Here is a 72089-nt window from a genome sequence, read left to right as displayed (position 1 = left end):
TTAATTAAATTAAATAATAACCCAACTTTTCAACTCATTTCAAACGACCCAAAATAATTGATATTTGACCTTTAAAATATTGAGTACTCAAAATAATACGATTTGACTTTAGGAAAATAATATTTAAAAATCCTAAAGTTCCGCATTAGTCTCCGATTACCACTTTGTAGTATTGATTACTACAAAGAAGGAATGAAACTAAGCTCTAGTATACCACTTTGTAGTATTACTTACTACAAAGTAGCCTTAAGCTCCTGAATACCACTTTGTAACACCCTAATAATTCCTTGCTTTTATAAAACTATTTTCCAACTTAAAATAAAGGAATTACTAAAGCATTACCGCCACCGTGATAACGGTTAAGGCTATTACCAGAATTACGCAGCGGAAATTAATGTCCACTAACTTTTAAAAACATAATTAATGAAATATCGAGGCCTCCTACAATTTGGAACCATAATGGCCCAAAACCAAAACATAAATAGTTTAAACATTTCAAACATAATTAAAGTATTATTAAATAGTTCAAAATACGAAAACATGCAACTCTCTCGATCATCCCAAGCCACATGATTCCGATCTACCAACCTGCTATATTATTCTACTCCCCATAAATGCAAGTGCAAATGATAGATCATCATAGGGTCATTAAGGCAAAGGCCATGACCAAAACACATAAAGCACGTACTCAGCAAAAGCTGAGTACTTACAAGAATAGAGTGAACTGAAACTAAAACATGCATCACTCACTAAGTACTAATCAACATGCAAAAGCCATATAATAATTAACAAACAAACCATGAATACAAGACTCGACTCTTGACTCGACTCTTGACTCACAATTTAATTAGAATAAGCTTCGAACGGGCCAAAAGAATATTCCATAAAGGAAAAAGGTGATGGGAGCCAACCATACACCAAATAATAAATAATAAATTCGGGCCATACCGAGTGTCGGGCTATACCGACGGAATTCATGCGCATATTATAAATGAAACAACGTCTTGTATCATTAGTAGGAGTACGAGCTTTCCGGCAAGACTCCCCCCATTGTTCATACTCAAGGTATATACGTTCCAAGAGTTTTGAAGCTTGTTCTGGTTGCACTTTACGTTTATTAATATTTTATTAAAGGCGAACTCAAGACTCACCAACATGCACACATACAATTAATAAACAACAACCAAAACAATCTTATTTTAAATGCTTTAGGACTTGTGATCAACAAGGCAAGACACTTGTGAAATTACTACCATGTTCCTCCTCACCAAAGTGAGACTCCACATCATGCACATTAACATGAGGGTTGTGCCCTTGCACGACAAATCCTAATTCATTTCATACATAATATTCCCAACTGAACCCTACATGTGCGGTGGCTTACGTGAGCTAACCCTTCACATGTGGTAAAATAAATAGTACAACGAGGTACGAATAATTGGCTCAAAGTATGCTAGACATCCCGTACAATAGCATACAAATAAATAATCCATCCCTTGCATGTGAAACAAACCATACATGCATAAATATTGAACAACATGATTGACAATGAAATCCAAACTCATAATAATTCCAACATGCTTGTTCAACAATTAATCCAATATATCCAACATCACAAATCACATGCTCGTTCACCAAAATAAATATGATTCCACATAATATAATTCACATCATCAACAATCATGTAATGTCATTGACAAAAGGTGTGGTCGCCCTAGACTTGTACGTACCTTGAATACCTAAGCGTAGGGGCCACTTTGCAATAACGAGCACTAAACTAGAAATCACCTCCTATCATCAAAATAATGAAATTTAAATTATTTCCATGTTCATTAAATTTCCAGCAACTTTATAAAATTTAAAACCTCCTTTAAATTTTGGAATTCAATCGTTTTTCAATAATATAATCGTCTCAATTTGCAAAATCAATCCCTAGTAAAAAAACATACTTTTTCCCCCTTTAAAATCAATAAAAATCAACACTTTAAGCCTTTATTCAAATCTGAAAATATAATTGATTATCATAATTAAAATCATCACCTAATTATGCTAATCAATTGACGCATTAGGTCTAGGTTAAAACCCTAACTTAAAAATCCCAATAAAACTAGTTTATTATCATAAAAATCAATGCTTTATTCAATAAACAAATCTGAAAATTCATCCTTTAATAATTAAAACAAACCTAATGAATCACAACACGCAAATCCTCAAATCACGGTATTCATAACCGGTTCCCAACATTTTAATTACTCAAAATAATATTAATATTATAATTTAAAATACGGAATTTAAATAGAATAGGCAAGGAAGAAGAGAATTATACCAATCCGGCCTATAGCACGAAACAATCACGAATTAGAGTGATTAGGCGAAAAAGAATTGAATAACGAACACAAACAACACACACACACACACACACACACGTCCGTGTGTGCGCGCGCGGGAGAGAGGGGCGACGAGCAAGGCTGGCGCGCAGGACAAGGCAACAGGGCACGCTAGGTGCGCGCGGGACAAGGCAGCAGGGCAGGGCGCTTGTGCGCGAAGGAGGGGCGAGCAATGGGTTGGCGTGCCACAAGGCACACAGCAACAATAGCAGCAGCACACGCGCACAGCAGCACGCAAGGGAGGCGAGCTGTGCGGTGCGCGAGAGGGAGTGGGCGAGAGGCAATGGGCGAGCGACGGGCGAGCACGAAGGCACGCAACACTCGAGGCCGAGTGTGGTGCTGGGCGTGCGGGACTGTCGAGCAAAGAGAGAGGAGATGGAGTTGGAGTGAGGGGCAAGAAAAGAAATAGATGGTTTATGAATTTTAGGGGCTCATTTAATGATGGGGGAGTCCTATTTATAGGCTCCTAATCCCTTGATGGGCTAGGCTTAGGAGATTTGAGTTGGGCTTAGGAAATAAATGATTGGGCTAGCTTAGGATTTAAATTAGACTCTTTTGATTGGGCTCGTTTAATAAAACGAATTGGACTTTTTATTTAAAACCCGAAGCCTTTAAAAATCATTTGCAACTCATTTAATTTCCCGACTCAAGGATTAAATTCGTTTCGTAATTAATTATAATAATAAATATTCTAATTAATTAAAATACATTTAAATAAAATACATTTAAATATTATTTAAATGCTAATAAATCGTAAAATGCTTTATAAATATAATAAAATATACTTATAAATATTATAAAAATACGAGGTATTACACGATATCCTTAGGAACTCCATGTAGTCTCACAACATACTTAATGCAAGCCTTAGCAAGTTGCTCCATTTTTCTATGTCTCCTTCATTGGTACAACACTGATGGCTTGGTCAGTCTATCTACCACAACCTAATTGGTGTCATTTCCTAGCTTTGACTTGGGCAAACAAGTGACAAGGTCCATTGAAATACAGTCTCATTTCCAACTTGAAAATTATACTGGTTGAACCTTTCCTTGAGGTCTCTATGTTCTATTTTGATCTTCTGATAAGTCAAATATGTAGCTACAACTTAGCTACTTCATTCTTCATTCTTGGCCATTAATAGACACTTTTCAGTTACTTATACAACTTGTCACCACCTGGGTTATAGCAACTTGAACTGACTAGCTGGTCTAGCAAACTGAACAGAATATGGTGTATTATGACCTTCTCTCATAAGATTTTCTTTAACTCTTCGCACATTTGAGACACCCACCACCTTCATTTGTGCCTAAAACTTCCTTCAAGATGGATCTTATAAATCTATTTCCTTTCCTTGCTAAATCTTTTCCTTGATTCGCTCCAACTTTACATCTCCAGTTTGATTCTCCTTAATCTCATCCATGCAAACAACATGCCTGCTAGCTCTATGTCATTGGTAGGGTACTTAGGTTTATACGGTTTTAATTTCCTTGATGCATACACAATAACCTTCCCGTTCTGCATCAATACATACCCTAATCCATTCTTTGATGCATCACTATAGGTATCATTTTCTTCTGGTAGAGTTAACACTGACGCGGTTGTCAAACGCATCTTTAGAGCTTGGAATGCTTCCTCTCAATTCTCATTCCACTCAAACTTAGCTTCTTTCTTCATCAAGGTAGTCATTGGTTTGGGTATCCTAGACAAGTCTTGCACAAAGAGTCTATAATATCCAGAATTCACACATCGAAAATTTGGCATATAAATGGTTATCTCTTAGTGTACTTAACATAGACCCAAAATTTCCAACATGCTCTTTATTGCTCTTCAAATACACCAAGATATCATCTATGAAAAACACTACAAGCTTATCCATAAATACATGGAACACACGATTCTTCAAGTCCATGAATATTGAAGGTGAATTGGCCAACCCAAATGACATAACAGTGATCTTATAATAACCTTATCTTATCCTAAACGCATCCTTTGGTATATCGTTATCTGCAATTCTCAATTGATGATAACCTGATCACAATTCAATCTTCAAGAAAAATTCATGTTTCTTTAAATTGGTCAAAATAGGTGTCTATTCTAGGCATGGATACTTTGCTCTTAATTATGACCTTATTGGTTTCCTTGTACTCTATGCAATGTCTCATACTCTTATCCTTCTCTTTCTTAAACACAATTGGTGCTCCCAGTTGTGATGCACTTGGTCTAATATAACTTTTCTCCAACAAATCTTTCAATTTACCCTTCAACTCATTCACTTATTTTGGAGTTATTCTATATGGAGCTTTCGAAATAGGTGCATTTTCAGGTTCTAAGTTTATAGTAAAGTCAATATATAGGTCGATTGGGAGGCATTTCCGGGGTCTCTTTCGGAAACACATCTGTGAGGGGGTCGAAAAAGCACGAGGCTAATGCATAACCTCGTCCCTCGTGGGCGTGGCGTTATCAGATCAAGTGTAGTTAGATTTCCTGTGAGTTTACACCCAATCGACTAGTAATATAGGAGTCGCCATTCAGTTTTTAGCGACAATGAGAAAAACTGACAAAACCCGGTTATCGTGACATAAAGGGAGTGCAATTATGTTCGACCACGACGGCCATAGGTTCCCTTGTGATCCCTGGTGTGGGGATCGCTCAACGCACACCCGCAGGGCAGAGATTGAGAGTTCGGGGGACTGTAACTACCGAGAGGAGTGCTCATCGATAACTCCAGAGGCAGGTTATCCTTACTAGCTCAACATAAATAATTGAAGGGACATGCGTTTAAACTATTAAACTATTCTGAATTGATTTTAGCAATATGCAACACATAATACTAAATCGATCGTGATTATCTTATTTAGATTGATTTAGGGTACCTAACATGATAATTCAATTGTCCAAGGTATTATCTTTATTAGGCGTGATAGATCAATCAAATTAATAGTTTAACAATTTTATAAAAGGGCGATGAAAGCGATTAAATCATGCGAAGGGACACATTACGACGCACCCTTGAGAGGTGTGTCACGGTTCTCAGAAAACTAACCACTTCGCTTTGCTATTTCTCCTTTTATTTAACGAATCTCGGGTTTCTGAGCAGTGTTCCAGTATTTAGGCTTAATTCATCAGCTACAAGGGACAGGATACGTTCTGTTCGACTTTTGGGTCGATTGCGACAGAATGCGGGATCAATTTCGCAGCGTGAGGCTTAGGCTTAGGCTTGGAGTCAATACTCAGATTATGAATTGTGTGTTCTGTTATGTTGTTTTCACGTCGGCTTTAGGGGTCTATTTATAGGAAAAAGTGGCGTAGAAAGATAGATTTTCAGGAATATGAATACGAAACGGATTAGGAAAAGAATCCGTCCCAGGTATTTTCGGCGCCTAGCACTGGGCGTCAAAGATTTCGGCGCCCAGGATTGGGCGTTGAAAATAGGATCTGGGCAGAATTCTTTGTCAGGTTGGACTCTAGAGTACGGAGTCCATTAAGAGACTTAATCCGAGTTATTTGGTGCGTATCAATTTACGACGGAATGCGTCTAGGCCCGTTACGAACTCTAGGTTCGTTAGGAATTTAATCAATACGTAACTCTTATTTTCGAATTATAACAGGAATAGAATTCCTTTTGCCAATTCTATCTCTTTTAGGATTTATGTTGGAGTGCAACACCTAATTCTGACAGGTTTCTATCTTTTATGTCTTGCCACTTTTAACAACTACCCGTTATGGCAGTTACTATTTTTAGCAGGTTTGGCTGAAATGAAAAGGGTGATCGAGATTCGTTATTTTACAGGAGATGCGTTGCCAAGTGGAGATTTATGTTCTCATCATCGAACCTTCCCTTTCGTGAATGGGGACAAAAGTAGGTGTCTACAGTTAGCCCCCACTTTGACTGAGTCTTGGAGTAAGACGATGGTCAAAGTATCAGACGGAGTGCGTCATACAAGCCATAGTGTATGTGACCTGTTTTGCGAGGGTCTCACGAGCCCCCGAGTGATAACATTTGACTTAAGGGTCATCACTTGAAGTGTTAACATATTCCTCACGTGTCATTGGAATTTGTTAAGTATAGAAACTCCCTCACTTTGTCATTGGAAGTACCTACAGATGTATAGAAACTCCCTCACTTTGTCATTGGACGTATCTACAGACGTTTTCGAAATCAAAGCTATAAAGTGTAACCAGGCCTGACCAAGCCCGATCACGAGGTAAAAATGTTTTTAAAGATTCTCATTTTCAGGGTTAGCTAAACGAGAAAACCCCCTTTGTTTTTATAGTACGTAAAAAGAAGGAAAATCCAACACATCGCTCTTTTTTGGAAAAGCGGAAAACCAATCCTTTGATTTTTTGGAAAAGGGAAACCATCTTTTGATTTTTGGTAAAAGATAAACCATCTTTTGATATTTGGAAAAAGATAAACCATCTTTTGATTTTTGGAAAAAGATAAACCAAGGAAAATTTATTGCTGTAACGACTAAGGACCTGCGCGGTTTGTGGCACAGACCCCGCCAGCTGAAGGTGGGCGAGCCTGTCCTGCTGAGGGTGGACGCCCCGTCCGGTAGAAGTGGACGAATCTGTTTTGATGTTTTGAAAATAAGGACCTACGCGGTTTGTGACGTAGACCCCGGCGGCTGAAGATGGCAAGCCTGTTTTTTTTTTCTTGAAGAATTTTCTTTTCATTTTCGAAAACTGAGGACCTGCGCGGTTAGTGACGCAGACCCCGCCGGCTGAAGATGGCGAGCCTGTTTTTGTTTTTTGAAGTATTTTATTTTTCTTTCGAGGGATGCTCGGATTTAGTTGCAACCTGAATGTGGGTTGACAACGTGCTTAGACGGACCATTGTCTCGTGGTCATTATTTTCATGGTTTTGAGCTAGTCTTTACGGCTCAATTTTGCCACTACTCGGGTCCTTGATTAGGGTGTTAGGTTATGATTCATATGACAGTTCATAAATCATGCGGAAAAACCATAAAGCCAGGAAACATATTATTTACACATAATCATTTAGCATAGTTTAGATGCATACTCTTTGTTGCGTGCCTTCCCTAGCTGCGCCCGAACCGAACAAGTACAAGTCTTTAGGACTCCAAGTGTCGTCCCTCCGTAGATAGTCCACAGCACGTCCGGATCCGCCTTAAGATTGACCAACTAGAATCGCCCTTAAGGTTCTAATATTTTCGGTTAGGTAGGCAAGAATATTGGCTGATTTTTCTGCTTAAAAATCTTAGTTTTGAATACTTAAAACTTGTTGTATAAATAATGACCCCTAGGCCTTTATTTATAGAGTTATGGAAAAGGAATCGTAATCCTAGTAGGATACGAATTAATTGAAATTAGAATCCTACATGAATTCTATTTAATTAATTTATCCAATTAGGAATAGAAATTTAATCATACACTGACTCTTGTAGATTTAGGAATCACGCATGAGCACAAACTCACACACACACGGCAGCCACAAGGGCTGCCCATGCGCGTGCGAGCAGCAGCCCACGCAGCGCGGCCCACGCATCCGTGGCCTTGGCGCGCGCTGGGCCTGCCTTGCGGTAGGCCTGGGCGCTGCTTTGGCTGCGCGCGTGCTTGCTGGGCGATGGCCCGGCTTCGTGCTGGGCCTTCGTCCGGCAGGCCTCGTCCGATGCTAATTCGTACGATACGCTTCCGATTAAATTTCCAGTTCCGGAATTTATTTCCGATACGAACAATATTTAATATTTCCGATTCCGGAATTATTTTCCGATTCCGGTAATATTTCCGATTCTGACAATATTTCCGTTTCCGGCAATATTTCCGATTCTGGTAATATTTCCATTTCCAATAATATTTTCCGATACGTACCATGTTTCCGTTTCCGGCAACATCTACGACTTGGATAATATTCATATTTCCGATACGATCCATATTTCCGTTTCCGGCAATATCATCGTTTCCGGAGTATTCATTTCTTGCCTGTGACGATCTTAGCTCCCACTGAAACCAAGATCCGTCGGTTCCGAATATTCATAGATGGAGTATTTAATGTCATTAAATACTTGATCCGTTTACGTACTATTTGTGTGACCCTACGGGTTCAGTCAAGAGTAAGCTGTGGATTAATATCATTAATTCCACTTGAACTGAAGCGGCCTCTAGCTAGGCATTCAGCTCACTTGATCTCACTGAATTATTAACTTGTTAATTAATACTGAACCGCATTTATTAGACTTAACACAGAATGCATACTTGGACCAAGGGCATTATTTCCTTCAGTCTCCCACTTGTCCTTAGGGACAAGTGTGCATTTCCTAATTCCTTTGTCGCTCGATGCTTGCTCTTGAACATAAGGTAAGAGTTGTCATCCTTATTATGTCCAGAGGTGTTCCTCGGTTTCAGAGTTCAACTGATCAAATAAACAGATAATCATAGCCTATGATTCATCCGAGCACGGCCATGCATTTCACAGTTTCTAGCTCTCCGAGTGGCCTTGTACAACTTTTAAGCATCTCTTCCCGATTTATGGGAGGACAATCCCAATCTTGCGATCTTGAGATTAGACTTCGTTTGATAGGTGATTACCTGAGCGTTGCCTTTATAGCCTCCTTTTACGGTGCGACGGTTGGTCAACGTCAAAGCAACCAGTTCTCAAACAAGTAATCTCAAATCACTCAGGTATTGAGGATTTAGTGTCTAATAATTTAATGAAATTTACTTATGACAGACTTTCATCTCTTACAGTAAAGTTTCATAGGTCTTGTCCGATACTAGTCTTCCCAAAGTAAGTATCTATGCAAATGATTATGACATTGCCATGTCCACATAGTTCAAGAAACAGAACTACTAGTCATCTTGCATTCTAATCGTCTAACGTTTTCTATGCGTCCAATTTTATAGAAAACTCCGATTAGGGACCATTTTCAACCTTTGACATTCAAGTTCACTTGATAGACATTTCTTAGTCACAGGACTGGTCCTGACAGTCTATCTTGAATATATCGTCAAGTTGAAGGGACTCATCATTTAATAAACCACAAATTAAATGGAAAAATGAATTCCTTTCATTTATTGTGAATGATTAACCAATAATGTTTTACAAAGATTTAAACTCTAAAACTTTAAAACATTAAACAGAGACATCAAAGCCATTCTCCAATATGCTTGATTCCCATAGCTGCAGTGTGCGAGTTGTGCTTCGCTTGCGGCAGAGGTTTAGTTAATGGATCTGATATGTTGTCATCAGTTCCAATTTTGCTTATCTCGACTTCTTTTCTTTCAACGAACTCTCGTAGAAGGTGAAATCTACGAAGTACATGCTTGACTCTCTGGTGGTGTCTAGGCTCTTTTGCCTGTGCAATAGCTCCGTTATTATCACAATACAGGGCTATTGGTCCTTTAATGGAGGGGACTACACCAAGTTCTCCTATGAACTTCCTTAGCCATATAGCTTCCTTTGCTGCTTCATGTGCAGCAATGAACTCCGCTTCAGTTGTAGAATCCGCAATGGTGCTTTGCTTAGCACTTTTCCAGCTTACTGCTCCTCCGTTGAGGCAGAAGACAAACCCAGACTGTGATCTGAAATCATCTTTGTCGGTTTGGAAACTTGCGTCCGTATAGCCTTTAACAATTAATTCATCATCTCCACCATAGACCAGGAAGTCATCTTTGTGCCTTTTCAGGTACTTCAGAATATTCTTAGCAGCAGTCCAATGCGCCTCTCCTGGGTCTGACTGGTATCTGCTCGTAGCACTGAGTGCGTACGCAACATCCGGGCGTGTACATATCATAGCATACATTATTGAACCAATCAATGATGCATATGGAATCCCATTCATTCGTCTACGCTCATCAAGTGTTTTTGGGCACTGAGTCTTGCTTAGAGTCATTCCATGAGACATGGGTAGGTAGCCTCGCTTGGAGTCCGCCATCTTGAACCTATCAAGTACCTTATTGATATAAGTGCTTTGACTAAGTCCAATCATCCTTTTAGATCTATCTCTGTAAATCTTGATGCCCAATATGTACTGTGCTTCTCCTAGATCCTTCATCGAAAAACATTTCCCAAGCCAAATCTTGACAGAGTTCAACATAGGAATGTCATTTCCGATAAGCAATATGTCGTCGACATATAATACTAGGAAAGCAATTTTGCTCCCACTGACCTTCTTGTATACACAAGATTCGTCCGCGTTCTTGATGAAACCAAAGTCACTGACTGCTTCATCAAAACGTATATTCCAGCTCCTGGATGCCTGCTTCAATCCGTAGATTGACTTTTTTAGCTTGCATACCTTTTTAGCATTCTTTGGATCCTCAAAACCTTCAGGCTGTGTCATAAACACAGTTTCTGTTAAAACGCCGTTTAAGAAAGCAGTTTTGACATCCATCTGCCATATTTCGTAATCGTAATATGCAGCGATTGCTAACATTATTCGAATAGACTTTAGCATTGCAACTGGTGAAAAGGTTTCATCGTAATCCACACCGTGGACTTGCCTGTAACCTTTTGCAACCAATCTAGCTTTGAAAACTTCAAGTTTCCCATCCTTGTCCTTTTTCAGTTTGAAAACCCATTTGCTTCCAATGGCTTGGTAGCCATCTGGCAAATCGGCCAAATCCCATACTTGGTTTTCAGACATGGAGTCTAATTCAGATTGCACGGCTTCTTGCCATTGCTTGGAGCTAGGGCTCGTCATAGCTTGCTTGTAAGTCGCAGGTTCATCACTTTCAAGTAATAGAACGTCATAGCTCTCGTTCGTCAAAATACCTAAGTACCTTTCCGATTGAGATCTATATCTTTGCGATCTACGCGGGGTAACATTTCTAGATTGACCATGATTCTCACCAGATTCTTCTAAAGATCTCTGAGTTTCATCCTGAATGTCATCTTGAGCATTCTCTAGAGTTTGTTGTTCGACTCGAATTTCTTCGAGGTCTACTTTTCTCCCACTTGTCATTTTGGAAATGTGATCCTTCTCCAAAAAGACACCATCTCGAGCAACAAACACCTTGTTCTCAGATGTATTGTAGAAGTAATACCCCTTTGTTTCCTTTGGATAGCCCACAAGGATACATTTGTCAGATTTTGGATGAAGTTTGTCTGAAATTAATCGTTTGACGTATACTTCACATCCCCAAATCTTAAGAAAAGACACATTTGGAGGCTTTCCAAACCATAATTCGTATGGAGTCTTTTCGACAGCTTTAGACGGAGCTCTATTTATAGTGAGTGCAGCTGTATTTAGTGCATGTCCCCAAAATTCTAATGGAAGTTCGGCCTGACCCATCATTGACCTGACCATGTCTAGCAAGGTTCTGTTCCTCCGTTCTGACACACCGTTCCATTGTGGTGTTCCAGGAGGAGTCAATTCTGATAGAATTCCACATTCTTTCAGATGGTCATCAAATTCATAGCTCAGATATTCACCGCCTCTATCAGACCGCAGTGCCTTGATCTTCTTGCCTAATTGATTCTCTACTTCACTCTGAAATTCCTTGAATTTGTCAAAGGATTCAGACTTATGCTTCATTAGGTAGACATAACCATACCTACTGAAGTCATCAGTGAAAGTGATAAAGTAGCTGAAACCACCTCTAGCATTTGTACTCATTGGTCCACATACATCTGTATGGATCAAACCCAATAGTTCATTTGCTCTTTCTCCAACTTTAGAGAAAGGTTGCTTTGTCATTTTGCCAAGTAAACATGATTCGCATTTACCATAATCCTCTAAGTCAAATGGTTCTAGAATTCCTTCCCTTTGAAGTCTTTCTAAGCGTTTCAAGTTTATATGGCCTAATCGACAATGCCACAGATAGGTGAGATCTGAATCATCCTTTTTGGCCTTTTTGGTATTTATGTTATATACTTGTTTGTCGTGATCTAATAAATAAAGTCCATTGACTAATCTAGCAGATCCATAAAACATCTCTTTAAAATAAAACGAACAACTATTGTCTTTTATTATAAAGGAAAATCCCTTAGCATCTAAGCAAGAAACTGAAATGATGTTTTTAGTAAGACTTGGAACATGGAAACATTCTTCCAGTTCCAAAACTAGCCCGGAGGGCAACGACAAATAGTAAGTTCCTACAGCTAATGCAGCAATCCGTGCTCCATTTCCCACTCGTAGGTCGACTTCACCCTTGCCTAACTTTCTACTTCTTCTTAGTCCCTGTGGATTGGAACATAAGTGTGAGCCACAACCTGTATCTAATACCGAAGAAGTTGAATTAGCAAGTATACAGTCTATAACGAAAATACCTGAAGATGGAACGACTGTTCCGTTCTTCTGATCTTCCTTTAGCTTTGGACATTCTCTTTTGTAATGGCCTATTCCATCACAATAAAGACAGCTTGATGTGGACTTGTCCTGCTTTGATTCAGCATTGCCCTTGGACTTTCCACCTTTCTTGAATGGTCTCTTTCTAGCCTTGAGTAAATCTTTGGCTTCACAGTCCAGTACTATTTCAGCCTTTCTGACAAGGTGAATAAATTCTGCAACTGTTTCTTCTCTTGGTTCACTTAGGTATTGTTGCTTGAAGCGACCAAACCCACTGTGTAGTGAATTGAGCAAGACAGAGACTGCCATCCTTTCGCTTATTGGTGTTCCTAGTAGACTTAGGCGATCAAAATATGAACACATAAGTTCCACATGGAACCTCAGTGGGACGCCTACCCTCTGTTTAGTGCGAAGGAGCTGAACATGTGTTTCTTGGACCTCCATCCTATAACACTTGTTGGGAGAACTAACCTTTAGACCAGACATTGATTCAATCAACTCATGGACGTTCAGGTCCCTGTCCTCCGTACTTCCACGACAGATATCCCTCAGATTCTTGATGAGCGTAAAAGGTTCATAGGCTACAAACCTTCTAGCCCAATCATCAGGGATATTGTTCAGCATGAGACTCATAACCTTTTTGAGATCCGCATCCCAGGCGTAAAATCTCTCAGGGGTCATGTCTCTGGCATAGTAGCTTGGCATGGGATGTGATAGTACATACTCAAGTCCATTGAGTTTGACTATTTCAACTAGCTTAGCTTCCCATTCAAGAAAATTTGTCAGGTTCAGCTTGACCATAAGCTCAGAACCCATGATGATGTTTTGATTGTTGTTTGCCATATTAAAACTACAATTGAAAAGAATAAACAAATAAATAACCATTCACAGTTTCTCTTAATAAACTTAAATTCTAGCATACATGCATAATTCAATGTTTATTAAGCATTTTATTCAAATTATGTGTTCCGGCAGGTGTGAATAAAATGATTCCAAGATCCTAAAATCATTGAAGAACTAAGCACAGTTTGTCGACTTAATCCTAGAACATCTTAGGTAAGCAAAAGCCTTTTGCTAATAGTCTAGAAACTATTCTTGGTTGATAGGTACGTCTAAGAACTTATTAGGTAAACCTATCGAATTTGCCACGACATAAAAGGACTCCTTACTTATATCGTTGAGTTTCACCAAAACTAACATGTACTCACAATTATTTGTGTACCTTGCCCCTTTAGGACCAATAAGTAACACCTCGCTGAGCGAAAACTATTACTAGATTGATGTAAAGGATATCCAAGCAAGTGTATATTTTGGCATGGCACCTTTTAACTCAATTTTTAAGTTTGGAACTTAAGGCTCTTACTATGTTGGTTAGATTTTAAGTGAACTAAAATCCTTAATCATGCAACATAATCAAGCTTTTGATCTCATGCATTTTAAGACATATTTAAAACAATAAATAACTTAAAACATGCATAAGATATTTGTGATCTAGTATGGCCCGACTTCATCTTGAAGCTTTGACTTCAAAGTCCGTCTTGAAAATCTCCGTGGGAGGCACCATTTTCTTCAAATAGGATAAGCTATAACTAATTACAACTATTTGATGGTTCGCAGACCATATTTGAATTGAAAAATAACTTTGGTACTTTAGACCAATTACATTCAAATTAATGGTACGCAGACCATATTTTCTATCCTATTTGGGCCATACTAGTCACTTCATAACCTGCAAAACAGTACATATACAATATATACCATTCACCCATTCATTATCATGAATGGCCCACATAGCTGGTTAGTAAAACACATTATGCATCACGTAAACATTTGCAGCAATTAATCAAGGGCACCAATAATCTACCAATTATTCAGTCCTTATTAATTCTAATCAAGTTGTTTTAACCTTAAGGATTTGTAGACCTAATCAAGAGTTTATGACTAAAAAGCGCTCCCACTTAAACCAATAAATTCATATACTTTACCAATTTTAAACATAAAAATGTATTTCTAGTCTAACCGGAAACATACAAATTTAATTAAAATTTAAAGCTCATATCAATTTATAATTGAATCCAAAAATTTAATTCAATTTCAGTCGTATTTAAATTAATTCATGATTTTAATTTTAGTAAAATAATTAGAATAAATAACATTTATTATAATTATAATATTCAAAATTAAAATCCAAGAAAATAATTCAAATTATTAATTTTAAAATTAATTAAAATTACGTGAACTGAAATTTTCAAATTAAACATTCAAAACGATCTAATCGTAACGCAAACATCCTACGCGTTGCACGCCCATGGGCCGTACGCACACAGCCATTGCTGGCCATGTGCGCGCAGCCCATGCGCTCGTCGCATAGCTGCTGCTTCCCTATCGCAAGCCTCCGCACGCACTGATGCTCGCTGCGCGCGCCAGCGCTCATCGCATGCGAGCTATCGCTCGCAGTGCGTGCGCGCGACATCGCTCGCTGGGCGCGCGAGCCATCGCTCGCTGCGCGCGCGACATCGCTCGCTGGGCGCGCGACATCGCTCGCTGCGCGCGCGAGCCATCGCTCGCTGGGGCGCGACATCGCTCGCTGGGCGGGCGACATCGCGCGCTGTGCGCGCAAGTAATGCTGGGCGCAGCGCTCGTGGCACGCGAGCTTGCGCTCGCTGCGCGCGAGGCTGCGCGCCCTTGTGCGAGGCAGCGCGCGTTGTGGCGCAGCTCGCTTGCTGCCCACACGCGACTGCCTTGGCTCGCCCTTCGCCCATGCCCATTCGTTCATTGCTTGTGGCACACGACACAAGGCAGGGCTGCTGCCTTGTGCTCGTGCACTACGCCCTTGCTCATTGCATTCGTGCCGCACGGGCGACGAGCTCCCTTGCTCGTCGTCGCATGCCCGCATTATACAACACCCCTTAAGGGTAACACGAAGCGTCCATTGCTTCGTGCGTGCAAGTTTTATGAACGAATCGCATAAAAAATTTAAAATTTATATTTAAAATTAATGACAAATTAATAAATAATATTAATTTCATAATTTTAGGGCGAAAAAATCGAAAATTTATTATCCAATTGATTTCCGATTGTTATGGATTCAAGTCTAGGTCATAAAAATTTAAAATTTATCGTAAACTTACAATTTTTATGGTGGTTTTTAATCATAGGTTTCTAATTAAATTACAATTAATTATGAAAATCAAATTAATTCTAAATTATTCTAATTTTCAACAAATTAATCATAATTACAAATTAGATTGCATAATTAACAAGACTAGGCATTCAAACTTGTTAAACATATGCAGTAGGTCAATCAAAAATTCAAGATTTATCAACAAGAATCGCAAATATTTAATTTAACATCTTAAATTTACGAAATTTTGCATTCGAAAAACTAAAACCTTCGAAAAGTCATAGTTAGGCTTCGAATTTGAGAATTCTGGGTTCGGCAGAAAAATACTATTTTTGTCAAAATTTTAGAATGCCTTTTAAATGCGGAATTGACACAAAAATCACTCAATTCGGATGAGTAACGAAGAAACTGCCGAAAAACTGCGTACGTATAATTAAATAAACGCAATTTGCAATTAATTAACAATTACGAAAATTAATCACCCCTTTTAATTCTTGCAAATTTGTAATATTTAACCATGTTCATGCAATTTAGATTATGAAAATAATAAGGGGCTCGTGATACCACTGTTAGGTTATGATTCATATGACAGTTCATAAATCATGCGGAAAAACCATAAAGCCAGGAAACATATTATTTACACATAATCATTTAGCATAGTTTAGATGCATACTCTTTGTTGCGTGCCTTCCCTAGCTGCGCCCGAACCGAACAAGTACAAGTCTTTAGGACTCCAAGTGTCGTCCCTCCGTAGATAGTCCACAGCACGTCCGGATCCGCCTTAAGATTTACCAACTAGAATCGCCCTTAAGGTTCTAATATTTTCGGTTAGGTAGGCAAGAATATTGGCTGATTTTTCTGCTTAAAAATCTTAGTTTTGAATACTTAAAACTTGTTGTATAAATAATGACCCCTAGGCCTTTATTTATAGAGTTATGGAAAAGGAATCGTAATCCTAGTAGGATACGAATTAATTGAAATTAGAATCCTACATGAATTCTATTTAATTAATTTATCCAATTAGGAATAGAAATTTAATCATACACTGACTCTTGTAGATTTAGGAATCACGCATGAGCACAAACTCACACACACACGGCAGCCACAAGGGCTGCCCATGCGCGTGCGAGCAGCAGCCCACGCAGCGCGGCCCACGCATCCGTGGCCTTGGCGCGCGCTGGGCCTGCCTTGCGGTAGGCCTGGGCGCTGCTTTGGCTGCGCGCGTGCTTGCTGGGCGATTGCCCGGCTTCGTGCTGGGCCTTCGTCCGGCAGGCCTCGTCCGATGCTAATTCGTACGATACGCTTCCGATTAAATTTCCAGTTCCGGAATTTATTTCCGATACGAACAATATTTAATATTTCCGATTCCGGAATTATTTTCCGATTCCGGTAATATTTCCGATTCTGACAATATTTCCGTTTCCGGCAATATTTCCGATTCTGGTAATATTTCCATTTCCAATAATATTTTCCGATACGTACCATGTTTCCGTTTCCGGCAACATCTACGACTTGGATAATATTCATATTTCCGATACGATCCATATTTCCGTTTCCGGCAATATCATCGTTTCCGGAGTATTCATTTCTTGCCTGTGACGATCTTAGCTCCCACTGAAACCAAGATCCGTCGGTTCCGAATATTCATAGATGGAGTATTTAATGTCATTAAATACTTGATCCGTTTACGTACTATTTGTGTGACCCTACGGGTTCAGTCAAGAGTAAGCTGTGGATTAATATCATTAATTCCACTTGAACTGAAGCGGCCTCTAGCTAGGCATTCAGCTCACTTGATCTCACTGAATTATTAACTTGTTAATTAATACTGAACCGCATTTATTAGACTTAACACAGAATGCATACTTGGACCAAGGGCATTATTTCCTTCATAGGGGACTATGTATAAGTATCAACGGCGACCTTTGTCTTGAGGTCATAATCTGGTTTTATTTTTTGAGATTATCCAAACACGGGACTTCGTACAGCGTAGTCTGGAAATATCTATTTTCTTTCGAGCCCCCAAGCATTTGTGCTTGACGGTCATTTCTTGTCAAAGAGGTTCTTTGGAGATACGCATTTTGTAATGTCCTTGATTGTGTTTGGGATCGTGCTCGTAAGTGCGAGCGATCTTTGAAGTGGTGTGCTACTCTTAACAAAGCCGTGAGGTGCGACTTTCAGTAAAGAAATAGGCAATTTTCGGGTCGAATGGATACGGCAGGACCCTATAGAAATCCGGGCTTCTTTTGGGCCTGGGCTCATTTTCGGCGCCCAGGCCTGGGCGTTAGAAATATTTCACGCCCAAGTGGGGCGTTGAAAATATTGCTTGGACTGGTCTTTTGATGACACAGTTGGCCTCTTGTTCGTTCATTTATTTTACTTGGAAATTCTACGTATTCTCTTCTCTTTTGTTTTTCTTTGTTTTTGGAACGTAGAATTTTATTAGAGATCACAATGAGTTGAGCTAATTTTCAGCGCCCAGAACGGTGTTTGTCGCTTTGGGGCGATTATTTAAAGGAATTGTTGCTCTTAAGGCGTAAAGTTATTGCAATAGTCGGGCGAGTCCATATGGCCCGAGGAACATACTTTGAGGCGTAAGACTTTGATCGCTCGTATATTTTTTCTCTTGAACGTGTTCGTGAATGTTCGATACTTAGAAAGTATATGCGAACGAGCGCTCATAGAATGGCCGTTGCGTGCGGTCCATTAATCAGTTCGCTTGAATCATTATATATATATTTTTATTTTTTTATTTTTGAGCAATGACTGATGTTGAATAATTTGCTTAGAAGCTTGATAGGGTTCAGGCCTATTCATGAAGTGGGCTCAAGCATCGTGCCCTTTTGATCGTTCAAACATTTGCTTTGAGATCCCTTTTTTTTATTATGGTCGTTTCGTAGCTTGGAGCCCCCAAGCATGCATGTTGGGATGCTTTCTTTTGGCGTACGATTTTTGTAGGTTTTTTTCGAGAAAGATGCCTTAGGGTTCCGCTCGTGTAGGTGCGAGCTATCCCTTCCGTGGTAGGTAATGTTTTGCTACCTTTAATCCTTAATGTAGAAGTCGTGTGGCTTGCATTTTGAATTTGGGCGATAAGTAGTCTTTGCCTCTTTTACACATGCTCTTGGTCGTGCCCGCATTAGTGCAATATGCCTTACTCTTTTTTTTTTTTTTTTAGACTTGTACTGTGGGATGGTTGAACTTATGGTGCGACGTAGGCTTGTGTGGCCTAACAGCGTGTCTTAGAACATTCCTCTAGGTGTTTATTTTTTTTTGCATTGGAGTACGTCATCACGCCTCGTTCAGGTGCTCGAACAAGTGTAGCACCTTCTGCGTGGGTGTGCACGGCTTATTACTTCGTTCGATGCGAGGATTCATAGATGTTTCTTTCTTTTTATTTTCTTATCCTTGATTTTTCTTTCGCTTTTGCTTTGGAACGACGTAGACTGTGTAACGGGCGCTTGTAGGGCGAGCGTTATGTGCAGTAGTTTAATCGGAGTTTTGGTGACTCGCGATTTTCAGTTACCCTTGTTAGTGGGGTGACTTTATATATTCTAAGTAGCACTTAGAATTTGAGAGGGGTTGTAGCCATTCTAAGGTTCGTTTTACACGATCAAATCTTAGGATTGTGCCCTTATGACGTGTGTATAGCATTAGCGTCGAGAATTTGCGATAAAATCGTCATTTCGAGCATTTTTAGAGTGTTTTTCTCATGCCCCCAATTGTAGCTACGGGATTGGCTTGGTGCTATAATGCTTGGCATACGTTTTTATGCATTCACGGTGACATGAATCATGAATAGTTTGAACCAGACTCGTTTTAGTGTGTGGTACGTTCGAGTAGTGATTTGCTACTTCTCTTGTAAATGTCGTATTGTGCGACATTTCCATTGTCAAGGTAGTCACATATTGAAGTGTGCCTTGACCAAAAGCTAGGTGCCTTTCCTTACCCATAATCATATTTAGAAATCTTTTTGACTCACTTGCAACATCGAGATAAACGTATACTTAGCTTAAACCAACGACACTTTATTATGTTCGAAGAAGTCTTTGAAAATTATTTGAAATCCGAGTCCTACTGTGTACAATTCGAGGTGTCCTAAGTAAGTTGACTTATATAAGGGTTCGTACAGGATTACATGAGTGAATCAAAATACTGTTACGATTTTTGGAATGCTGTCTAAGGATTTGCTGGAAGCCAGGGTGCAGGCGTCAAGATACTACTTGTGCCCGTGTGGCACATGCTTTAGGTTTTTAGGGCCATCATTTCCAGAATTGCGGGAATATAAACCGCTTTCAAATTGACTTAGATTTACTTGGTGTATGTCTGTACAAAAGGTCAAGGTATACTTAGTTCTTTCCCTAGCTCTTTCATTTCAATTTTTAGCCCCCAATTGCTATTATGTCTTCTCAATAATGATGCTTTCAGATTTCGATTTTAGATGCCCGTGTCATATGTCTGAGTAGGGTGAGCCTTGGTTAAGTGCCAAGTCCTATTGACAATGTCTGATTTTTTTGAAGGGGATTCGCAAGCATTTGAATTACCATGAACGGGTGCCCTGAGTTCGAAGGAACGATGGGGCGATGCCGTAGAACAATCCTCTTTATTGCAAGCTTACTGCCTTTACTACTAGTTGGCGATTATGACTGTGTCTAGTGGTGAAAGAAGGTCTTAAGTGAGTTACTTTGCTTTAGGGAGGGTCAAGTCGAGTATTTTAGAGGTCATGGACGCTCGCGCTAGCCCCCATTCCATTGAGGCAAAGCGATCTTTTGAGTATTGGCTAAGTGCCTAGGAGTGTGAGTGCGCCTTCTGGCAAGGGTACGTGCCCTTATTATTTTTCGATGTGTGCTCATTTTGGCATCTTGATGACTTGGATTCTTCCTTTAACTTAATTTTTTTTCTTTCGATTTGGGTTGCAAGTAATTAAATTTCAATAAGGGACTCTATTTTTTTATTCTTGTTATTCTATAGGCTTTAACATTTTTGCAAATTGGTTGGACCGAATCATGGATTGCCTACGTATCCGCCTTAAATACATTTAATTTGGAATCAGGTCTTGCGTAGTTCTTAGCCAGAAAATGGTTCCTTAGAATGCCGATTTTAGACAAGTACGTTCGAGTGGAATCGTAATGTTTGAAAGAGGGTGAAATAAGTGAAGTTTATTATTATTTTAATCCGCTGCTTTGCCGTAAGCCAAAAATTTGTTTTATTTTTTAAGTACATGTATTTGCACAAAAATCCCTTCATGTGTTTTTTGGTACGTATATCTGAATACGTGTTGTACCCCTTCAAGTGTTCGTTATTGTTCCGTGTATGTGCGGATAAAATGACGAGCATTTCTGGACAAAATTTGGCAAACAGAGAGAATCAGCGCCCAGGCTGGGGCGTTAAAGATTCCGGCGCCCGGCTCTGGGCGTTGAAAGTGATTCCTGGGGAGGCTTCTATTCGGTTTGTGCCAAATATTTGTGAATCTTTTTTGTGCGCTAAATGTTCTTTTTCTTTTTAGACGAACTTTTAAAGGTGCTTTGCAAAGTTTCTTTTGTTATTATTATTTTTTATGTTAAGCGTAGAATGTACTTTTTCATTTGTCTTTCTTTTATTCGTGACTCAAGACGGCTTGAAAGATGGGTTGAATGAGATAGGATAATTTGTATAGGTATTAGTCAAACATGAGGATTGGAAAGGGTAGAAGGTCGTAGAACTTTATGTAGTTTTTGTGGTATGATTTGGATAGGTTGACTCAATTCTTTTCCTTCGTTTACTTGGGCAAATTTCGCACTTTGGGAGGTACGGGCTAAGTATTTCATGGCTCGCTCTTTTCGCTCTCCCTTTTCTCTTTCTCTTTAAGTATTTCATGGCTCGCTCTTTTCGCTCTCCCTTTTCTCTTTCTCTTTTTTCTTTTTTGCTTGGGATTTCTCCCCCTTTTTACTTGGGCTAAAAGGTAGATGGTTGTGGTCTTTGAGTCACGAGGCGAGACTGAGTGAGCCTCGTTTGGTAGGCCTATAGTGGACCTTTAATTTTAGTAGGCCTAGGGTGGACCTTTAAATTGTCTTACTTTGCAAGCGTATTTAGTCGTTTCTTTAAAATTTGCAAATAGCGTAGATTCAAAATGTTGTTTTTACTTTATTGAAATTTAACGAAAGAATTACATCGAAAATAATTTTTTTTTGCTTCTCTTCAGATTCCAGTTTCCGGGATTTAATTGGAAGTTGTTATTTAGATTCGAACTTTCATTAATTTTTCTGATTATAACCCGTGTATGAATACAAGGAGGTGGCCTAGACTCAAAATAATGACGTGGCGTAAGCCTATAATACTTGACCAAGCGACTCTCAAACTTAGGCTAATTGGACCATAACTTTCGTTGATTGACACTTTAGATTTTCACCCTTGGGTGTTCATTTGTCATGCGCCATTTTGCTTAATGTTGGCAAGGTAGTTAGTTGGGGAGATCGAATTTTCATTTTCACAAGAATAGAATCATTAGTGCGGCTTCCCTCTTAGTGTGTATTGCTTTACCCCGATGGTAGCCTTGTGGCATGCCGATTTGGGTATTTTCATGGTTCGTCATGTTGCGTTCATGGAAAATCTTTTAGTCCGTGCTTAGGAGTATTTCAAAGAGCGAGTGGCTCGAGAGGACTATGATAGTCGTGACCCAATGTGATCATAAGCCTTGAGGCCATTAATTTTTTGCCAATGGTATTGACACCTTAGGTTCACTTTGGGGGTTGTGCGACTATGGAGGAATGATTTTCAGAGTGTGACTGTTTCCATTTTGCAAATACTATAATATATTCTTTTTATTGGTGGGAGAGAGTATTGAGGCCGTAGATTCTTAGCAAGGGATGACAATTATATATGGGTGCTTATTGATTTAAATGTTAGGAAGGGAGACTCAATATGGTTTAACCTTTTAACTTGCAGAACAACACCAAGCATTAGGACCGATTCTATGTATAAGACAACTAAGACTTAGGATTTAGATTGTACTTTGGCATAGCCTAGTCTAGACTCGGATTTATTTATTTTTTGTTCGAACATTATTTTTTCTTGAGAACTTTTATTTGAACATCATTTTTTAATACTTTGCCCATGTGACATTCAAGGTCACTTTAATTAGCATGCTCGGTTTTGGTGCCGAACATTGTCTTCATAGGGGGCCTAATGATGACACAAGGAGTTGTTTATTTTATAAGTCGTTCTTAGAATTGAGTGCCTTTCTCATACGTCCTCGTAGCAAATTTGTTACGAATTTTTTTTATTGCTACGTATATTTTATGCGCGGGCACGGTGGCTACTGTGCCTGACCAAAAGGCCAGGCAGCAACTTCAGCGCCCAGCTCTGGGCGTTGAAATAATTGGCGCCCAGCCAGGGGAGCTGAAAATGCGTCCCTGACTGGTACTCGTATTCTGTTCGTCTATTTTTTCGTAAATACGACTTAATTTTGCGTGCTTGCCCAATAACGTCCTTTGCGCTTTATGCAGCGTCGTGGGATCCGTTACAGGCCGTCCTGGGCGTCGCTTATTTTCGTGGCGATCGCCCGGGATTGCGGGACACGTATTTAGGTCTAACTCTTTGGCCAATTGGTGTTTATGAATGTTTGGGCAATTTCTTTAGGGTCATTGGTTTTCTAGCATTATTTGTCACACACAATCATAACACAATCACGTAATTCCCTACACATAACTAACATTACAACATGAAGCAAAAATAATATGCCACGTAGTTTTGTAGACACCTACTTTTGTCCCCATTCCCGAAAGGGAAGGTTCGATGATGAAAACGTAAATCTCCACTTGACAACGCATCTCCTATAAAATAACGAATCTCATTACCCCTTTTCATTTCACCCGAAACCTGCTATTTATAGAAACCTGCTATTTATGGAAACCTGCTAAAAATAGAAACTGCCGTAATGGGTAGTTGTTAAAAGTGGCAAGTCATAAAAGATAGAAACCTGTCAGCATTAGGTGTTGCACTCCAACATAAATCCTAAATGAGATAGAAATTGCGAGAGAATCCTATTCCTAATATGATTCGAAAGTAAGAGTCACGTATTAATTAAAATCCTAACGGGCCTAGAGTTCGTAACGGGCCCAAACGCATCCCGTCACAAGGTTAATACGCACTAAAGGACTCAATTAAATCTCAAATACTCCGGATTATAGGAATCCGAATCTGACTAAGAAAAACAGCCTAGACCCTATTTTCAACGCCTGGCTCTGGGCGCCGAAATCTTTGGCGCCCAGGCATGGGCGCTGAAAATACCTGGTACATGTTTTGTCCTAATTCCTCGTGGATTAGAGTTCTGCAATTCTATCTTTCCACGAACTCTTTTCTATAAATAGGGCCTTAAGTTCGACGTGAAAAGGACACAACACACATTTATATTCTGAGTATTGACTCTAAACCCCTAAGCCTAAGCCTCACGCTGCAAAACTGATCACGCGTTCTGTCGCAATCGATCCATAAATCGAACAGAACGTATCCCGTCCCATAATTTGAGATTCGTTAAATAAAAGGAGAAATAGCAAAGTCAAAGTGGTTAGTTTTCTAAGAACCGTGACGCACCTCTCAAGGGTGCGTCGTAATGTGTCCCTTTTACATGGCTTAATTGCTTTCCTCGCCCTTTTATGAACTGTTAAACTAACTAAAATCTGATTGTTCGATCACGCTTAATAAATATGATATTTTTGGGAAATTGGATTATCATGCTAGGTCCCTTAAAACAATCTAAATCAGATAATCGCGTTCGATCTAGTACTATATGTTGCATATTGATAAAATCAACTCAGATTAGTTTAATAGTTAACGCATGTCCCTTCAATTATTTATGCTGAGCTAGTAAGGATATCCTGCCGCTGGAGTTATCGAAGAGCGAGTACTCCTCTTGGTAGTTACAGTCCCCCAAACCCTCAATCTCTACCCTGCGGGTGTACGTTGAGCGATCCCCACTACCAGGGATCACAAGGGAACCTACGGCCGTCGTGGTCAAACATAATTGCACTCCCTTTATGTCACGATAACCGGGTTTTGTCAGTTTTTCTCATTGTCGTTAAAAACTGAATGGCGACTCCTATATTACTAGTCAATTGGGTGTAAACTCACAGGAAATCCAAATACACTTGATTTGACAAAAAGAAGCGTCACACCCACGAGGGACGAGGTCACGCAATAGCCTCGTGCTTTTTCGACCCCCTCACAGTGGCGACTCCACTGGGGATAGTGAAGGAAATACTTGTGCTTGTAGGTAATCAAAATAGCCGAAGGGTGAAACGATCCTACCCCGCGTTTATTTCCCAATCAAGTTGGGACGACCTGAAAATCAGCATATTAATGTGAACGGACAGAACCGCATAACGAATCTTGGCTCCCTTGGTGTTTCATCTTGGGAGTTGGGACTAAGGATACCTATCGCCAACCGGGGGGTGCATACGCTTCGAATGTTGTCCACTCGGCACTTTCGCTAGTAGTACACCCGTCCCAAACCCAATCGCTCGCTCATTAGGTCCCTCTCGCCTGCATGCCCCCTTGGCTTGTACTTGCGGGTTGGCCTCTTGAGAGAAATTCGTCTGTTGAAGACACTACCTCGACCGGGGCATGTGTTGGATCTACGATAAAAGTGGTACCAAGCCAGGCGCAAATAACTACCCATAGAAGCCTATCATAAACTACATGACATATTATTATTGCCTCATGATGGAATGTTAGTTATGTGTAGCGAAATATATGATTGTGTGTGACAAACTATCCTAGAAAAACCAACGACCTTAAAAATTGCCCAAACATTCATAAACCAATTTGCCAAAGAGTTATACCGAAATACGTGTTCCGTAAACCCGAACGATCGCCACAAAAATAAGCGACGCTCGGGACGGCCTGTAACGAATCCCACAAACGCTGCACAACGTGTAAAGGACGTTATTAGGCAAGCACACAAAATCGAAGTCGCATAAACAAAAGTAGGCGCAAATAGAACACGAGAACCAGCCAGGGACGCATTTTCAACGCCCCTGGCTGGGCGCCAGAATTTCTCACGCCCTTCGCTGGGCGCTGATGTTGCGGCTTGGCCTTCTGGTCAGGCGCAGCAGCCTCGGTGCCCGCGCAAAAGGAAAATACGTAGCACGAAAAAAATCGTTCGTAAAAAAAAATGCTACGAGGGCGTAAGAAAAAGCACTCGATTCTAGAAGCGACTTTAAAAAAAAAAAAAAAAAAAATTAACTCTGTGTCGTTGATAGGCCTCCTACGACGACAATGTTCGACACCAAAACCGAACATGCTAGTAACTATGAATGTCACACGGGCAAAGATTTTTGAAAATATAAAGAGTTCAAAGTGCACACATAGCAGTCCAAATATACTAGTCCGACTTAAGGGTAGTCATAGAATGTCTAAAAAACCGACTCACGAAACAAACTAATGTGTCTCCTACTCCACAAAGATAATGCAGGGCCCCTGAATACCTACCCGTGATAGCCATCAAGGAACGCGATAGAAGAAGCATATCCCGAACATCTATACCTAGAGGTCGCACAAACCCAAGAGATGCATGCTCTGGAACACGACCCTTTACGTTCTCAAAGGCCACTCGCCTCAAAGAATCGTGCTATGCCAAAAACGTCCCCAACTCACATTCTTTCGGGCTATTGTTTGGGTTAGAAAAGAAAAGAGCGAAGAATGAAACAGAAATTATGGCATTAGCTCTTCAAGATGAATTGTTCGATCCTACTAAATTGATCGCTCCATCACCCTCAAAAGATGACCAAATCCAACGAGGGTGGCGCAAGACTTTCAAAAGGACTAATGCTCGTGGGATGAAGTTCAAGATATCTGCAGGAGAGGGTCCGATGTACGAAGAATTAGAGTCTGAATCCGAGTCTGACTCCGAGTCCGAACCTAGCAAAATTGTAACCCTTCCCAAAAATAGTTTAGACCCGGAAATATCTACTCCGGGAGATCTTTTTGATGTAATGCTTCATGACTTTAATAAGATAAACAAAACTTTTGAGTATATGCCGCTTAAAAATCCGAGTAATAATGCAGAATGTCTCGCCACTAATGAGCGCGAAAAAGAGCCAGGAGAGGAATATACCGAACTAATAAAAGCTGTAAATGAACAAGAACTCAAAACTCCTATAACTGAGGACACAGAATCGGTAAATATTGGAACAGAAGAAAATCCTAAAATCATTAAAACTGGCCTCACCTTAACTCCCACTGAAAAGGCCGATCTAATCTCCACTTTGCGGGAATTCGAGGGTGTCTTTGCTTGGTCCTACAAAGACATGCCAGGAATAGATCGAGAAATCGCTGAGCATAAAATTCCGCTAGATCCCAAAATGACGCCAGTAAAACAAAAGCTACGGCGGCACAAACCAGAGATAGCCTTGAAAATAAAAGAAGAAGTCACTAAACAATTAGACGCCGGCTTCATAAAAGTCTCCAACTACCCAGAATGGGTGGCCAATATTGTCCCCGTAGCTAAAAAAGATGGACGAGTGCGGATGTACGTAGACTTTCGAGACCTCAACAAAGCCAGTCCCAGAGATGAGTTCCCTCTACCTCACATTGACATACTAGTAGACAACACCGCAGAACACGCGCTTCTCTCCTTTATGGACGGGTACGCCGGATATAACCAAATACTTATGGCAGAAGAAGACATGGAAAAAACAACCTTCATTACCCCTTGGGGTACATATTGTTACACCGTAATGCCTTTTGGTTTGAAAAACGCAGGGACCACCTATCAAAGAACAGCCGCCACGTTACTCCATGACATGATACACAAAGAAATCGAGGTCTATGTAGACGACATGATCGTCAAATCTAAAGACCAGCACGGTCACCTCCCGGCACTTAGAAAGTTCTTCACCCGAATCTTGAAATATAACATGAGACTAAATCCACAAAAATGTGTGTTCGGGGTAACCTCTGGAAAGTTGCTAGGATATGTTGTTAGTATGCGAGGAATCGAGATTGACCCATCCAAGATCAAAGCCATTACCGAAATGCCCCCACCGAAAACTGAAAAACAGATAAGGGGCTTCCTAGGAAACCTGCAATACATTAGTAGGTTCATTTCCAAGCTTACTATGACTTGCGAGCCAATATTCAAAAAATTAAGAAAAGAAGAAAAAGCCGAATGGGATGAACAATGCCAAATTGCCTTCGATAAAATCAAAGAATATCTAAGCAAACCACCCGTCCTTTCCCCGCCTTTGCCCGGAATCCCTTTACGCCTATACCTAACCATCACGGATACTGCAGCAGGAGCTATGCTCTCACAGTGTGTACATGGATCCGAGCGAGCCATTTACTACTTGAGCAAGAAGTTCATACAGTACGAGACGAAATGCACAGAACTCGAAAAAACCTGCCTCGCCCTCGTCTGGGCATCCAAAAAACTCAGACATTACCTATTGGCCCACACTGTTCATATAGTGTCACAACTAGACCCCTTAAAATACATGTTCGAAAAGCCCGCCCTAAATGGTCGCCTGTCCAGGTGGCTAGTCATGCTCTCAGAATTCGACCTAAAATTCATGCCAGAAAAAACAATCAAAGGAAGAGCGGTAGCCGAATTCCTGGCCGAGCATGCCACGAATGAGGAAACCACGGAAGCTTACCTCCTCCCTGACGAGGAACTTCTGATGATACGAGACGACTATTGGACACTATACTTCGATGGCGCGTCCAACCAGAAGGGATGCGGCGTCGGAGTTCTCCTAGTCAGTCCCGAAGGGGCCCATATACCAATTTCCGTCAAACTTGACTTCGAGGCCACAAACAACGCCGCCGAATATGAAGCCTTCATAGTTGGGCTAGAGGCCGCAGTTAGCCTCGGAGTCAAGCATCTGCAAGTCTTCGGGGATTCTTCCCTAATAATCAACCATATATCCAAAAGATGGAAGGTCCGAAGCACTAGTCTCTCAAAATATCAAGCTCACTTAGACCAAATAGTCGAGCAATTCGAAAAAATCGAGTATACGTACTTACCAAGAGACGACAACCAATTCGCGGATGCACTAGCAAAGTTAGCTTCAATTCTCAACATCCCGAATGAATGGGACGGAATGACCCTTCGGGTCGAACGAAGGAAAGAGCCGGCATATTGCTGTGCCATAGACTCCGAACCTGAAAACACCGAAGAAGAACCATGGTATACGGACATCCTTCGTTACAAAACGAATGGGGAATTCCCCCCCAAACACCTCCCCGCGAGCACAAAAGGCCCTACGCCTCCTCGCTTCACAATATAGCATAATTCTGGGGGAACTGTACAAGTACACGCCGAATAAGATCAAGTTACTTTGTGTCCACCAAAACCAAGCCCAAATACTAATGGAAGAATACCATAACGGCGTTTGCGGACCTCATATGAACGGAAAAATGCTATCCCGAAAAATATCCCGCTCGGGGTACTATTGGACCACTATGGAAACCGATTGCCATCACTTTGTAAAAACTTGCCCAAAATGCCAAATCTTCAGTAACCTTAACCACTTGCCTCCCTCAGAACTATACACCTTCACTTTTCCATGGCCCTTTTCCACCTGGGGTATAGATATAATCGGCAAGGTAACACCAACAGGCGTAGGGGGACACGAGTACGTTTTAGTCGCAATTGATTACTTCACTAAATGGGTAGAGGCAGTCTCCTATGCAAAATTAACGGCCAAACATGTCGCTCGATTCCTAGAAAAGAACATATTCTGCCGATACGGGGTTCCACATGAAATCATAAGTGACCAAGGTTCCCACTTTAGGGCCGAAGTCCAAGACCTGCTCGAAAAATATCATGTCAAACACCATAAATCCTCTCCCTACAGGCCGCAAATGAACGGCGCGGTAGAGGCGGCCAACAAAAATATTAAAGTCATAATCGAAAAAATGGCCGAAAATTATAAGGATTGGCCCAACAAATTACACTTCGCATTATGGGGCTATCGAACCTCAATCCGCACCTCCATTGGAGTAACACCCTACTCCTTGGTATACGGAATGGAAGCAGTTCAACCGATCGAGTTGGAAATTCCCTCCCTCCGGATCGTCCTAGAAAGCAAGTTGCCCGAGGCTGATTGGGTTCAAGCTAGGTACGACGAGCTCGTCCTTTTAGACGAACGGAGGTTGAGAGCTTTACATCACGTGCAAGTGTATCAAAAGCGCATCGCAAGGCAATTCAACAAAAGAGTCAAACCTTGAAATATCAAAGAAGGCGATTTTGTGTTAAAGAAGTCCGCGCACCTACTACGGACCCACGAGGAAAATTCCGGCCTAACTGGACAGGACCATATTTTGTAAAGACCATCCTACCTGGCGGAGCAGTCCAACTAGCCGACATAGATGGAGTGGAATTCGCTAACCTCACGAACTTAGACCAATTGAAAAAGTACTATAAAATTCAGTCCGGAGTTAAGGCATCTAATAAAACACATTAAGACTCATAAGCAAACATTCTGCGCATTACTCTAAGCAAACGGCATAAAACTCGATAAAGTAGAAAAAGCGAAGAACAAAACTTCAACGCCCAGGACTGGGCGCTGTTATTTTTCACGCCCAGGCCTGGGCGCCGATATTTCCTTCGCCCTTGAACGGGCGTCATTCTCTCTTGCCACCTATCCTCCCGCTTCTGCAAGTGTTCGTACTCCTTTTCCGGATCATCAAAAGAACCACGAACACTTAGGGGGGGGAGCAGATGTGTAATGAACACCCCTTTCAAAAAAATTCAAAAAGTCAAAGCTAGAACTACGCGCGACCTGATTCTGACAAGATACGTAGGCAATCCTTATCAAGGATTCGGTCCAATAAATATTAAAAAATAATAAAGTCATGCAACACATCAAGAAGAAAGGATATTACAAAGGGCACTATACCCCAACCCATGCACGGGCAAGGCCAAATAGAATGAAAACAAAGACACAAGAATTTTCAGGAACAAGCCCAACAAATGAGTATGGCACGAGTCGGCAAAAAGCGAAAAATAATAAACATGCATATGTAATACCCCAAGTAGTCGGCTAGTCTAAAAATATGTGTGCACTCTTGTATGAACTCATTATTTTTATGGAATTCTTTCTCTTTTCAAAATTCGTCGTTGGTTTAGTAAGCTAATATTGCTATAATATGTTAAGGCAAAGCCCATGGAAGGCTCAAACATTCTTGCACCCAAAATTCGTAAAAAATAAAATATATATACATGCGGAATACAAGAATGAATATATACAAAACAGGAGGCAAGCCTAAGACTCGTCATCGGCTTCATGTCTCCAAGCCTCGCCGGTCCATCCACTCCACTCCCCGTGGTATGAGGACCCCCAGCCAGAATCACCCCAAAAATGAGGCTGTGGCTGCAACTCGGGGCTAGGCTCTCGAGCCACCGACACGGAACGTCGCCTGCGCTCCGGCTCGGACCTCTCCCCGGAAGAACTCGTCCCCACATCAGAACGGCGATGCCGCAGGGGCGAGCGACGTGCCCTCTCTCTCTCCTCACGACCACGTCCCCCACCCGAGGGACCTGCGGCGGCGGCCCCGACTCGTCCAGCCCCCGTCTGCAAAAACAAAAAGGAGGGTGAGTAACGAAAAACCAAACAAAAGGTACAGATCGAAAGAAAAAGAGGGCACATTACCCGAGTGGAGTGGGGGCTCCTACAAGAAAGTGCAGATCGGGCCCGAACCAACGCGGACTTCAACCGGTTAATCACTCCCACCATCGCGTTGGCCGTACGGGCCGGAACCTGAAACAGGAATGTTAGTAACAAAAGAAAAAAGAAAGATATAAGAAGAGTGCACAAATAAAAGGTGCATACCGCCTGTACTCCCTCGGGGAGCGGAGCATGGAAGACCCGGTCTTCCGGGAAAGTCTCCACAATCTCGGATCCACTCTCTCCGGTATACGAGATTCGAGCATCGGGAAGCACCCATCCCCCTAACGAAGGGTCAGGATACTCCTGCACATAATACAGTAAACATAAACACATGGGCACGTGCATGAAAACACTAAAATCAATACAAAAAGAGAGGGCAACGCACAGCGCCAGGCTCCGGGAGACGAAGAGAATCCTGGATAAACTAATAATAGCTAGCTCCCGCTATCACCAACTCCGTCGCCGGCACGCCAGTCCTCGAGTGGACCCTCCACGACTCGCCTATCGAACGAGTAGACAGCATGGTCGCAGGCGGAGGCTTAGGCACCGAAAAAGCCCCGACCGTCTGCATATGTACCCGCTCTCCCAGGTACCAGACAGGGTCCCGGCGGCCAACGAACAAGACCCGCATCTGGCTCAGGGCATAACTATCCCTGACCGAAGCATAAGTACCCCTAAAAGAGAGCCATGGGGTCCAAACCACCTGTTTTGTACAAACACGGTCAGATCTCGCACATAGAAAATAAAAAGAATGGCGAAATACGAGATAGAGGATAAGATTCTGCACATGCTCAGGGTTCCCGTCCCGAATGAGATCCCACACGGTATCGGGCGGTGGACGCACAGTCAGCTTCTTCTTCCTACCCCAACGACGACCGGCAGGGTACTCCAAAGGCCTCTGCCCCTTTCGGGGAGCCAGCCAAGGTAAGTGCTCAAAGGCCCACAACTGCAAAAGGAAAAGACAATAAAACGTCAAAAAAAGAGGCCCGGTAAAAGCGAGAAAACAAAAGAAAGTCTAGGCACATACCTCGATCAAATGCGGCACTCCCGCCAATGTAATGACAAAGTGACGTCTATTCGGGTCTGAGTCGCGCACCGCCAAACTCATCTGGCCGACGAGCGTCGCATAGCCCAAATCGCCCCAGCAATAGTCACCCAGTGTAGACACGTCCTCCACCATTCCTATCCACCTCGAGTCAAAGGTGTCAGTCGGACCCGATAGAAAAGTGGAAGTAATGAAATGGAGGTAGAACAGCCGAGCCTGTCTCGAAGATGACTCCTCTACCCCATGCTCCAAGGCCCACATCAGGTCAGCGAAAGGTATCCCACTGGGCTGGTACAAAGGCAATCTCATGCCCATCCACGAGCCCAGGAGCCTGGTACCCTCAGCAACGGTCGGCGGTGGGCCATCCGACCTCAGACGAACGGGGTTCCCTGTAAAGGTCAAGCCCGTCAAAGCCGTGTAGTCCTCGGGAGTGATCGTCATCTCACCCCAAGGAAAATGGAAAGTGTTGTTGGTATCCCACCACCACCTCATAAACGACCGCAGAAAGGACAGGGAGATGTTAAGCCGCAGTATCTCCCAGAAGGTCTCGACCACCGGAAACAGTGAGCTCGCCCTCACCAAAGCCTGGGCGTCCGAGCTCAGGAAACCAAAAACAGTCTCGCTCATCGCTGCACCGTAGCCGCGAACCGTAGTCTCCCTCCTCGTGTGAAGGCGGGAAGTCACGTGGTGCTCTAGGTCGTAGTGCAGGTCCCGACCGTCGTAGAGCTCAGGACCCACCCATAGGGGCCCCGCGCCAGTAGACTGACGCGTCATGCCACGCTCCTCGTGGCCACCAGAAGGAGGTGACGACTCGTCAGGCATGCTGATCAATAATACAATAAGGCATTATACCTTTAACAAAACTGGCACTCACACCAATCACTAAAGGAGTGCATTCCACTCATAAAATGGAGTCATACAATTTTTGTTCCCTAAAACATGATACTAAGTTCATATTGAGCAAAAATTCCCTAAGTAAAAAAAATTAATTAACTCCAACAAAATGAAAATTCTTCCATAATTTGTCATTCATGAATTGTGAGGAACGCAAGCAATATACCAAAAACACCTACATTGTAAGAAAACACTAGGGTCGTAGGTATACTTGGGGGCTAGTATAAAAATGCCCAAATTCAACAAGAATCAACATACTTGCGAAAATTAACATGCACAAACTAATTAACATGTTATGTAGAACATTTCCAACTATCTAATTGAAGGAAAGGGGTACAAAATCAAAAACCCCCAAATCAATTTCATGCATAAAAATACTTGACAAAAATACTGAAATTGACAAAAAAGCTCAAAATTACTGAAAATTACTTACATTGGGAAGATTAGGAAGTGATTTGGAGTAGAATTCGTGAAGAAAAGTGAAGAAAACGAGCAAATATAAGTAGAATGAAATGAAGAGTAAGGACGGAAATGGCGGAAATGAGAAGAAGAAGAAGACGGTCGCGTCTTTTAAAGACCGTTCTCCCCTTCGCATTTTCAACGCCCAGCACTGGGCGTTAGAAATTCTCGCGCCCAGAGCTGGGCGCTGAAAGTGCTTCCCAGACAGCGAATATTCGCTGTCGGGCACGCATAATCCCCTATTTGTGTAAAATATCCGTTATCTTGATATTTCTTTCCCAAAAACGGTACTTTGCAATATCGTTAACAAAAAATATATACACAGTGTGGACCCACTTATAGGACACACCTAATCAGGAAATATTGCGACCCACCAACAGGTTGTAATCACAAAAGCCCTTCTACATAGGCAAAATGAAAAGAAAGTAAGAAATTCAAAATGGGCTCACCCACCTTCAACGGGCGGGGTCTGCGTCACTAGCCGCGCAGGTGCTCAGTTTTCGGAAAATAAAGTCTTCAAATTCAAAATAGGCTCGCCATCTTTAGCCGGCGGGGTCTACGTCACAAACCGCGTAGGTCCTTATCTTCAAATTTCAAAAACGGATTCATCCACTTCTATCGGACGGGGTGTCCACCCTTAGCGGACAGGCTCGCCATCTTTAGCCGGCGGGGTCTGCGTCACTAACCGCGCAGGTCCTTAGTCGCTGCAGCGATAACCTTTATCGGTTTTCCCTTTTTCCAAAAATTAAAGGATCGGTTTTCCCTTTTTCCAAAAATTAAAGGATCGGTTTTCCCTTTTTCCAAAAATTAAAGGATTGGTTTTCCGTTTTTCCAAAAAGGAACGATGTGATTGGTTTTCCCTTTTTTCCAAAAATTAAAGGATTGGTTTTCCGTTTTTCCAAAAAAGAACGATGTGATTGGTTTTCCCTTTTTTCCAAAAATTAAAGGATTGGTTTTCCGTTTTTCCAAAAAAGAACGATGTACTGGATTTTCCTTCTTTTTACGTCCCATAAAAACAAGGGGGTTTTCTCGTTTAACTAGCCTTGAAAATGAGAATCTTTAAAAACATTTTTACCTCGTGGTTGGGCTTGGCCAGGCCCAATTACACTTTATCGCTTTGATTTCGAAAACATCTGTAGCTACTCCCAATGACAAAGTGAGGGAGTTTCTACACTTCTTTAGATCCTTCCAATGACAAAATGAGGAAGTTTCTATACTATCCGTTGACAAATCCCAATGACACGTGAGGGATATGTCGACACTCCAAGTGATGACCCTTAAGTCAAATGTTATCACTCAGGGGCTCGTGAGACCCTCGCAAAAACAGGTCACCATGGCTTGTGTGGCGCACTCCGTCTAGTACTTTGACCATCGTCTTATTCCAAGACTCAGTCAAAGTGGGGGCTAACTGTAGACACCTACTTTTGTCCCCATTCCCGAAAGGGAAGGTTCGATGATGAAAAGGTAAATCTCCACTTGACAACGCATCTCCTATAAAATAACGAATCTCATTACCCCTTTTCATTTCACCCGAAACCTGCTATTTATAGAAACCTGCTATTTATGGAAACCTGCTAAAAATAGTAACTGCCGTAATGGGTAGTTGTTAAAAGTGGCAAGTCATAAAAGATAGAAACCTGTCAGAATTAGGTGTTGCACTCCAACATAAATCCTAAATGAGATAGAAATTGCGAGAGAATCTTATTCCTAATATGATTCGAAAGTAAGAGTCACGTATTAATTAAAATCCTAACGAGCCTAGAGTTCGTAACGGGCCCAGACGCATCCCGTCACAAGGTTAATACGCACTAAAGGACTCAATTAAATCTCAAATACTCCGGATTCTAGGAATCCGAATCTGACTAAGAAAAACAGCCCAGACCCTATTTTCAACGCCTGGCTCTGGGTGCCGAAATCTTCGGCGCCCAGGCCTGGGCGTTGAAAATACCTGGTACGTGTTTTTCCCTAATTCCTCGTGGATTAGAGTTCTGCAATTCTATCTTTCCACGAACTCTTTTCTATAAATAGGGCCTTAAGTTCGACGTGAAAAGGACACAACACACAATTATATTCTGAGTATTGACTCTAAACCCCTAAGCCTAAGCCTCACGCTGCAAAACTGATCACGCGTTCTATCGCAATCGATCCATAAATCGAACAGAACGTATCCCGTCCCATAATTTGAGATTCGTTAAATAAAAGGAGAAATAGCAAAGTCAAAGTGGTTAGTTTTCTGAGAACCGTGACGCGCCTCTCAAGGGTGCGTCGTAATGTGTCCCTTTTCCATGGTTTAATTGCTTTCCTCGCCCTTTTATGAACTATTAAACTAACTAAAATCTGATTGTTCGATCACGCTTAATAAATATGATATTTTTGGGAAATTGGATTATCATGCTAGGTCCCTTAAAACAATCTAAATCAGATAATCGCGTTCGATCTAGTACTATATGTCGCATATTGATAAAATCAACTCAGATTAGTTTAATAGTTAACGCATGTCCCTTCAATTATTTATGCTGAGCTAGTAAGGATATCCTGCCTCTGGAGTTATCGAAGAGCGAGTACTCCTCTCGGTAGTTACAGTCCCCCGAACCCTTAATCTCTACCCTGCGGGTGTACGTTGAGCGATCCCCACCACCAGGGATCACAAGGGAACCTACGGCCATCGTGGTCAAACATAATTGCACTCCCTTTATGTCACGATAACCGGATTTTGACAGTTTTTCTCATTGTCGTTAAAAACTGAATGGCGACTCCTATATTACTAGTCAATTGGGTGTAAACTCACAGGAAATCCAATTACACTTGATTTGATAAAAAGAAGCGTCACACCCACGAGGGACGAGGTCACGCAATAGCCTCGTGCTTTTTCGACCCCCTCACAAGTTTATGATAGGCTTCTATGGGTAATATTTGCGCCGGCTTGGTACCGCTTCTATCGTAGATCCAACACATGCCCCGGTCGAGGTAGTGCATTCAACAGACGAATTTCGTCCCAAGAGGCCAATCACGATGTAAGCCAAGGGGGCATGCACCAATGAGAGGGACCTTAGTGGGCGAGCGATTGGGTTTGGGACGGGTGTACTACTAGCGAAAAGTGTTGAGTGGACAACATTCGAAGCGTATGCACCCCCCGGTTGGCGATGGGTATCCTTAGTCCCAACTCCCGAGATGAAACATGCCAAGGGAGCCGAGATTCGTTATGCGGTTCTGTCCGTTCACATTAATATGCTGATTTTCAGGTCGTCCCACTTGATAGGGAAATAAACGCGGGGTAGGATCGTTTCACCCTTCGGCTATTTTGATTACCTACAAGCACGAGTATTTCCTTCACTATCCCCAGTGGAGTCGCCACTGTGAGGGGGTCGAAAAAGCACGAGGCTAATTCATGACTTCGTCCCTCGTGGGCGTGACGTTGTCAGATCAAGTGTAGTTAGATTTCCTGTGAGTTTACACCCAATCGACTAGTAATATAGGAGTCGCCATTCATTTTTTAACGACAATGAGAAAAACTGACAAAACCCGGTTATCGTTACATAAAGGGAGTGCAATTATGTTCGACCACGACGGCCATAGGTTCCCTTGTGATCCCTGGTGTGGGGATCGCTCAACGTACACCCGTAGGGCAGAGATTGAGAGTTCGGGGGACTGTAACTACCGAGAGGAGTGCTCATCGATAACTCCAGAGGCAGGTTATCCTTACTAGCTCAGCATAAATAATTGAAGGGACATGCGTTTAAACTGTTAAACTATTCTGAATTGATTTTAGCAATATGCAACACATAATACTAAATCGATCGTGATTATCTTATTTAGATTGATTTAGGGTACCTAACATGATAGTTCAATTGTCCAAGGTATTATATTTATTAGGCGTGATAGATCAATCAAATTAATTGTTTAACAATTTTATAAAAGGGCGATGAAAGCGATTAAATCATGCGAAGGGACACATTACGACGCACCCTTGAGAGGTGCGTCACGGTTCTCAGAAAACTAACCACTTGGCTTTGCTATTTCTCCTTTTATTTAACGAATCTCGGGTTTCTGAGCAGTGTTCCAGTATTTAGGCTTAATTCATCAGCTACAAGGGACAGGATACGTTCTGTTCGACTTTTGGGTCGATTGCGACAGAATGCGGGATCAATTTCGCAGCGTGAGGCTTAGGCTTAGGGTTGGAGTCAATACTCAGATTATGAATTGTGTGTTCTGTTGTGTTGTTTTCACGTCGGCTTTAGGGGTCTATTTATAGGAAAAAGTGGCGTAGAAAGATAGATTTTCAGGAATATGAATACGAAACGGATTAGGAAAAGAATCTGTCCCAGGTATTTTCGGCGCCCAGCACTGGTCGTCAAAGATTTCGGCGCCCAGCACCGGGCGTCAAAGATTTCGGCGCCCAGGATTGGGCGTTGAAAATAGGATCTGGGCAGAATTCTTTGTCAGATTGGACTCTAGAGTACGGAGTCCATTAAGAGACTTAATCCGAGTTATTTGGTGCGTATCAATTTACGACGGAATGCGTCTGAGCCCGTTACGAACTCTAGGTTCGTTAGGAATTTAATCAATACGTAACTCTTATTTTCGAATTATAACAGGAATAGAATTCCTTTTGCCAATTCTATCTCTTTTAGGATTTATGTTGGAGTGCAACACCTAATTCTGACAGGTTTCTATCTTTTATGTCTTGCCACTTTTAACAACTACCCGTTATGGCAGTTACTATTTTTAGCAGGTTTCTATAAATAGCAGGTTTGGCTGAAATGAAAAGGGTGATCAAGATTCGTTATTTTACAGGAGATGCGTTGCCAAGTGGAGATTTATGTTCTCATCATCGAACCTTCCCTTTCGGGAATGGGGACAAAAGTAGGTGTCTACAACATCCAGAAATTCATTCACAACTTCAATGTCCTCAGGTATATTCTTAACTTTATCATTAAGGTCTCTCACATTGCATAAGAATAGTGGGTTCCCTTTACTGACTAGCTTCACGAGTTCAATTTCCGTGATAATTCATATGTTTCTAGGCTTACCCAAAACGACGATAGGTACTACTGTACTTAAGCTAGATCTCAAATCAACCTTCTTCTTTTCGCAGTCACTTCTGTCTTTGAATATGGCCAACCAATCCATCACTAAAATCACCTCCAACTCTCCTAATTTAATTTCAATCAGGTTAGACAGGAAAATGGTTTTGGCAATGGTCAAGGCACATTATTATGAATCTTGGTACTTACTATACTACCAGTTGGTATAATTATGGGTACCTCAATAACTCTGGTTCCTAAAATCCTTTCTCTTTTTGCCAGCTTCACTTTCAATCTTGTTCCTCCTCACTTGTAGTCCATACAGATGAGCATCCTTTCCATATATATAGGGTATCTAGAGAATTAGAGGTCTCTCCAGATAGTAACAACTATGAATCCATTTGACAATCCATTTTCAAACCTTTGAGCCCTAAGCTCCTCCGTTGCCACCACTTCAGGTGCAAATCTAGACAATTCTATAACTTGGAATAGTGTTCAGTCAAAGACAACCCATCCATCTTCAGCTCAATGTATTCTTGGGCTTTCTGCTTTTTCAAGCACGGTTAGTAACATTTGGTTCTTAAGTCATCTTTGAATGATTCCCATCCAAATCCAGGTGTAGCTCTCAAAGCGTTCTCACACCTTTGCCACCACAAATCAGTTTCTCCCATAAGATAATACACAACATTATTAACCCTAAGATTTCCTGGACAGTTTACAACAACCATCAATTTATCAAACTTTCTAAGCCAGTTCTCCAGTACATTTGGGTCAGACTCCCCTTGGTACAGTGGAAGATTATTCTGGACTACTATCTTGAACATTTCCCTAGCAGGGTCATTAATTGAATTTCGCCTAGTCTCTGCTAGGTTCTGAAGTAATGCGGCTAGTTGCCTAACAATGTTGGATATTCCTTGATCATCCATGACTCACTTTAATGACTGGGTTTGACATGGACAACGCTAAGGTTACAGACCAACAAACCAATCAAATTACTTTGCAACAATGCATAAAATTTCGAACATGATGGGGAAAGTGGGGCCACCTACTAGCCACCCCCTTGACTTGTTCGAACCACATAGCTAAGTGGAAACTAACCACGATGCACTTAGTTAATAATTAATTCGAGAAATAAAACACATAATCCCTTTGCGATAACCATGAAACTTTTAATCGAGATTTGAACTCAAGAGATAACAAAAGGAATTCGATGCTTTTATTAATACTTCAATGAAAAGGCCTTACATCCATCAATAACATTGATTTTATTTCTCCAAACCATAATTGAGCTAATAACCATAAATAGTAGCTTTGCTACTTTATTAATCAACAAAATAAATAACTAAGGATTACAGTTCTTTAAAGACTAATGTCAACACGACGATCATCTCTTTCTTTGTATTGTTCTGGAGTACATTCTTGATCATTAGGATCATCCATGTTGTCTTCCCGATCAGAATATTTATTTATAACCTCATCATCCTGTTGTGACACTCTATTAACCTCATTATTAGCTTTCGGTTCTATTTCAAAGCCACTAGACAACTCCATAGTAGTTTCATGAACCACTGGATTCGGATTTTCAACCTCAACAACTTCACCATCATCATTCAATTTCTCATTTTCTTCCATTTCATACTCATCATCATCGTCATCACTATCTCATACTCATCATCATCTATGTCACCTAGACCTAATCCAATAGCAAGCATACCATCTTCATAGCACCTTTCTGCTAATTCAATGATAGTAGTCATAACCTCAGTATCATACCTTCATCTACCATATACAATACAATACTTCCTCCAACTAGGTGTATCATCCTCAAAATGCATATCACTGAACTTATGCTTAAGCTCTATATGAGGTGTACTATGGGGTAAACAATATACAATCATCTCAGGCATAACATCAATTTTCCTCAAATGTGGCAATCCTTAAGCGTCCCAAAATAGTTGTATGCAAGCTCAATCTTCTTCACATACACATATGGAGTCTCACTATCAAGGTTCTCTAACTGTCCTAAATTGGAAAACTTTGAAGGCAACATTCTTAAGTCCTAAAAACACACACTTAAGAGTCTCACTAATCGTGTTTCCAACAAAATTCAACCCCCAAGGATACAATAAATAGTTCGTAGAGTCGGACAATTTCAATGCACAAGTATATGCTCAACATGAAATATGATGCAAATAATCACATAAAGCAAGATAAAATATTGTCAGAACATATACATGGCAATTAATAAATCACATTATCATATAAAATGCATACTTAAACTAATATGCCCTTCTTAATCTACCCATTCCTCACTTGGAAGTAATATTAATTTTCGAAATTAATTAAGAAATAACTCCTAACTTAGTTGAAATTATTAAAATTAAAATCGAAAATTAATAAGAATTATTAATTAATTAAATAAACTAATTTCAGAAAATTTTAAAAAAAAGAATCCAAAAATTAAATAAAATAAAAAAAATATAAATTCGAAAAAGATTCGAATAAATAAATAAAATAAATTCGGATATTTAAATAAGAGAAAATCCGAAGATAATAAAAATAATTCGAACGAAAATTTTGAATAAAAAAAAGAATTCGAAAAAATTAATTAAATTAAATAATAATCCAAACTTTTCAACTCATTTCAACGACACAAAATAATTGGTATTTGACCTTTAAAATATTGAGTACTCAAAATAATACGTTTTGACTTTAGAAAAATAATATTTAAAAATCCTAAAGTTCCGCAAATACCACTGTATAGTATGAATTACTACAAAGAAGCATTAGTCTCCGACTACCATTTTGTAGTATTGCTTACTACAAAGAAGGAATGAAACTAAGCTCTGATACCACTTTGTAACACCCTAATAATTCCTTGCTTTTATAAAACCATTTTCCAACTTAAAATAAAGGAATTACTAAAGTATTACCGCCACCGTGATAACGGTTAAGGCTATTACCAGAATTACGCAGCGGAATTTAATGTCAACTAACTTTTCAAAACATAAATACTTAAATTATCGAGGTCTCCTACAAGTTGGAACCATAACGGCCCAAAAACCAAGGTATTAAAAGTTCAACAAATTCAAAACATAATTAAAGTATAGATAAAATAGTTTTAAAGTACGAAAGCATGCCACTCTCTCAATCATCCCAAGCCACATGATTTCGATCGTACTTTGATCTACCAACCTGCTATATTATTCTACTCCCCAACAATGCAAGTGCAAATGATGGATCATCATAGGGTCATTAAGGCAAAGGCCATGACCAAAATACACAAAGCACGTAGTCAGCAAAAAGATGAGTACTTACAAGGCTAGAGTGAGATAAAACTATAAACATGCATCACTCACTAAGTACTAATCAACATGCAAAAGTCATTAAATAAATAACAAGCAAATCATGAATACAAGACTCGACTCTTGACTCGACTCTTGACTCACAATTTAATTAGAATAAGCTTCGAACGGGCCAAAAGAATATTCCATAAAGGAAAGGTGATGGGAGCCAACCATACACCAAATAATAAATAATAAAATCGGGTCATACCGAGTGTCGGGCCATACCGACGGAATTCCTGCGCATAATATGAATGAAACAACGTCTTGTATCATTAGTAGGAGATCAAGCTTTCCGGCAAGTTTCCCCCCATTGTTCATACTCAAGGTATATACGTTCCAAGAGTTTTGAAGCTTGTTCTGGTTGCACTTTACGTTTATTAATATTTTATTAAAGGTGAACTCAAGACTCAACAACGTACACACATACAATTAATAAATGACAACCAAAACAATCTTATTTTAATGCCTTAGGACTTGTGATCAACAAAGCAAGACACTTGTGAAATTACTACCATGTTCCTCCTCACAAAAGTGAGATTCCACATCATGCCCATTAACATGAGGGTTGTGCCCTTACACGACAAATCCTAATTCATTTCATATAATATTTCCAACTGAACCCTACATGTGCGGTGGCTTACATGAACTAACCTTTCACATGTGGTAAAATAAATAGTACAACGAAGTACGAATAATTGGCTCAAAAGTATGCTAGGCATCCCGTACAATAGCATAACAATAAATAATTCATCCCTTGCATGCGAAACAAACCATACATGCATAAAAATTGAACAACATGATTGACAATGAAATCCATACTCATAATAATCCCAACATGCTTGTTCAACCAATAATTCAACGATTCCAATATAATAATCCACATGATCGTTCACCAAGACAAACATGAATCCACCAAGTTCACGTAATATAATTCACATCAATAACAATCATGTAATGTCCCTTGACAATTAATGTGGTCGCCCTAGACTTGTACGTACCTGGAATACCTAAGTACGGGGGCCATTATGCGAATCACAACTTACTAGAAATCAACTCCTATAAACACAATGGAGAAACTTAATTATTATCCATGTTTACTAAATTTCCAGCAACTTTGTTTACTTTTAAAACACTTGAATTCATTAGAACTTAATCGTTCATTAATAAAATAATAGTCTCAATCAATCATTTAAAACCCTAGCATAAAATTAACTTATTTTCATGTATAAAACCATTAAAAGTCGAAGTTTTAAGTCTTTACAATATTCTGAAAAATATAATTTATTATCATAATTAAATTCATCATCTAATTATGCTAATCAATCACCCATAAGGCTTAGATTAAAACTCCAATCATAGTTTGTAATTAAAACCATTAAAACTAATAAAAATTGAAGCTTTAATATATATACTTCAAATCTGAAAATTATAATATTTCAATTCAAAACATTCTTCAATAATTCAAACATCCAAATCCTCAAAATTCGGTGTTCATAACCGATCCCAACATTTTAATTAATCAAAACCAATAATAGTAATATAATTTAAATACGGAATTAAAATAGAATAGGCAAGGAAGAAGAGAATTATACCAATCCGGCCTATAGCACGGTACAATCATGAATTGAATGTGATTGGGCGAAAAAGGATTGAAAATATACGGAGTATGATACACACAACACACGGTTGTGTGTGTGTGTTGCGTGCGGTGCAAGCACAAAGGCAGGGGGGGCAGCACGGCTAGGCAGCGAGCACGAGTGAGAGAGAGTGTGCGAGTATGTGTGGCTGTGTTGAGGGCAACAAGCAGCAACAACGAGTGAGGGGCGTCGAGTGCTCGGGGCTGGCCACGACGCAAGGGAAGCCAGAGAAAAGGGGAAAGTGAAAAACTGCAGCAGGAATTTAGAATGCTCATAACTTCTAATCTATAACTCGGAATCAATCTTTTCTTGAAGTAAAGTTCAAGAACTTTTCGAGATCTACAACTTTGAAGAAGAAATCATTTTCTGAAAAGGAACGGAAATAGGTGAAAAACGGCAAAACATAAGTTCGACGAAAGAAAGAGGAATTTAGGGTTAGGATTTTACTTTTAGGTTTAATGAATAATAGGAGGGATTTTTGAGGGTGAGTACCTATATTTATAGGTTTAGGAAACTCAAAGATGGTCTAGGCTTTAGGATTCCCTTACGGGTTTCATAAAACATAAGATGGGCTTGCTTTAATTTGTTTGGACTTGAACTTGGAATTGAATTGGGCTAGATTCATTTAAAATCGTTTTACTTTTGAAACCCAATTAAATTCCCAATGAAATAATAAATTTGTTTGGTAATTAATTAAAATAATAAATATTCTAATTAATTAAAAATACATTTAAATAATATTTAAATGCGATTTAAATTCTAAAAAATCATAAAAATACTTTGTAAATATAATAAAATATATTTATAAATACAGAAAAATACGAGGTATTACAGCAGGAGCCACAAACACTACCAAATCAAACTTTGCAAACATAAATTCACTTAACCTCTTCCCTGTAAAACCCCCAAAACACAGTTTTGACGCCCTTCATCAAGCCTCAACTCCTTCGCAATTATCTCCATCTCAAATTGCTACATCAAAATAATTATAAAAATGAAATTATAAAATTAAACCCACATATATAGAATTAATTCATTGATAGAGATCCAAAACAAGAAAATTTACCATCAACGACCGATCACTGTCTGAGAAGACCTGGAAGAAAAGATGGAGATGATCCGGCAACTACTACTACAATGATTCACAACAAGGCATCCAAATTCAGAATTTATTAACAAAAAAGTAATAATCAAGTGGAGGAAGCATCAAGAAAAACAACGAGGATTAAAACCCTAGAAATAGCCATCACATAGAGCAAATTGAGAGGAAAAAATAAGCTAAAAATAGAAGAAAATCATCACATGTCAATGTGAGGGGGGTCAGAAAAGACGGGTTTAGGGCCTTTCCTTACTTCTTCCCTCACGGATGTGTGGCAAGCAATATCAAGTAAAATCGGACTAACTGCGGGAAATTAGCCTCTTTTTACTAGTTTATGGAGTCGTCATTCAGTTTTACAAAACTGACAAAGCCCGGTTATTGTGATACGTGAGTACAAGCTTATGAGACCCAGGCTCAACGTATTTGACCACAACAGCCTTAGGTTCCCTTGTGATTCCTGGTGTGGGATTCGCTCAACATAAATAAGGGGAATGCCACGCATTAGTCCATGAAGTGGTCTTTACAATATCAATGTAACGAAGACGGGACATGCGTTAGACTACATTACTAATCTGGATTGCTTTTAATGCACAAGTATTAACTAACAATCGTCAAAAGGTGATTTAGATTGATATAAGGTACCTAACAATAAATCTGGATTGTCCAAGGAATATCTTAATAGGCGTGATAAATAATCAGATTATGTTCAGACTGATTTATAGTGGTGATTAAAGCAATAAATCAGATTATGGCGCGTTACAATATAGTTTTTGGCTATAATGCGGTTCTCAGAAAGCTAACCACTTGGCTTTACTAGCTTTCCTTTTGTTCAACGAACATTCCTCGACTTGAATGGACTCTTGGATAGGATCCAGGCTTATTTTTGAGTGTTTATACGGGCAGAGTTCCGCTTAACAAGAGTTAATACGACGGAACTCGTAGAATACCGAGTGTATGGGATGATAGTAAGAACGTATAGAGAACTTTTAGGCTTAGGCTTGTAGCTTGGGTATAGTGTGAGATTATAATTTGGTGCCTTTTACGGGCCTCTATTTATAAGAAATAAGTGACGTCGAAGATAGGAATTGTTAGCATTTGAGGTGCGTTGAAAAGCATCTGGGCGCAAAACATTTCAGGTGCGTGACACCTGGGCCTGAGAAATGTCTCACGCCCAGGTGTTGGCGCCAGATTTACCCAAGGATTGGTGTTTGAGTTGAAATAGGACAGATGCGTGGGAACATTGTTGCGCATGAGTGCTAGCGCGAGTGATAAGTTGCGCTGGCCCTGTGCGCAAGAGATTTCTTGCGCACAAATCTGTTTTCATGCGTTTATTCTCTTTTTATTTCTTTATTCGGAGTTCATCTAGGTTTCATGCTGCATTAGAACTCTTTTAATCCTTATTTTTAGTTTATTGAACTAGAGCTGGATTTTAAATCCTTTTTTTCTATTATTTAGTACTCTAGGAATTTAATCAGAATGCGACTAGAATCCTTAATGCTTTTCAATCTTATCTAGGAAATTAATCGGAGTGCAATTAAAATTCCTATATGCTTTAGAACTTTGATTGGAATGCAATTAGAATTCTTTTGAACAAATCTATCTTGGACGGCTTGCTACTTGTAGCAGATACTTAGGCCCTGTTCGGCAAAATTAGCGGTAGCGGGTAGCGGGTAGCGGTTGAGTAGCGGGTAGCGGTTAAAGTAGCGAGTAGCGGTGAATAGTAGCGGGTAACGGTTAGCTGACAAAGTAGCGGTAACTAATATGAGTGTTCGGTAAAAGTAGCGGTTGATATTATAAAAATAAAAATAAAAGCAAGAATATTATTCAAAACTTTATTATAAATTTGTCAAACGCTACCCGCTACCTTAAACGCTACTAATTTTAACGTTTGACAAAAGCTACCCAACCGCTACCTCAATCGCTAACCGCTACCTAAATCGCTACTTTACCAAACACTTACAAATTTTACAAGTAGCGTCTTGACTAGGTCAAAACGCTACCCGCTACCACAAACGCTACCGCCGAACACGCCCTTAGATGGCAGCTACTATAAGTAGCAGTTACCATAAATAGAAACTTTGGGTTTGGGTAATTAGTCAGTCAGTCTTAGAATGTCGTCGATCAGGAATGCGTTTTGCCAAGTGGATGTTTTGTTTCATTATCGAACTTATCGCTTCTAGCCGGAGACCAAATGTAGGCATCTACAATCGAATAATCACTTTGAGGTACTTTTGGCCTTGCGCACTTAAACCTATTTTCTTCAAGTGGATTTTGCTTTAGAAGCATCCAATGTATTATCGGAACAACTTGCTAAGGATATGGAACAACGATGATCAAAGATCGGAGAAGAGAAAGGTAAGATCGAAGAAGAGAAAGGTAGCCATGGCAAACGAGAGAGAAGAGGAAAGGAGAGGAAGAGCTAAAAAACCAGAGAAAGGGAGATTTTGGGACAACCGATGGCAAACATAAGGAGAACGTGGCAGAGTAAAGGCCGAAGCGTAAATCACAGTAGAATGTAGGGCATTATCGTAATCTAGATGTTACAGGAATAATAAACTAAGTTCATGACTTTATAAGTGTTACGATTTGAATGCAAATCAAACACTGAAATCATTTTACAACATACAAAGTGGCTTTAATTATACAACATACCACAGGTGCAAAAATGAGGGTGAGTTCCATTCTAAATGAGAATCTCCAATGACGTACTTAATTATTATTTTTTTTTAATCTACATTGACATTTGAAAAACCATCACTATCTTCGAGAAGAACTTCCAGCCGCGGCAGATTTCAACTTACTTTCACCCAATTCTTGTATGAATATTTGAGGTTGGTCTTCTCTGTTAAAAGTAAAGCATTCACTTTAGAAGGCTCCACAACTAAAAACTTGTGAAATTTGTCATTTAGTCATAAGTGGAATATACAAACAAACAATGTAAGAGATTTTAAGCAAAATAAGAAAAACACAATAGAAGAACATCATCTATAATGATGAAAATTAGGTGCAACAAAAAAAGCATTGAAAAGTCACTTCCACAATTATTATAGGAATCACTCCCCCCGTTCCAGTTTCATCTTCACCGTCACTCCCCCTTTTAGACATAATTTTCTCATTTCTCTCTCCGACTAGCAACACATCCACTTACTCTCTCTAGCCGTTTCAACACATCCACTTACTCACTCTAGCCGTTTCAACACATCCACTTACTCACTCCAGCCATTTCGCCATTTCAACACATCCACTTATTCTCAGCCCTTAGTGCCAATCCTAAGATTTAAGATAAAATTTGCGATGGAGAACTTTAAGGCATTATACAAAAATGGCAGCTCCAGCAACCAACACGTATCAGCCACTTGCACCAGTTCAAGATTCTACCCTCGCTTTTCTTTATACAATTTTTTGTACAACATTGCTACTGAAATCTTAAAGAGAGATAAGCTAGCAGACTCGAGGAAAGGCATTCAAGGAAAGAGAGGGGCATCCTTACATTTCATTAGCTTCTTGGTATGTATAACTTGAAGCAACTGCCAAAAGCTCCCCTGTATGGTTATATGATAATGAAGCCACGCTATTTGGATATCTTGGAAGCTGCAAATATAAAGAAAAATGCTCAGATTAGGATTCATTGAAGTCACCATGAATTTATCAGGAGACAAGCACATCCATATGCGATTGCAGTATCAAACTCTCCATTATCTGATATAAAAAACTTGCAGAACTTTAGTTTGAAATGACAAGATGTAAGGACCTAAATTTTCAGGGGAAAATAAAAGAGATACCTCCAACAATCTCTTCCTGCTTGAACCATCCCATGCAATAACATGACCGGCATAATCACCAGTGACAAAAACACCTGGGAGACTGTCAAGTCACCTTATTATTTTTGAAGCACTTCGACAATAGTAAAGCATCAGAAACCCTAAGCATCACTGGAAGAATACATACAATTGATTGAAGGCGATATCATTCACTGTTACAAGATGATACTTTCCTTTCTTTGACTTTGGATCACAGCGAAATGTATACCTGCGAAGGTTTCACAGCATAACAAGATTACTTTTCATTTTCTAAAACAATTTCAGCAACTTGAAAAGGTTACAAGCAAAAGGCAGCCAAGACATGATTCTCAGCAACTAATGAGAGATCGAGTAAGAGTTATCAGAGAAGAACAGAACCGCATGAATGGTGATCAAATAAATGTTAGCATATATGCAGTCTATTGAACAAAATTTGGACTCGAGTAAAGTTATTTTTGTTTCTAGATGACATTGCGAAAAGGGACCTATAGCTTACAATTAGGCCTTTTGTTTAATATCATAAAGATGAAAACATTCTTTCTTTCCTCATGTCGGTGATATCAAAGATGCATCATGATATCCAGGTCTCTTGGATTCCTCAACAGTCAACAGTAAAAGAAAACTTGACAATGAAAACTTTTGTAGAAGGTAGAAGAAACTGGCACAAAAGTTTCCACAGCTACTCTCACTATATTCAAGGAACTGACCTATGTAATCCAACTTCACATTACAGTATCTATGTTTAATCAGGTGGATAGGGAATATAGGGATGCTTCAACTAATAAACATTCAAAGACTGATTAGGCATTTTCAGCAGCAACAGATCTACCCTTATCTTATATATGTTTGGCGTAGATTAACATTTAACGTTTCTAGCATCAATGCAGAGCCGCAGCTGGTTAAAATGCTTGACCAGTCTACGATGGCAAGTCATAATCAAAGAAGAGATCGTGTGTAGAGAAACAAGGAGAATAACTCCCTATTTTGCATGTTTTAGCAAACAGTCATGCACTTTAGCTTTTAGCTTTATACACAACTACACAAGTAAGTTACCCCGTATCACATGACTTTGATTGCAGCGTCACGCGACCATCGAGCAAACCAGTAGCAAAGCCTAAATGCAAAAGAAGGGTTTAGAGAGTGAACAAGTAAGTTTCATCAAAAGAGAGAATTTAAATGACAGAAAGCAATTTGATTGAATTCTACACAAGGTAACTTTTGTCCTCCATCAAACCAAGGGTCGTCAAAAACAGAGAAGATCGAGGATCTTATGACCAAAACAAATATACTCTCGAACAACAAAAAAGTACCTTTCTCGCATGCCATGGAGCTCACACATCTTATCCATGCATCCATTGATGAACCCTCTGCTTGGATTGCTTCATTCATTTTCCTCAAGTCATATTTACATACTGAGGATCCAATGGCCACCAACAATTCAACGCCGCGGAGTGAAATAGACTCCACAAGTGAATTGAAGCCAACCAACGCATGTGAAGCTTTTGCTGAGCGTGAGTCCCATGATAACACATTTCTATCCCAACCAGCTGTTATCACTTTCCCTATAGAAATTAGAAACTAATATTTAAGAGATCATATTAGGAATCAGAAAAAGAAATATTTTAGCAATGACAAGGCTCAATGCCTCAACAATTTCGGAGGCAAATATCTCAAGCATTTTCATGACTATAAGACTGACTGATTTTTCAGTATCCCAACCAAAAATTCATACCCCTTAGATTCTTTCGTGAAGAAGAAAAACTACGTATTTACTACAACTTTTATATTATAACTTGCCTTCACCAAGAACTTCATGCTTCCCAGATGGTCCTTAAGATATAGTTGAACTCATAATCTAAGATATTTCCCTGCTTTCCTATTTAGTTTGTCCCCGAAAGATTTCCCCATTTCCTTATTTGTTAACAAGGTCCCAACAATTTCTCTACTTTATTTCCTAGCCCACATACTAAAGGACAAAACTAAGTAACTAACTACCATCCCGATACAAGGCTTAGAAAAGTGAAAGAAGGGGATTGAGGCAAACAATAAAGGACAGAGAGAGTAATCTCTAAAGCAGCTCTCACTGAATTAAATAGGAATACCTCAAAAATGCCACCAAGTTTTCGTAATCATCTAACTTTGCACAAGCAAAAATGAGCAATTAGCAAAAAATTCTGATGAAATAAAAGCTCTATTTCTATTTTCCATGTAAACTATTTGTGTTTCCCCAAGTCTGACATTTCTATTGGTCAATCAGCTTAAGATGAGAAAGGAACAAACATGTTAGGCGAGCTGCCATGTAAAACTTGATGGTGAGGCAGCAAAAAGTTTGAAGATGATTGATAATATATATCAAGTTAACATGAAAATACTAAATACTGGAGGTCAATTGGCCCACTCATTTCTTTACATTAGGTGCTTCTTTCTTCTTACATTTCTTTTGTGGTTAAACAGGATTTTGGACAACCATCCAGTTGTAATAAGGCAAAAGAGATGGAGAATCCACGGTCAATTGCAGGGGTTCTGTGTGAATATTAAGGGAAAGTGTTGTTGGCCTTTAATGCTCGTTTCTCTTTACTTATGATCATTTTACTCAGTTTTTGGGACAATTGCATATTCACCTGGCCTTTTATGCGCACATTGTGACAAACCAAAAAGAAAAAACTAGCATATGGGTTAATGAGATGTTTGTATCACATTGTTGTGCGCAAAGAACAAACCTGTAAATAGATTGGTGCAAACTTTCTTCTTTGTCTTGTTCCATGAAATTAAAAACTGTGTTGTTCTCTACATTCCTTGAATTGAAATGTTGGAAAACTAATTGATTTTTGGAGCACATTTATAAATGAATATCTTTCCTTTCAAAATCTGTTCCTCTCCTAGCTAAAGAAATGAAACTGTGTTGTGCTCAACATTCCTTGAATTGAAATGTTGGAAAATTATTCGATTTTTGGAGCACATTTTTAGTTGAATATCTTTGCTTTCAAAATCTGTTCTCTCCCAGCATTTGCTTACATCTGTTCACAGCTGTACATTGGTCAAAATGCTATCTTGACTTATGTATACTTCTATTTACTATGGGTTTCACTTTACAAAAACCAAATAGAGAGTCTAGGCCGGGATACTAGTAGTTAAGTGTATGATTACTTGGATATTTTCTGGACATTCACTGCCCGCTTATGATTCCATTAGAATTATACAAGTTAAAATATGTGTGACACTTTACTGATGAATCGGGTCATATGTTGACTTGGGGACTATTCAGTTTACTCCATTGTGCCGATCTATTAGCCAGAGCGGACATAGCTTCTTTCCTAAGACTTGGATTCCAATTTACAGCCTCTATTGACTTAGAGTATGAAACATCCATTTCAATTTATAGTCTTCTCATTAGCCTTCTTACTACTCTGTGTTACATATCAGCACTTCTAAGTACTATTAAACGAGAGGTGTGTTGTGGGAAGGTTAAAGCATTAATGTGTAAAGGGACTAAAGAATCTTTTTCTTTAAAAAAAATATATCCTTAGATGAAGTGAATTCAGTGCTGCCTCTAATCATCCCATTATCAGAGTTGCAGCCTGCAAAGTGTGCTTGGTGCAGACTAGGAGGAAAATTTACTCCATGAATTTTCATTTTTCATTAACTTGGCAGACTTTTGTGCGTTTGTGCCTCGTCGTACTGTAATTAATACCAAGAAGACTACACCTATAGTTATCATGTCCCTTCTAAGTGTTGAAATCTTAAAAATACTCGCCCACCGAATACATATGATCAAGGAACTAAGTTGTTTTAGCTATTTGTATATAGGTTGGGGGGTGTGCGATTTGCCGATTTCCACCTCTGTCTGGGGTGTAAAAATCTCACATGCAACTGCGTACCGGGGTGTTCTGTCAAGACTAGAAAAGGAAGGGGGAAATATTGTCACGCGCTTTAGGGAAGGAGCTGAAGGGTATGGGTGAAAGTTGGTTATAAGATCGATAGCTCATCGGCAATAATTGAGGAGCCATAAATTAATTGGCAGTGCAAACCAAATTGATACGCAATCCATTCCACGTATGAAAGAGATCAATGCGCGCTAAGGCGACAGGGGTCCTGCTGCGCTCAAGGCGCTCCTCACTGAAGTGAAGAACACTTAATAGAAAATTTAAAATTATAAATGATTGATGTATCCCTCACTGTACCTCTTTGAAATAGCTTCAGCTAGGCAAACAAAGGCAGTTCAACACTATCACCAGGTGCGAGGCATGCCTTTAAATACACTGGTTAGTGAAGCAAGGATGTTGATAAGGAATAATTTTGGATTTTACAGAGAGCTTACTGTTTCTTCAGCTGCTCGCTTTACTGCGGAATTATATGTATATAAGTAATCTGCAAATTTCCCCCTCTGATCAACACAATTGCTATTTGATTCAGTAACTCCAGTTACGTAGAACCACTGTCTTTTCGAGTATGAGTAGGTTTTAGGATGTGAGATTAATTTGTCTAAGTCTAGCATCCTTAGTTTAAAAAGGCGCACTAAGGCGCACAAAGGTCATGGAGCCTAGGCGCAAGGCGCAAGGCGCAAGGCTCAGACGCGCGCCTTTTGGATACAAGGCGCACATAATTTTCTAATAAACCTTAAAGTTCGGTATAGAAAAAAATTAACACAATTTATACTCAAAACAACATATTTCTATTGGAGTGCCATATTTTCTTGCCGGTTCATAAGCATTGCGTGATCCCGTCGATGGAGTGCTAGAATTAGAACCTTCCATGGTAATTACAAGCTGGAAATATGAAAATTAACTCATGTTATGCTACTTCCTCTACCCAAAAAGCTAAGGTTGTAGAGATATGACCGTTGATAGGTCACATGGAGTGTGTTTATATCATTAAAAAAGAAAAGAAAGTGTAAATAAAAGATCCACGTCATCCTACCGCGCCTGAAGACCGAAGGCGCACAAGGCGCTGCGCCTTGCGCCTTACCTAAGGCGCACAAAGGCGCACGAAGGCGTGCGCCTGGTTGACATCAGTGAGCCCGGAGAGCTCAAGGCGCCGAACGCTGAGCCTAGGTGAGCCTTGCGCCTAGGCGCGCCTTGGGCGCGCTTTTTTAAACTAAGCTAGCATCACTGGTTTAATATGGATTATGATATTCTAGCTAATTTCTCATCAACAAGCTTATCAACACGAAATAAACAAATACTCCCTCCGTTCTTGTTTATTAGTCCCCTTTCCGTATTAGGATGTTTTTTTTATTAGTCCCTTTTAGAATCTTTCCTTATTTGTTCAACAATTATTCCTCTTTTACCCTTATATTACAAATAAAATTCCCTTTTCATCCCAATTAAATATACAAGTGGTCCCTTTATTTTCTAATTTAATAACACTAAACACTCCACCTACCTATATTTTCTTGATTTTTTTCTCTCTCCTACCCACATGGGTGAGATTCTTTAGAGATTCACATGCAAGGTGTTATTTTAGTGGATTGTTCAATATTCCACAAGGGACTAATAAACAAGAACGGAGGGAGTAAATAAATTTCAAATTTGTTTTCCTAATTGCTACCTTTTTTCTCAGGAGCCACAGAAAATGGCCTATTGCCATGCCATGTTAGTATGGGCTATTTGCTGTGGTTCTGCAACGCAGCTAAAAACAGCTGACTTATTGAATATCCTTTCCTGCGGTTGTTGTACTGCAGCATATAGGTGTGCCTTAGAACTGCATCAGATGTAGTTCTTTCTTGTAGCTCCAAAAAAAAGGAACAACCTTTTGCCGCATTATAACAAAGTAAAGAAAGCCAATATGTTCCACTATGCAGAGAAAGATAATAATTTTCTAGAATAAAATGGAAAATAGCAGTATAGCACATTGATTTACTAACCCTTCATCCCTATATTATACTAAAGCACAGTTATTTTTTCCCTCCAAAACTTCACATGCTTTTTTTAATTAATTTTTTTAAGCCGAGTTGTACAATAAATTCTTCTTGAAAATAATAGGAAAATTTGTAATTATTAATCCAACCTTTGCCCGATTTTCTTTAATTAAGCCTACCTATGCGATATTTCTAAATAATCCAACCTTTATGACCCAACTACTATTATTAAGCCTAACAAGTTACTAACCTGCTATAGGCGGTATTCACCCTTACGTGGCATATAACAATTATAATTTTTATTTTTATTTTTTTTTTTTTTCCCCTTATTTTCTTTAATTGCTATTTTAATTTTCGTTCCTCTCTCCTCTGCGATTTTCTGCTTCATCTCTGCACTCCTTCCCATTAATTCTCTTCTACCTCTTCTCCACCATTGTCGATCCCTCACACCTCTCCATTCGAAGTTCATCAAAAATAATCAGCAATTGTTATGGCTGGGGTAAAGCAATTGCCTGTTGGATCTGGATCTTCTTCAAATTCAAGGTTTTTATTTTCTTTCTAATTTTCCAACAAGACCAAAATAACCAACACCCCACAACATAAAAAAAAACTATATTATTGCAACAGCTCGGGTTTTTACGAACTGGTCATCAAGGAAGCCCAAAATTCAAAACTTACCAAAAAAGGAACAAAAACGCTAAGGTTCGTAAGTTCACCTTCAATTGTACGATTTTTGAGACGAAATTTGAATGCACGTGGATGAAGTCACCTATTTCCACAAAAAAATCGTTGATGCTGTCATGAACCAGTACAATTGTGGTTGAAGCAGCAGTAATGGAGGAGAGAGGAATTGAAACACGGTACAGAGAAAAGAAGGGTTAAGGGTTCTTTGAAAAGAAAATGAAATCCTTGTTTATCTGTCAAGTGATGATGACGTGTCCAATATTTTAGGAGGGAAACCAACTTTAGGTTGTCAACGTTTTTAACGTTGACTTTGTAGCAGGTAACCGGTCATCCAGGCTTAATAATAGTAGTTGGGTCATAAAGGTTGGATTATTTATAAATATAGCATAGGTAGGCTTAATTAAAGAAAATCGGGCAAAGATTGGATTAATAATTACAAATTTTCCTTGACTTTGTAGCAGGTAACCGGTCATCCAGGCTTAATAATAGTAGTTGGGTCATAAAGGTTGGATTATTTAGAAATATCGCATAGGTAGGCTTAATTAAAGAAAACCGGGCAAAGGTTGGATTAATAATTACAAATTTTCCAAAATAATAAAGATTGTAAATATTTATTGTGGATAAATTACGAAGTGACCATATTCTTTTATTGTTTTAATGAATATAAGTGCAATTTCTGTGTTGCATTGCAAATAAAATTCTATAGGCCCCCTTCGGTATTGTTTTTGGTTTTTTGTTTTTAGAAAACTTGAACAAAAATATGGAAACTACAAAAGTATTTTCCAGCTTTTTGGTTGTCAGCTTTCAAAAATTTAATAGACCCGTGCATTGCACGGGAGCTAACTAGTTTATTCTATTTCAACATAGCTTTCAAAAGTTTAATAAACCCTTACGTCTTGTTGGTTGCAAAATCTAACAGACTAACACATAACACCAAGGTTATCATAAACGAACCACAATCATTGCCTCACAAACTATTGTTAAACACATCAATTGCTCTTCTAAATACTACTCACCTGTATCAGAAGAATACTCAATGCAAGTTGCTGAATCTTCATGCTTTCCAATAATGTCATAAACTCCAGAATGTAAGTCGTACCTAAAAAAATTCGACTGCAGTAAATTACTTACCATCATGGTGTAAAAACTAGCCCGAGTTAACTCGTACCGCCCGAGTTAACAAGGTTTTGGAGGCTGGCGATACGAGATATCCCGAGTTGTAAAGGTGTTTTTAAAAACGGCGAGATCTCGACCGGTTCAACCGATACGAACGAATTTTGTCCGCATTAAACGTTATGAACCTCACATCTACTCGGTTTTCAGCCGAATTCCCCATGTATTCGACAAAAAGAAAGGGAAAAGGGAAAGAAATGGAGAAACTCCATTGAAATAGAGTAGAGAACTCCATTTTCAAATCTAAAACAAGAGAGGAGAGAGAAGGTAGACAAAGGAATTCATTTTAATTATGTCACGTATACGGTTTAGGGGAAGGGGACTAGGGTAGGTAGTGAATGGGGCTGACATGGGGCTTCTTTTTAAATTTCAAATTCCTACGCGACAACCGCGACACGGTCCGCGACTAACGCATCATTTCCGTTACCAAGACTCCGCGACCGATCCCGCGACCGTGACCGATACCGCATTTTTTATCTATGCTTACCATGCTATGCTCAAATCTAATAACATTAAAAAAAACTGTTGGCTTAAAGCGGTATACAAAAGATTAAAATTTTATTTTATAGCCAACCGAAAATAATTAGATAAACGCCATACATAAGGCCATAAGGGTGAACGGAACTAGGCCAATATAATTTCCCACTTAATACTTCAGGAAAATTTAGTACTCATATCTAATTTGAGCCATGCACCCCAAATGTAACAAAAACATAAAGAAGCCTAAACTACACTCATCACAAAGTAAGAGACATCCAATGCATTCCTTCCATCTCAAGTATGGCCTTCATTTAGTTCCAAATCCTTACTTTATTGTCTCTTAGATTTTTCTAGCTCGAAAAAGTGTACACTACAGTAGTACAGTGTAAAATATATAATAGTGAATTAGTGTTGCAATGTCAACCAAGATTACCAATCTAGTATTTTCCATATTTAAGCAACCAAGCATACTTCAAAATTTCGAGGTAATACAATTATACAAAGCATGGATGATGGATGCCATAACATGTAACAAAATAAGTTGTGTCGATTCCCAATTCCTGAATCCCAACTACATAACACAAACAGGACCTGCCGTTCCTCCCAATATACACTCCTGACACAACCCTCAGACCTGCCGGTCTAGAGGAAGGATCCCGTAGGAGGAATTGTGAGGCCCCTTAAACTCTCTAATTTATTCTTTTCCACAATATGTTCACAGTTTGAAAAGCTTGAACATTTGGTTTCCTTCTGTTTAGGTAAATTTTAATTTGGTTTCCTTCTGTTTAGGTAAACTTTAACTAATCCTAGTTCGCTTCCCAAAAAAATTGGAAAACAATTGAAGAACAAATACAATTTCAGTACGAAACCCTTGCATAATCTGATGCTCAAAAACTTCAATAAAATAGGGGTAAAGAAATACTACCTGAAAATGGAACCATCTGAAGCAGCGGAGACAGCAACAGACTCACTCTGAAAACAGCAATCAAGAACTGCAGCTTCCGTTTGAGCTTCTAATCTAAGCTTACTGCTTTCCACATCCACCAATCTGACACTCTAATTGTTTTTAAAAAAGAAAAAAGAAATCAGAAGCCTGAAGCCTGAAGAAAAAATAAATTTTAGAAGCAAAGATTTGTACTTACAGAATCCCAGGAGGAAATGAGAAGATTGTTAGATTCTGGGGCGAAACGAACTCGAGTGATTGCATCTTTTATGGGTTTTCCGAAATTCAAACAATTTCCACTCATTTCCTCCCCAAAAAAGCCTAAATTGGGATTTGAATTTTGAAATAATAAGTGAATAATTACTTCCCCAAATTGTTAAAATTTGGGGGGGATTTGGAAATGTGGGATTAAGGATAGAAGGAAAGGGTATTTTGCCCTAGAAAAAGTTATACTGTTGGAGGATTGAAGAATTTGAGTTTTTGAATTCCCGCTCCAAATTGATTGCTGTATATAAAAAAAAAGTTTAAGATTTCACATACTCCGTAAGAGCATCAATAAAATTAAGAGCTACTCCTACCCGACGAAGTCTAATTCGAAGTGATCCAATTACAACAGTCTACGGTACCAACTAGGGATGGCAACGGGTAGGATCTGGACCGGATCCTCTAAGATCCAGATCCAGACCCGTTTTTTAGGCAAGGATCCAGATCCTACCCGGATCCGCTGGGTAATTAAATTGAGGATCCAGATCCAGATCCTACGGATCCGGGTCCAAAACGGATCCAAAACGGATCCTAACTTATTTTTTCATCAAACGAAACTAATTTTCATTTTAACCTTAAAACATAGTTTAATAAAACTTCAATAACAAAGCTATTTTTCCATACAAGCATTTACTAAAATAAAATTTAACAAATCCAACATAAATAATACTAAAAGTTCAAAAACTTCAATAATACTCTTAAGTCTTTACTTTTATATTTTTATATATTTTTTTTATAAAAACGGGTAAACGGATCTGGATCCGGGTAATGACTTAGGACCCGATCCAGATCCGTTTTTAAAACCAAGGATCCATATCCTACCCGGATCCGTCGGGTCCAAAAATTGAGGATCCAGATCCGTTGAAAACGGATCTGGATCCACGGATCCGGGTCGGGTCCATTACCCACTGCCATCCCTAGTACCAACACATAAAATGTCAGTATTAAAAATGAAATTAATTAGTCAAGTACTGAAATTAATTAGTTAAGCATTGAAACTAATTAGTTAAGCACTGAAATCAATTAGTTAAACAATGAAACTAATTAGTTGAGCAATGAAACCGATTAGGTAAGCAATGAAACCAATTAATTAAACAATCAAAGTGCTATTTTCTGTAAGCGGTATTACACAAAAGTTGTCGTAATAAAATTAGGTTAACTCTTAACCCCCTCTTATTTAGAGGTCGTTTAGAACATCTTTTAAATAAAAGATATTCCTTAGAAAATAAGAGTGGGGGAAGTGAAATTTGATTTATATTATGTTTGTTTTTTTGGCATTTTTGTTACAAAAATAAAAGAAATTAATAAAAATATATTCCCTCCGTTCGATAATGTTTCTCGCTTTTCTATTATGCGTGGTCACTTGTGCACTAATTTGACCATTAACAATTTTAATTTCATACTAGTAAATTATAAAAAAATTGATATTTACATTGAAAGAAATCTAAAGCACAAATATTGTTGTAGCTCATTTAAGAAAAAAAAAGCTCTTTTATGAAATGGGCTCGATTAATTAACAAGATAATTATGAACCGTTCACGAAAACAAAATCTCTCAAAAGAAAAGAGTTTGAACAGATTTTTGAGCTCGATTGAAAGTTCGGGCTCAAATTCGAGCTCACCTAAATTAAATGAACATAAACATAAACAAGCCAACATGGGAGTACTCGGCTCGGCTCGTTTGCACCTTTGATGGCCACAAGCAACTTAGAGAGTTATGCTTTAAACTTGTAAAACATATCATCGTGCACATGTTTACCCCATTATACCTTCAAGCTTCAAGATCTCCATAGCCACCAACAATCACAAAGCTAAGGGAAGTTCTCCAATGATTCCCAATCCACCTTAAACGTCTACCAAAGTCCTCCAATGATTCTCATTTGAATCTAAGGGAAGTTCAACTTTCGGTTGACTTCATTCGATTTCCAAAGAAAACAAGCCCGTTGAATCGTTGATCATAAGTAACAATGAGCTCAATTTAATAGAGTACAAAATTCAACTTCATATCAAGAATCAAATTCCAATACGCTTTAAAAATGAAAACAGAACATTCAAGTTGATGATAAATAATCAAACATAAAGAGTCAAACCATAAAGAGCTAACATGAGGCCCCATTACAAAAGTCATATTCCAGCATTAAATCAATACACATGAAATCACAGCAAAGCTAACATCACATATATTTCATGCCCTAATGCCTCGGGATACTTGAACCGATCACAAGGCAGTTACTTAGGTCCGATGTCCTTGAGGGCATTAATTTGTTCTTCTCCCATGGCACTCATCACGCTCACAATCAGGTCTTTCCCCTCAGCAAATCCATCCTTGATCTATAAATCATAGCAAAATATTAGTAACTAATCATGCCATGGAACTTTTAGATGAAAGAATATTATGCATTGATCAGATTAAATATCATGCAAGTAGTTTGCCATGGAAGCTGAAGAATATATCATATGTACAGCCGTACAGGTAGAACTATTTTACATGAACACGTCACTTCAACATCTTTTCACTCACTCAGCTTAGGGATAATCCAAACTGAGGCAACTAGTAGAATACTGAAGCACTAACCTGTTTATTCAGAACTTCATCAGTTGGCAGCTTCAAGTCATCCTTAGTATCTCCATTATCAGTCAGCAGGCTAACCTGAAATAGTATTTGGATTAGACAATCGACAACCAAAAGTTTTGAAGGATCAAACCAAACACCACAATGGATACTATTATACTTACAAAACCATCCTCAGTAATGTCAAGGAGCTGGTAATCAGTACGGGTGACATGGGGAACCTGCAAACCAATGATAAAATTCATTAAGTTCAGAGAAGGGACCAAAAGAAGAAGAAAGAAGACATGAAAAGAAGAGATTATAGTAGGACCATACATCACAATTGTGAGAAGATGGAACAATATCCTCAAGCTTCTTCCCAGTGAAGATGTCGATACCGACAAAGTTACATTTAGCATGTCCGTGCTTGCCAGTCTTAGAAGTAGAAACTTCAACAACCTGCCATATCCAAACATCCATGTCACTAAGCATCCTGACTTATTCAACTCCAAGTTACAGTCATAAACTTTCAATTCAAATTCCCCATCATTTTAGAAAAAAGTTGGAATTGCTGACATAAGATCACAAAAGAGACTGAAACACAAGAACCTGATGACCTAAACTAACACACATCGACAACCTGTTAATGCTCAGCCCTTCAGCTACAATTGACTAGCAACCACCAAGACAATCTGAAGAACTTTTCCTTCAACATTGTTCCATAAATTAACTACAACATGACAAAGCCAGTTTGATAGGCATATATAGAAATAAAAACATATGCAGAATAACAGTTCATAACTTCACTACTACTTATATTTGTTCTGGTAGAAATTGAACTATCCCAAGCACAAAAACCCTGTTCTAACAATCAACAATACCTTTAAAAAAAATTGCAGAACAAAGAGGGGAATATCAATAACAAATTGCAACAGATATACTCAGTATAAAAACTACTTATAAGTGCAAGTAGGTCCAGTATACAAACACAGTATCAAGGGCTCAAAAACCCTCGAAAATACTTGATTCATATGCACATAAGATAGCCGAAAAACGGCTGAACTATAGACATAGTCACAGCATTCTGAATACTACAACTGACACTCTTGATAGATAAGCAGATCACAGGCACTTTGTTCAATCAGCAATAACTACTTAGCTGGGAAATTAGTCTAGAGTACAAATTTTCAATCAAAACAAGTACATCTCTGGAATCTAATACGGAGTAGTAGATAAATTCACAAAATTACAATTATAACATTTTCATATTTATTGCACACTTTTATTTCTCCCACATGTCCAACAGATTAACAATTTCACGTGTTCTCGTGAATGTTTTCTAGACTTAACCAGCACATCAGGAAAATTAAACAACCCACAAATGAAAACTAATTTACGCAACTTCATATACGGCATCATCAAAACTCGTGGATAAACAGAAGCAATCAATCAAAAAAAACAACGAAAAAGATTTACAGCGATCGTCATAAATGCAAAACGATGTGATTAAAACCTTAAAATCCGAGCTAAAAACGCAGCCAAACGATTCATTTCATGCAAATACTATTAAACCATAAACCATCAATCAAAACCAATACAAATTGCAATCAATCGCTATAATCCAAAACAATATCACAAAAACCCTAATTTCGAGCTAAAAACGCAGTCAAATAATTCAATTTCATACTGATACCATCATCAAGTACAATCCACAGAAATTAGAGAAATCAAACCCAAAAAATACAAACGAAAGAGGGGATTAACCTTGCAAGGACGATTCTTGATGTTAATGTAACCGTTCTTGCGGATAGTACCAGCTTGCTGGGGGAAAGTCTTAGAAGCTCCGGCATCAGCCTTGGATTCGAAGTGGTGTTCTTCGTCCGACATAGCTACGGAAACTTGGAGAAATGTGAGGAGAGAGAAAAATGGAGGAAAACCTAATCGATGAAGAAGCACAGAGAGAGGTAAGAGGTGGGCGACGTGCGCGTGAAATGTAAGCAGAAGACTGTGTGTGCTTTTTATATAGGGCTTTTTAAGTCACTGTGCGGTTATTCTGCCAATGTATAACCCATTTCTCTTGGCCTTTTAATATTTTATGCTTTCATACATATGAGTAGGGGTGGAATGAGCTGAGCCGAGCCGAGCCGGTCAATAAACTACTCGGGTTCGGGCTCATTTAAAACTCGTTCATGTTCGTTCATTTATTAAACGAGCCGAGCTTGAACAACTTTTGAAGCTCGTTTAACAAACGAGCTTGAACATGAACATAGGTATGCTCGTTCATTTAAGTTTATGAACAACTCGTTCATTTATATTCGTGAACAAGTTCGTCTAGTTATGTTATGTATCATATTTTACCATATATACGTTTTTCAAATATAAATATAAATAAAAATCATGGTTTTGACTTTTGAAATCTATAATAGAATAAAAATATTTTGAAATAAAATTTTAATTGCTAAATTAGTGCTCTTTGACTATTTCTAAATTATTAGTTTGTTTATCAAATAAAGTAATGTACTTTAATCTTTATTATTAGATATGATTATAATTTGTTAGATTTTCAAGTGGTTATACTCCAAAGCTCGTTTAAGAAAGCTCGTTCATGAAAAAAACTCGTTTATAAACTCGGCTTGATTAATAAATGAGCCGTTCACGAACAGTTTGCGAACACAAAATCTTTCAAACGAATCGAGCTTGAACAGATTTTGGAGCTCGGTTAAAAGCTCGGGCTCGGGCTCGAGCTCGCATAAGTTAAATGAACATGAACATGAACAGGGTAAAGCTCGGCTCGTTTGCACCCCTACCTATGAGATCGATTTCAATCAATAATACTCAAAGATTCGTTAATTTCCAAAATACGCCATATTATAACTTATTTCCCACTCTACCGTCCACGTCAGTATTTGAAAGAGAAAAGTAATTTTTTTATTTCCAGTTCAATTCTAAACCACCATTTCAATTGTCGGTTTAAATTTAAACAAAACGACCAATTGAATTGGCGGTTTATGTCACAAAACCGCGCGTTTTAAGATTACTATGTAGAAGTTTACACTTAAATGAATCTCAATTGGCGGTTCTTTTATGTGTAAACCGCCATCTCAAATGGCGGTTTACCTGTACTAACTGCTATTTGAGTTGGCGGTTTTGCGGTGATCGATTAAAATTAAACCGGTTTTCTTGCTGGCGTGGACGGTAGAGTGGGAAATAACTACAAATGTGACGTATTTTGGGAATTTACGGATCTTCAAGCAATATTGAAGGAAATCGCTCTACATACGATTTAATTACAGAATAACTAATATTTTCTCTGTTCTTATTTACATGAATTGTTATAAACACTATCCGTACAAGCTTATTTAACTTCATTTTGTAATTTATATTTATTAAAAAATATAATCGTGTGGGGTCTTATTAGATTCATCTCGCTAAATATTTTTAAAATATCAATTCTAATAAAAAAGTTTCTTATCCATAATTAAAGATATTAGTGTTTAAAATCGTGCGTCAGCAAACGTACCTAAATAATTTTGTCATTTAAAAAAGAACGGAGGAAGTAGGTTCAAAGATCGTTCATACGTAGTATAATTTAAAGTGTTAGCGATTTAGTGCAAATGAATTTGATTTATTTAAAATAATCAATTAGGACAAATTTTAACAGAATATTAGGATTATAATTGTCCCTTTATATTACGATATAAAACGAAAATATTTCAAATACTTCGTATAAGGATTTAAAAATGACATCCAAAACAAATACGTGAAGAATAAAAAATTGATGTAGGGAGTAATGAGTAGTACACTAGTTCGACTTTTAGTCACTAGTTTGTAGATAATTAGATAAGAACGAATTTGGCATCATTTTTTTTTTCCATTTTTCTAAGAAGGTAATTATTCTTTTTTTATACGGTTCAAAGATGAAAGGCGAATTTTTTTTTCTAAATTCTAGATAGGTTATAGGAAAAAGAAAAAAAAGTAGGTTGGAAGAAATTTTGGGATAGTTTATGAAAAGTTAACGTGTTGACTACGAAGTAAATGGGGAAAATCAGGATGTTTGTGGGTGGATTTTATGGGAGACCCGTCCTGCATCCGCCCCATAGGTGATGGGGCGGGTGTGGATTTTGTGTTGAACCTGTCCCTTCCCCGTCCGTCCCGTCTAATTCCCACCCGCCCCGCTTAATACTCGTCAATCCTACCCAAGTATGACTTCCTACGTGAATTGAAATTTTTAAAGAAGATAAAAAGTTGAACAATTTTTTTTATGCGTTTGGATTTATTTGTAGTATGTGATACTATGAATTAAGGCGAGACTTTTAAGTTTGTCTGTTTGAATTTTTTTAATGGAAGTTGCTTTTTTCCATAATGTTTGCTAAATAAGAAAAATAGGAGGGTATTGGCACGGATATGGGGTAGGGATGAATACTTAGGCGGGTGGTATGGCGGGAATGGATTTTAATTTGTACCCGTTGGGGGCGGGGATGAGGATGAATTTTGTACCCGCAATGGGTGCTGGGGCAAGGATGAGGATGGAAATTTTAGGCGGGAATGGGGATGGAAAGACCTACATCCGCATCCGCCCCGCCCCATTGACATCCCTAGGCTACAAGATGTTGTAGCTAAGTTTGTCACATCAAATTTCTAACTACAATTGATTAAAACTATAAATTATCACATTGGTGGGGACAATACTTTGTAGCTCCCTATAATATTTAATTTAAATAATTTATTTATTTGAGTTATATTTTTTTGAGCTACGTAGCCTAAAATAGCTACAAGGTTTTAACAGCTGCTTATATCATTGTTGTACCAATTATGGGCTACCTGCTCACAATTTTTGTTTAAAAGAGCAAGTCCATTTTGTAACCATTGGAGTTGCTCTTATATTCCGTGTTACAAATTTTCAGGTGCATCGGTGAATGATATTTTTATTTTCATTGATAGACTTCATTACAATTTACCTGCATGTGTGAGGAACAAATGCAAGAAATATACTTTAAACGTTCAGATGTTCTTATTCATGGTAGACGTGTTTGGCATGACCAGCCACATGTTACAAGTACACAATACTATGTTAGCTACTCAAATTTATATTTGGTTGGGAAACATAAGAACATGTACAATAGAGTAACTGTAAGTCTCAAATGGCTGGTGTTTATATAGACGCAAGTGACTCTTATGGAAGTCTCAAATAACTGGTGTTTATATAGACGCAAGTGACTCTTATGGATACCCTATTAATTAGTATTGTTACTGAGATTGGTGTGGTATTTTTTATTTTTATTTTTGAAAGGTAAGGAGAATATACTTAGGAGCCTCTCCGCACGAGAGTCACTCCTGAGTAATCATTACACAAAATAGTAGCTAATTTCTGGCTATTAGTAGGATCTATATACATATTTCCAACAATTAGGTGACCGACATTTGCTATCCAATCTGCTGCCGAATTTGCTTCTCTGAAAATGTGCTTGATATCCCACGTGGTAAAGAGGTTGAGGAGATGTTTGATATCAGAAATAATGTTAGTGATCTTCCAAGGAGTAGACCACACCCCTTTAACTGCATTAATGATAAGAAGATTATCACCTTCGATGAGGAGATTATCGATCTGTAGACGCCTAGCTTCTTGTAGACCTTTGTGGAGAGCGATGGCTTCAGCCATGAACGCTTGAGTTTGACCAAGATCAAAAGTACATGCTGAAATCGAAATTCCTTCATTATTACGGATGATGATTCCTGCTGCTGCTGAAGAAGATTTACTGGAGCCGTCGAAGTTGAGTTTGAAGGTGCCGAGTGGAGGGGGGTACCAGCGAACCATGATTGGAGGGGAAGGAGGAGGCGGAGGAGTGGAAATGAGGGTGGTGATAGGGGTGCCCGTAAGCTGATGATAGTCAAGTTGGAGACGAGATTGCCATTCATGGTAAGCAGAGTTTGCCTTGTAGAAAACCCGGAATGGGTTGAAGGATGCATTGTTGAAGGTACAATCGTTTCTTTCCTTCCAAAGAGACCAAATTAGGAAGGTGAACTTACATAAAGCAGTGGGGTACTTCCTGAGAAGGGTTAGATTATCAAGAAGGTCGTGGGAGGTGATAAAATAATTCAGCCAGTGTTTAGTTAATTGGAGATCCCACAAGAGTTTAGAGGAAGGGCATTGAATGAATAGATGATTCATAGTTTCAATATAAGTGTCACAAAGCGGACAAACATCAAAAGGCAGAATGTTACGTTTCTGGAGCGTACTTCTTACGGGAATGCTATTATGGCAAATTTGCCATAGAAAAATAGCTATTTTAGGTGGAATGTCTAAACTCCAGATCCAGTTATAGTTCCATGTATGGGGTGAAGAATGTAACCCATGAGCTATCCAAGTCGCGGATTTGACGGAAAATTCTCCCGTCGAAGTAGCTCCCCAAATTGGAGAATCCTCAAGGTCTCTAGTTGGAATAGGTAATCCTTTGATTTTCGTTGCTAAGGAGGGAGGAACTATAGATTTTAATTTATCACTATCCCATTCGTGGTTAGGAAGAATGAAATCAGCAACACGTAGATTCGAATTGACTGTATTAATATTCAATTTTAAGTGACTAAGGAGATTATCCTGGATAACCCAGTTGTCAAGCCAGAAATTGATAGATTTGCCGTTCCCGATTTTCCAACGGATACCTTTGCGCAGAATCTCTCTTTGGCAAAGGATATGACGCCAGATAGAGGAGTCTTTTGTTTTAGGAATACATTCAAAAAAGGTTGAGTTAGAGAGATATTTTTTTTCCTAATTAACGAAACCCATAGGTTTCCTTCGTTCATTAAGATTTTCCAGCCAAGCTTCGCAAGGAAGGCTTGGTTAAGAGGTCTTGTTTTCCTGAGACCTAAACCCCCTAGAATTTTAGGTTGGCAAATTTTGTTCCATGAGATAAGCGGGGTATGATTAGAGGATGCGGATTGTTTCCAGAAGAAGTTACGATGGATAGAGTCCAAATTCGAGCATGTTTTTTGAGGTAATAAGAAGGAGGAGCAGACGTAAGCCGATAGTGCTTCAAGATTACTTTGAATGAGGATAGACCTACCCGCTTTAGAAAGGAAATTAGCATGCCAATGGTTGATTCGAGAGATATTTTTCTGGATTATCGCATTATAGTCTGACTTGGTAGGTTTAAAGGAAGAAAAGTGGGCACCCAGATATCTTCCGAGTGAGGCAGATTTAGTCATAGAGAAATTCCCAGCAAGTAAATCTCTACGGGAGTGTTCTATTTTTTTTGAGAAGATGATCGCCGATTTATGAAAATTAACTAGTTGACCTGATAAGTTGCAGAAGGAATTTATCACAGATTTTAATTGATTTGTAGCTGTTGAAGTAGCTTTAACAAACAGAAGACTGTCGTCAGCAAACAGGAGGCAGGGAATTTTCGGAGTAAGAGGGGCAATACGAATTCCAATTCCTGAGTTTGGAAGTGTGCTACTTTGGGAAAGCATAAAAATGAAAACTTCCATACAGATAAGAAAGAGATACGGGGAGAGAGGGTCTCCTTGGCGGATACCTCTTAAAGGTAAGAAGTGATGCGTTGTAGAGCCGTTGATTTTAAGAGAGTAAGAGACTGTTGTGACACAAGCTTTAATCCAGGCAATCCACTGGTCCGGGAACCCAAGTGAGGAAAGAGTGGCCCAAAGGAAGTCCCATTCGATTCTATCATAAGCTTTTTCCATATCGAGTTTAAGCGCACACCATCCAACCTTTGAAGTGGATTTTTGGAAGGTATTTAAAATTTCTTGTGCTATCAGTAAATTATCGTGGATAGAACGTTCGGCCGTAAAGGCATTCTGATAGGGGCTTATGTGATGTTGGAGAATAGGTCTTAGTCGGTTGACTAATAATTTCGATATTGCTTTATAGATGGTATTACATAGGCTGATGGGTCGGAAATGTTGGGATTTTCTGGGTTATCGTTTTTGGGAATAAGAGCAATTATGGTGTGATTCAGGGCTTTGGGGAGTTTGGCATGGTAGAAAAATCCTTTGATTGCAGTAGTAACTTCTGGAGCAATTATTGGCCAGTAAGCTTTAAAAAACTGCGGACCAAACCCATCCGATCCCGGAGATTTGAGAGGATCCATTGAGAAGAAGGCTTCTTTAATTTCGTCATCAGAGTAGGGTTGAATGAGATCGTTTTGTTGTTCCTGAGAAATCCATTGTGGTAGAAAGGAGAGATCAAGTTGTCTATTAGGATCTGATGTGGATACGAACCGATGTTTGAAGGATTTAAGTAGAATATCTTGGACCGTGATGGGATCGGATTCCCATTGTCCTAAATCGTTTTGTAGACGATAAATCGTGTTCCTGGCCGCCTGGGATTTGATTTTTTGGTGAAAGAAACGGGAGTTTCGATCACCTTGGGTAAGCCGGCCATTGTTTTTTACTAAAATTTTTCCAGGCGGATTGACCGAAAGCAAGTAATTTTTCTCTTTGTTTAATCATTCGAAGAAGGTGATCCTAAAGGATATTATTGAAAGGTTGTATTATTAATTTTGTTTGCAAATCCGTGATTTTGTCGCTATTTTTTTGTAACTTAGTAATATTATTTCCATATTTTGTTTTTGCCCATTCCCGAAGGCGAAGCTTAATATCATAAAGTTTAGATCGGATCCTGTAAAAACGAGAGCCTTCTCGCCGGATTTTCCATTCTTTTTTAACAATTTCATGAGAGTCTTGATCAAGCGTCCACATGTTGTTAAAGCAGAAAAGGCGATTAGAATTGATGTATTCGGAGTTTGAGTCAAAGATGACAGGAGCATGATCAGATACCGAAAAAATACCATACTTAACAGTGCTCTTAGGAAACAGGTTGGAAAAATGTGTATCAACAATGGCGCGATCAATACGCTCAAGGAGGGAGGAGTCTTGATTAGATTTCCAGGAGTAAGCCGTTTGTACACAAGGAACATCGATAGCGTTGTGGCTAGACAGGAAGGTCGGGAGGCGCTTACATTGATGCGAATGAATGGGGTTCCCACCCAGTTTATCAGTTGGGGAGAGGAGTTCATTAAAGTCCCCAATTAGGAGCCATGGGAGGATGCTGTTTGCATAGAAGGAGGAAAGATCATCCCAGAAGAGCGATTTTTCTTCTTCTTTCGCTGGGCAATAGATACCTGATACAAGGAGAGTGGTGTGCGTTGGTTTATATAGAATTGTTAAATGTGCACATCTGTGTGTTAAAGTCGTATTCAAAACCTTGATGTTATCTTCATTCCAAAGTGCCCAAATACCCCCACAATGATTGACAGGATCTATAATGAGATGTTTCTGAAATCGAGTCGCTTTAGTTATAGTTTGGCTGTGGATATTATTTGTTAATGTTTCAATAACAAAGCATAAGTCCGGTTTTTCTTGTTGTTTTAGGTTCATTAGTTCTGCTATGGCGTGATCACGTTTACCACCTCGAATATTCCATGCACAAATTTTCATAATAATTCGGAAATGATAAAATTGTTCGTTGAGAAATGCCCTACAATACCAACCGTGGAGGGTGGCATATAGTTATTGACGTAATGTGTAATAATAGGTGTACAGTGATGTTCCTGATACACATAGGGATAATTAATGAATAGACACAAGGCGGATTTAAAAATCTGGTTCTGATAAGGAGTAGAATCCTTAGGCAATTCAATAGCAGAGCTTTGGCTCTGGTTCACAATATTAAACAAAAACAAGGCGGATTTTAAAATCCGGTTCCGATAAGGAGTGAAGTCCTTAGGCAAGTCCGTAGCAGAGCTTAAACTCTAAGTTAACAAGATAAAAAACCAAAAAAGTTCAAAGTAAAAAGAGTCCTTATACAAACGGAATAATAATTCAAACTTTGAGAGCGAACAAACAAAGAAAATCGAAAAGGCCCAGGCTTGGAGGATCTCCTGAAAACGAGCAATCCAGTAGCAAACACCATAATAATGCAGCAAGAACCAGAGGGAGGTTGAACCTCTTGCAACTAACAAAACACATGAACATAAATTAGGGTAATGCAAGGTTAAGGTATAACGAACCCAAATGACCAGGCAGAACAAAGTAGACCTTGCAACTAAGAGGGTTAGGGGGTGACTGATATGTTCATATTTTATAGTGTTTTTACCCCCGTCCCTTAGTACTTTTTTATCTCAAATGAGCTCTTCGGAGCGATTTTAGTACTAATGTGCTCCTTGTAGTGTGTTTGTAGTTTCAGGTTCATCATTGTAGGAATTAGCATATTTTTGTGCATTTCCTACTCATTTGAATCAATACAAGATATTATGTACTTTCGAGAGCACAAACATTAAGTTGGAATAGTTTTGAAGCAAAGCAAATAACGAAAGAAGTAGAAAAATGACTATAGTCCACCATTTTAATCATAACTCAAGTTCTACAACTCCAAATGAAGTAATTCCAATTGGGTTGGATTTTAGACTTCAATAGCTTTCCAACAAGTGGTCACTCGCCTAATTCCGACGAATAACGAAGGAGATATGGCGTTTTGAAGATAGAGGATTGTGCAGTTTCGACACGCGCCCGATCGGTCGGGCTTCGCCCGATCCGGATCGGGCGGTCATTCTGGGCGCTGTTCTGGGCATTTCGCAACCGCCCGATCGGGCGGAATTTCGCCCGATCGGGCCGACTATCGAGCATAATGCCCGATCGGGCGGGCGTTCGCCCGATCGGGCGACGCCAACCCCTGCTGCTTTTTCGCGAGTTTTTATTTCCGGTTTTGGGCTATATTTTGGGCAAACTATAAATACTAGCCCCTTTTATTTTTAGTGGCATCTTATTTTCTAGTATTGAACCTTAGTATTATTTTCCTTAGCCTAGTTTCTCTCTAGTTTATGCAAAAACATTTAGTTTAATTCTCAATAAAAATTCAAGCTTTCATTTCCCTTTGTTCTTCAAATAGGTATTATTTCTTATTTCAATTCATTGTCTCGCTTTAATAATGCTTTCAATTATGATTATTGCTTTGTTTATTGTCAACATGCTTGAGTAGTTTAATTTCTAGGGTTGGGGATCCATGAATAATATGAAGGGATGATTGAATGATTATGATTGTTGGCATTGTAATTGATTCCTATTGATTGGTTTATTTCACTATACAATTAGATTTGCGCAGGTTTAATTGTGGTAGTTATGCAATATCAAATTAAGATTCGAGAGATGCAATTTGATGTTTAGGCTTGTGTCAATAGGAAGAATTAGAGTTAATACGTAGCGAGAGCCCGTTAATTCTAAGTCTATGATTAGTATCGACTTGAGAGAGCATGCTAATCTAATTAATTACTTTGTTGATTATCGTGATTGTTCAATGTCCTGGATTATTATTTATTGGCAAACCTATACCCTAGATTCCTTAATATATTGATTCATTCTTGTTTAATATTCGTTCGTAGTCTTAGCATACAAACCATCAACCAACTTTTGTTCA

The 72089-nt window shown here is 39.2% G+C and overlaps 2 protein-coding genes across 2 annotated transcripts; both read right to left on the bottom strand.

Annotated features, from left to right (window-relative positions):
* Nucleotides 1-47450: 47450 nt before the first annotated feature.
* Nucleotides 47451-58404, bottom strand: LOC110803317 (mitotic checkpoint protein BUB3.3). Its single transcript, XM_022008820.2, has 9 exons — nt 58047-58404; nt 57830-57960; nt 56268-56350; nt 50021-50272; nt 49764-49824; nt 48859-48939; nt 48693-48774; nt 48401-48501; nt 47451-47752 (listed from the first exon to the last, which is right to left on the bottom strand). Exons 1-9 carry the CDS (start codon nt 58149-58151, stop codon nt 47668-47670), a joined length of 981 nt encoding a protein of 326 aa, XP_021864512.1. The 5' UTR covers nt 58152-58404; the 3' UTR covers nt 47451-47667.
* A 1712-nt stretch (nt 58405-60116) lies between these two features.
* Nucleotides 60117-62664, bottom strand: LOC110803301 (eukaryotic translation initiation factor 5A-4). Its single transcript, XM_022008805.2, has 5 exons — nt 62426-62664; nt 60998-61120; nt 60847-60903; nt 60686-60760; nt 60117-60441 (listed from the first exon to the last, which is right to left on the bottom strand). Exons 1-5 carry the CDS (start codon nt 62546-62548, stop codon nt 60340-60342), a joined length of 480 nt encoding a protein of 159 aa, XP_021864497.1. The 5' UTR covers nt 62549-62664; the 3' UTR covers nt 60117-60339.
* Between the last annotated feature and the right edge of the window lie 9425 nt (nt 62665-72089).

The sequence above is a fragment of the Spinacia oleracea genome, chromosome 6 (genome assembly GCF_020520425.1).
Source record: "Spinacia oleracea cultivar Varoflay chromosome 6, BTI_SOV_V1, whole genome shotgun sequence".
NCBI lineage: Eukaryota > Viridiplantae > Streptophyta > Magnoliopsida > Caryophyllales > Amaranthaceae > Spinacia > Spinacia oleracea.
Note: the sequence above shows the minus strand (reverse complement) of the source record. Positions and strands in the feature narration are given on the sequence as shown.

Bases quoted from the DNA above. Each gene is read 5' to 3' on its own strand.
- LOC110803301 (XM_022008805.2), bottom strand. From the start codon at position 62,548: ATGTCGGACGAAGAACACCACTTCGAATCCAAGGCTGATGCCGGAGCT. The intron at 60,904-60,997 runs GTATGGTCCTAC...ATTGGTTTGCAG, and splicing joins CATCTTCTCACAATTGTGAT to GTTCCCCATGTCACCCGTAC. The intron at 60,442-60,685 runs GTTAGTGCTTCA...TATGATTTATAG, and splicing joins ATGAAGTTCTGAATAAACAG to ATCAAGGATGGATTTGCTGA.
- LOC110803317 (XM_022008820.2), bottom strand. From the start codon at position 58,151: ATGAGTGGAAATTGTTTGAATTTCGGAAAACCCATAAAAGATGCAATC. The intron at 48,502-48,692 runs GTATCTCTTTTA...TTATATTTGCAG, and splicing joins GCAGGAAGAGATTGTTGGAG to CTTCCAAGATATCCAAATAG. The intron at 47,753-48,400 runs GTAAGGATGCCC...TACTTTTAACAG, and splicing joins TACCAAGAAGCTAATGAAAT to AGAAGACCAACCTCAAATAT.